The sequence below is a fragment of the Palaemon carinicauda genome, unplaced genomic scaffold (genome assembly GCF_036898095.1).
Source record: "Palaemon carinicauda isolate YSFRI2023 unplaced genomic scaffold, ASM3689809v2 scaffold70, whole genome shotgun sequence".
NCBI classification, from domain to species: Eukaryota; Metazoa; Arthropoda; class Malacostraca; order Decapoda; family Palaemonidae; genus Palaemon; species Palaemon carinicauda.
In genome coordinates, this window is record NW_027171983.1 from 162,861 (window position 1) to 234,949 (window position 72,089).

At 42.1% G+C, this 72,089-nt stretch overlaps 1 long non-coding RNA gene across 2 annotated transcripts; it reads right to left on the bottom strand.

Annotated features, from left to right (window-relative positions):
• Window positions 1-24,718: 24,718 nt before the first annotated feature.
• Window positions 24,719-48,197, bottom strand: LOC137637393 (uncharacterized). Of its 2 annotated transcripts, none has more exons than XR_011043612.1 (4): window positions 48,092-48,197; window positions 39,746-39,851; window positions 35,963-36,236; window positions 24,719-29,356 (listed from the first exon to the last, which is right to left on the bottom strand). It is a non-coding gene; the product is annotated as an uncharacterized lncRNA (long non-coding RNA). The 2 variants fall into 2 exon arrangements; XR_011043613.1 differs by lacking the exon at window positions 48,092-48,197 and adding an exon at window positions 41,633-41,740.
• Between the last annotated feature and the right edge of the window lie 23,892 nt (window positions 48,198-72,089).

Here is a 72,089-nt window from a genome sequence, read left to right on the forward strand (position 1 = left end):
GTTCGTGAAGCCCCTCTTTCATCGAAGATGAAAACAAAGCTTGAGCCTTAGCATGGTCCATCACTATGACCTCCTTCGGCTCTGTCTCCTCCTTTGAAGCTGGTTCCTTCCTCAAACGGACATAACAGTCCGGATATGACCCTTTGCTAGGCCAGAATTCCACCTCCTCTAGGGGAACTGAACCCAACTTATCTGACATGACGATTTTTCCGATCGTCATCGGCATGTGCTCAGCATATCTCCACGGGTTAGCATCTGAGCACAAGGGAAGGTCTTTCACGTTGAGCCTCTTCTGGGGCCCACGTGATGCTGCAAGCCTCTGCATCTGCAGTTCCATTGCAGCCGCCTTCTCATTATTCTCCTTCTGCATTTGTTGGATCATTCCAACAATGGAGGAGAGGGCCTGTCCCAGCTCTACTGGGAGAGCGGACGATGTTGAGGGAATAGGTTCAGGGACCTGAACCGGAGCAGCCGACACCTCGTCGACCTCTTCCTCTACAACATCTGGAGCTTGATCTTCATCCTGGCCTTCTGCCAGGAGGTCATCCTCCAGACGCTCGGACACGTCAGACATCCTGTCGTCCAACTGGATGTCCTGCAAGGCGACCGCGACTTCAGCATCCACCGGGATCTGAACTAGGGGGATCTCCTCTTGAGGCTGGGGAATCACTGCATCAGCTGATGCCCTGGGAAAAAGGTAAGCCCTCATCTTCTCACTTGGAAGATAAGGTCCAGAGGTGTTCTTCTGGAAACCCCTTACCCAGGCACGAAGCTTCTCCCTCGCTATATCCCTTGACTCCGCCGTCCTAGGGGAATCAAAAGCCTCAGCAATCAGGTTAGTGCACACGGTACATACCTGAGGGTCCCAATACCGGAGATCACCCTTGGAGACAGCGCATGCTGCGTGCCTCCTACATAACTCATGTCCGCAGAAGTTCTTGCTGCGGACGTTGCAGAAAACACTTCCGCACTTCGGATGGTCCTCCTGTAAAGAGAAGAAATTTCCATGAGTATCAAGTGAACTACGTATCACTGGATATGCACAGTTTAGCATAACAAAACAGAAAGGAAAGACACACACTTGTGTTTCCCGCACAGTCAATTGTTGCAACCTTCCAGATAATAAAATCGTATGGTTAATCTGTCCTAGAGCAACCAATGAAAAATTTCCAGAGGAAATAGGTGTAGCTCACACCTAAGGTCTGATTTTAAAATACCGGATAGTAGACAAGAAAGAACTCACTTTCTTATCTGTAAGGCAACTCCAAAGGGCTGTGCAAGACAACACAAAAGTGTTAGAAAACACAGTGTTGTAACAATACTATACTATAGTTTTCTCCCTACAGTATATGCTATACTGAAGAATACTGGTACAGTATAGAAGGTAATGTGCCGGCCGGCACTCACCATAACTAGCTTCAAAGTATACTACTTAACAGCTATAAGGCGGCAGAACGCTGGTTCAAATGCATGTGCTGGCCGGCAATGACTGCCGGCCGGCAACTACACAAGGTAGCACCCGGCTGCCGGCCACCGCTCGTAGCGACCGGCAGACAATGGTGTGACAAAAGCCGCCCGGCAAAGGTATACAACCAATGCTGGCCGGCAGCAAAAGAACCAGAGAACTCCGACTGCCCGGCTGCCGGCCACATAGGCCGGCAGCCGGATAGGGTACAACACTAGAAGAAAACAGAATGGATGCCGGGATAAGAGAGTGTACTACCTCAAAGCCCGGCAACCCGAAAGAGTGCACATAAGGAAGGGGAGAATCTAATTCAGGCTTCCTGACCAATGCCGTCTGGCTCTACAGACAGACATGGATGAGGGACCAAGGGAGGTCCGGGCAGCACTCAAAGCAGAAGACCTTGGCCGGCACTCTCTGCCGGCCGGCAAGGGACTGAGTCAACTCCACATCCTAACCTATGCTAGGTCCAGATGTAGAATGACGGACAGTACTGTAACGGCTAGGCCATTACAGAGAAAAGAGGGGGAAGGGACGAAGAGGGTCCTACCAACCTTGCTTTAGTAATGAATCACCCGCAGCCAAGAAAACTCATCTTAGCCTAAGGGAGATCCAAGGAGGGAGGCCAGCAATACTTGCCAACCCCCACGGGACCAAAGCAAGGAAGGTGTTGCTATTCCCAGGGTAAGGATCTTATCCTCGCCACCAAGAACAGCAACAAGGACTAGTCTGCTAGATCACAAGAAGAAGGAATCATCTCGTACAGAAACTTCGAAAGTCACCTAAGGAGGCTAAGCCTCCTATGTCTGCGTCAGACTAGCGAGGGAGTCTCAACCCCAAGCCAGACAAACACAGACTCAGACTAAGAACTCTGATGTTCTGCCCCCTCTCTGAAGCCAGACTTACTGGAACAGGAAGGAACAGAAACACCCTAATATAGTTTTATCGAAAGTTAATTCAGATAAACCACTAGGGTTAAGCCCAAGGCTTAAACAAAGGGAAAGGGATTGCACACCTTCTCCGAAGAAAAGAGAGCAACCGGGGAGTATGAGAAAGTATACTAAGGCCCCATAGGCAACTTAGCCTAGGCGCCAAGAGAATCGATTACCTAAATCACCGAAACTCACACGTATACTATCTTGGAAAAATCAATATAATCTTAAATGTATAAAACTGTCTAAAGCTTCAATAAAATTTTAAAAACACTCGGAAATCCAAATATCATGCAGGAAAGTACTAGGGCCAAACGACTAGGCTACACGGTCTAGCGTAGGCCGGAATTGGCGAATACTTCGCCAAGACAAATAATACTAAAAGCATCGAAAAAGGAAATCCTATGTAACGCTAAACAGCTAAAATTATTAAAGCAAAACAGCCGGGAATGTCACTCTGGCTAATTAAATAACTCATACCTAGCGAGCGACAGCGTCCAGGACGCCTCCGGTAGGCAACGGCTCTTGTAACAAAGATTATTACTAATAATCACATAAAAATTTACCAAGAGCCTACATTTATACATAAAAGAAATAATACTCAACTTATCAGAGGCAGACGAAGTTGGAGAAAGCATAATAAATTGATTAAATCCAAGATTTTGCGAGAAACACAGGAAAAAACACCGAGTTGTTAAGCTACGCAAAAAGGAATGGAGATGGCGCCAGGATCGGCGCAATGCACGCTTACGAAACGGGAGAAGAGAGAGCCTTGCGAGCGGCTCCCCCTTTTCTTTCTCGTTTTCGTTTTCTTGCCAATTGACCCCTCCGAAGTGTTATCTCTGTTCGGGGTGCAGATTGCCATGTGGCGTGTCAAGAATACGTCCTCTGATATTTCGCGATATCCCTGGTTCTTTTATTAGGGATATTCGCTCCAGGAGTTAGAATTCTGGGTACCTTAAGGTAAATTCTCTGGGAATATCGCCGTAGTTGTAATATACCCAAGGAAGCTACCCTATAGGTACTTCCATCAGGACGACATGGCTTGAGCCCAAAAAAGACTTATACGATGCCTCAGGACCTGGGACTCATCGTCAACTGGGGGAAGTCTCAGACTGAGCCGAATCAGACTATTCTCTATTTGGGGATAATTCTGAATTCAGTTCTTTTTCAGGCTTCTCCCTCCCAAGAGCGGCAGACCAGGTGCCTGGACAAAGTCAAAGACTTTTTGAGGAAGCAGGAATGCTCAGCGAAGGAGTGGATGAGTCTGCTGGGAACTCTATCCTCTCTGGAGCAGTTTGTCCCATTGGGGAGACTGCACCTAAGGCCTCTGCAACACTTCCTCGTAGAGGTTTGGAACAGAAAGATCCAGGAGGACACTCTTTCTTTTCCCATTCCGACAAAGATCAAGGATCTTTTGATGTGGTGGCTGGACCCAGCTCTGTGGGGAAAAGGGGTCGCCTTGTTCAAGAAGAACCCCGACCTAGTGTTATTCTCAGACGCGTCCGAGTCAGGGTGGGGAGCAACACTAGGGAACAAAGAGGTCTCAGGTATTTGGGGAGGGAGTCAGATCAGTTGGCATATCAACAGGAAGGAATTGATGGCCATTTTGTTAGGGCTCAAGGCCTTCAAAACCTCGGTGTCAGGAAAGACTGTGGAGATCAATTCCGACAACACCACAGCTCTCGCGTACACAAGGAAGCAAGGGGGAACTCACTCCCTCTCTCTGTTCTCAGCTGCGAGAGAGCTTCTCCTTTGGGCGAACGAGAACGAGACCCAGCTGTTGACAAGGTTTGTTCAAGGGCAGAGAAACATCAGAGCAGACATGCTCAGCAGGAGGGGACAAGTCCTTCCCACAGAGTGGACTCTCAACCCGCATGTCTGTGGGAGCCTCTGGAAGTTGTGGGGCAGACCTGTAATAGACCTTTTCGCCTCCGGTCTAAACAAGAGGATCCCCAACTACTGCTCCCTAGTCCCGGACGAGGAAGCTGTTGCAGTGGACGCCTTCTTGATGGATTGGACGGGGCTGGACATGTATGCCTTTCCCCCGTTCAAGATCATCAAGGTGTTTGTTCTCCTTCAACTCTTTTGTTGTTTCCCCAACTATGTTTTTCTGTCTGTTTCCCTCCTCCAAATGTGTGAATCAGCTATATATATATAACTGCCATGTAAGTACTATTCATAAAAATGGAGTTTTTATGATAAAACAAAGTTTTATGAATACTTACCTGGCAGTTATATATATATTTTAAAGCCCACCCACCTCCCCTCAGGAGACAGGTCGGGCAAAGATAATCTGAGGAACAGAAAATGGGAATGATTCCAAGTACCACCCTGTAAGGGTTGTTAACCATCTAACCACACAACCACCACAAGGCGGTTGCCGCAATTTTCGATTAAATTCTGCCGCAGTCGGAGACTCAGCTATATATATATATATAACTGCCAGGTAAGTATTCATAAAACTTTGTTTTATCATAAAAACTCCATTTTTCGTAGCTATACAAACCCGAGTCATTTACCAAGGGTCCTGCCTCAACTGCCCAGTCAGTCTTTGACCAGGTGAGTGTTATGAAGAGACATTGTGACCAAGTGTCCTCTTGCTCCTTGCACATCCGCCGTGTTTACCCAGGAATGAAGCAGGATGCAATCAACCCAAGTTTTGATTGGCAAGTCATAGAAAGCATCATTAGTAATTACCCCTTTTAAATGACTCTGGGTTGTATAGCTAGTTTTATAAAATTTGTACCTATTAGAACTTGGAACATTACATTAATATCTAATAAGAAAAGGAGTGCTAAACTGTATCGCCTATTCTAAGAGTTTTCCCTCCTGCCTCTTATTGTGACTAGCTATCACTTAAATGGGTTGGATTTAGCTTTCTTTTTATCCATATTGTTAATATGAATATTTTTTAAGTGGGAAGTTGGGGTAAAATGCCTCTTATTTCAGAAATATTATATTGCAAAGGTCTAATTTTCATTATTCTTTTATTTCTTCACAGTCATATTACGAATCTGTTTTACCAGAACATAACGATCGATTTCCTTCCCTATCATCTGCTTACGAGTCGGTCTCTTGCCATGAATGGCCCGACATTCCAGAGAAGAAAGAGTTTCAAGTTAATTTCTCAATAGGAACCAGTTCCGTCAGGAGCTGGGCCTAGATCCAGATCGTTCATCATTTCTAATTATCAGATTCGTAAATATTTGGATCCAGGTGAAGTATTAGGTTTTATGAGGATATGCATCTTTATCTGCCATGGTGTTGGCTATGGAGAACCTCTCCATGCTCAGGTGATTGGGAGTGGTTTCTTTATGAGCCACCCAAGTGCACGTTATATGTTATGAGTACCACTCTCTAATCAAAATATACACCATGAGGGTCTTAAAGCAGTTTTCAGATAAAGAAAATTCTGAGGTTGATCGGGTCATCATGTCTACCTACCCTCTCTTGGCAGGGGAAGGTCTATGTGCATATGGAAATGCTAACTCCTACCTATTGAACTGGAGGAGCTGTCATAACACAGGGCACATCCAGTGAATGACCTAGTCATTCAACATCAGCATTTGCTGCCTCATAAGTCGTAGCATCTAGAGACTGTAGCTGTATCAGGGTCGTCGTTCCTATCAGACGCTGCTTCGATGTAGTCCATGCTATGCTTCGCTTTGTGCCTTGTGGTCTTTCTTTGCTTTCAGTGCATTTGTTACGAGTGTTTCTCAAGTGATTATGAGAACTTGCCCCAGTCTCGGTGAAAGGTTCTTCTGGCACCTGTCATGGTAAGCAATGCTTCTTTACCTCAATTTGTGAATTTTGCATGATTTGGGATAAATCAAATAGGCGTCGGATTCCTCCACTTTTGTGTCTTCCTCTGCTGAAAGCTAAAAGCTAAAGCCTTCCTTCCCAACTTCTGGCCTTTCTCTTTCAAGTCCGTCCTTATTTGAGTTTACCGCAATAAAGATTTAGCTAAAATTAGTGCATGGTGCAAATTATGGGCATGAAGTTGAACCCTGACATAAGTCTCTACTTGTAGTTTATATATTTCCATTCCTCACTGGGCTATTTTCCACTGTTGTAGCCCTTGGGCCCATAGCATCCTGATTTCCCAACTAGGGTTGTAGTTAAGTGAATAATGATAGTAATAATAATGATGACCTATGCCCTTTCAGGCCTATCTAGAAATGGAAATACTAACGTAACTTTTGCTATGCTTGTCCAGACTGTATATCGGTTAAAGTAGCTTCAGGCAATTTTAAACCTAATCCCAGATAACTGCAGAGTTTTGAGAGGAAGTGTACAGCAGAGCTATACCCGCCATTTTCCTTATGTCACTAAATATGGTGCCCACCTTTGGAAGGAGCAAGTGTCCTTGTGACTACCACAGAGTGGCGACGTTCCTGCTCTTGAAATATTTTATTTTTCCTTGTTTCCTTTCCTCACTGGGCTATTTTCCCTGTTTGGGCCCCGGGGCTTATAGCGTCCTGCTTTTCCAACTACGGCTGTAGCTTAGCAAGTAATATAATGATAATAATAATAACTTATCTAGAACCAAAAGTAGCTTATCTAGCATTGCCCTTCTTTACTGCAACCATCAGTAGTCCCTCGGTAGTGTTGATGAATGACAGCATGACTTCAGAGACGTATGTTTATAAACAATTAGAGTGTTACGCCTCCTTTGCTAAAAGTCGATTTGAATGTCATTCACTTCTCAGCCTTCTACATCCAGTGAAATAAGTGTTATAGGAGTAATATACAATCAGTCAACTAGGATGATAATTGCTTCTGTTTTGTCTTTGAATTGTTGAGTACTGAGAAACCCCATCATTTTGGGTTCCTCAATTATAAATAGGTTTGATGATTATTTGAATCTAAAATTGGCAGCACATTATTCTGCAGTTCTGTTCCAGATGCAGGCCATCTTTCCTGGGAGGGGATGAATGTTTTAAGACTTTCCCCAGTTCTGACTAATATATCAGGTCCTAAACAAGGTCCGAATGCAACCAGACCTCCTGGTAAGAACAGCTTCAGGTGGAGTGGTACCTTAACTTTATAGATCCAGTCGTAGAAGTTCAAAGGAAGCTTCCAGATTGGCCAATTCTGCTGCGATAAGTGCACTTAACGAAGTTCCACGTTGCTGTTTTATAAATACTATATCTCCATAGTTAAAGTTTACCTACCACCTCTGAAAAAGGGACTTCGAGGCCGCTCCGAAGTAACTTTGAGATCCCTGTCACTGGTGTCATCTACAGAACACTGCATCATTCTAGACCACTATTCTTGATGATTATGAAAGCATGGTTATCTTTGAGAGAAGCATCTGATGGGGCCCCTCCCGAGGCATATATACCTGGTAATGCAGCAACTATGGCTTCAGCAGGTACCATAATGGCCCTCCTACTCAACTCAATAAGGCTTCAGATCGAGACCTACTACTAAAGACAGTCTTCCTTTTAGCTGTAGCCTTATCAAAAAGAGTGAGCAAACTACATGACCTATCTTTTGTTTTCACACTAGAGGGTGGAAAGATCTGTCATTTACTTTTGTTACAGAATTTGTAGCCAAGATCCAAACTCTTTCTAATAATGATACCAGATTTCACTCCTCTACAGTTCTGTCATTTAAGGAGGTAACTGATGATTCGCACAGTTTACTTTTTCCTGTAAGGGCAGTTTACTTATACCTTAAGAGAATGCTCCCTGCCACCTGTCCTTCCATATCTTTGTTTGTTAGCACAATTCAAAACAAGAAAGGCGTGTCCAAGATCATAATCTCCTTCGGGTCACGGGGCTGTGATTATAATAGTTTATATCTTTGGTAAAAGCCCATGACATTCTTGGTCTTTCCTCAACCTTAGCGTTATGCAATAACCACTCAGTAGATATGGAGAGAGAGGCTGTTTGGAGAGCCTTCAAACCCTCGGGTTACCTAGCCCCCTCCCGAGGCTTACAATATTCATGCGCTTGCTGTGACCATAGCTTCCTACAAGATGCAAAATCCACCTTTTTGTGTCAACTGATCTGACTTTCATCACTCAAGAAGGGACTGAATTACTACTATGCCCTGTTAGGGCAGTCCATCTCTATTTGATCAACACTGAACCTTGTAGAACCCAGTGTCTCCAACTTATTTGTTAACAATGGTTAAAAGAAAAAGAGTAACTAAAAATAGTTTCTCTTAGATTACAAAAGACTGTTATGAGGCCTCCATCCCTTTGGAGCTCTTCTCCCAGGGCTCATGATATCCGTGGTCTTTCCGCAAAGATTGTTTTCACTAAAACCACTGGATATCGTTGCTACTTTTAGCAAGAACTTGGAAGAGGAAAACTACCTTTCTTATTTGATAAATGGTGCGTACTAGATCCTAGACACCTGCTCTCTAGGCCTTGTAGTGGTTGTCGCCCAATAATTGGTATAGAAGCTATGCTTCAGCAGTAGTGTTATCATAGTGTCAACTCATCAGTTACTTATTAATACCTGATGTGTGAGCTGAATTTAAGTAACCTTTCGCCCCATCCTAACTCTTGCGGCTGTAGTAGTATCAGTACGTCTTTGAATCGTGGGGATACTTGAGTGTTGTGAAAGGGTTTGTGTATCACCATGATCAGCAAAATGTACTAGTCAAGGACACCATACTAAGTTGGTTTGCTGTAAATACTTACTGTGTAGTTTGGACCTCGTACCAGAAAGTATTTGTATTTATGGTGGGGATACCTGAATGTGTTAGTCTTGTCGAAGCAAGTCTGATAATTATGCAGCACTCGTATGCCATTGATCATTCTGAAGGTTGGAAGGTTTCTTTCTCCTTATGTCCCACAGTTTTGGTGAGGACAAAGGACCTGTCAATATGGGATTCTAGCAATCAATACAATCTGCTACTTTGTCCTGTGAGGGCGTTCAGATGCTAAGTCAGAAGAATAAAACACTTCACACCTTGGCATTGGAGAATGTTTCACAGCTGTGAATCATAAGCTTAAGAAAATGATCTCCAGAAACACTGTTTCCTTCTGGCTTTTTAAAATATCGGACATTCCTACCACTCTTTGGAGGTGCAAGGCGCTGGACCCTCGAGAGTGAGGGCACACAAAGTCTGGAGTATTTGGGTCAGTTAGCCAAGCCAGTTTTGGTCTTAGGAACTTCCCCCCTCCTCAGGATAAGTCTCCCATTCAAAGTCGATGGTTTGTTACACCTTCAAGTTGCACAGCCCTCCTCAAGCACCTCGCAGGCACCCGGGCCAAAGGTCAAAGCGAAGGCCGAGCTGCCTGTCGAGTGGCGGCTTACCTTCGCCCAGTAAGCAGCTATGTTCACCTCGTTAAAGTTTAACAGCTGCTCAGCTATGCTGATTGTCATGCTACTATTAAAAGTGTTTGGTTTTGTATGGTTAGGAAAAATACAAATTACCTTAACTTTGCAATCTTTAGCTGCTCATCACTTTTCATTTCTACTTGGTTCTGTCTTGACATTTTATTTGTAATACTGTATTACTTGATATTTTATTAAAAGTTCCCTGATTTATATTTTTCGTAGACTTTTTATTGTTGCTTTTGCATATACTGTATATCCTAATCTCACTGAAAGGCCACTATATTGAATCTAGTTGGTATAGTGTTCTCGTTTCCATTTAAATCATGCCCTCCATGCAGGGTCCTTTGCTGACGTGTCAGTTTACAGGTTGGGATAATTTTGCAGATTTCAACATTAATTCTCTGGAGCCCTTTATGCTAGGTACAGTAAGAATATTCTTTTGGAATTTTAATGACATAGCATTATTATTTTTGGTGCTACTCAGTTATGAAACTACTACTACTTTGTCTACATCTTTTCCCACTTCTATGTGGGGTCGATGTTTCTGATTAGCTTTCTCCATCTACCTCTGTCCCACACTTCATCACCGGTTAATCCCTTTGATCGAAGGTCATCCTTGATACAGTCCACCCACCTCCGTTTTGGTCTCCCTCTCCTTCTCGTTCCTAAGTTTGCTGTAAAATGCACCCATCACAATTCCACATGAAACTGGTGCCCTATTTCCCTCTACTGTCAAATCTTAAGAGTTCTCACCTTTTTTCCCAATCATCTGTCACTCGAGATTGATATTGTTTAAAGTTTCCCTCAATTTTTAATCTCAAGTTTTAGATGGTTATCGTTTGGGGAGAGGACGTTTCACCCTTTGCCTTATGCTTATCCGACAAGATTGTTCTGAAGGCTCTGCATAGCAACGCTATTTTTGGTCATCACTGTTTCTATGTTTTCTTACTTTCATCATAATCCCTTTCGGGTCTTTGTTAATAGTCGTCCAGTTTCTGTTTTAGCCCAAGAGATGTATAGGTTTGCGTTTTCACATCACTGATGTCTATCCTGTTTCATTTTAAGGGGCTAGTCTCTGCCTCTTCCTTGTGCCTAGAAATGTTGATAGACCTTGTAAACATGGAATGGGTCTTTTTCCTTTATTGGAATCAGTTCCTTAATGTTTTTTGCTCCCAATTTCCTGTTTCTTTTTGAAATTCTGTCTTGGAAATAATTTTAATTGTTACCTTGGCCAAAAGTTGCAGAATTGTAGTACTTCAAACTATTTTAAATGAAAAGTTTAGAAAAATACAAGAATTTTTAAAACTTTTCAAGTTCTCTCCTAGTTTTGAGAAGTTTGTGAAGAAATTACCATGTTACTTTTTTTCTTTTCTGTAATTATTTACCTGAGAAATTACCAGAAATATTATTGCATAGGTTTTTAATGTATATTAAACAAATATTTGTGTATAGGAAAATAGCTTTATTGGTTGCTGTGTGGTTCTCTTTGTATTGCCATATAATTTGCTGTACCACTTAAGAAAATAGTCATCTTTTGCTGAGTTCTACTGATTATTTAGTGCAATTTGCTTAATGTCAATATGTAATCTGTCTTTGTACAGTACTTTGAGATTTTATGATTTTGAGATGTTCTACTTTCATTTAGCTTATTCATGCTTTAATAGAGAATCAATTTACATCCTTAAGCCAAGTTTAGATTTTTAAAAGTTCACTTGAATCATCTGCGCTTTTTAAGCACAAACTGAAATTACCATTCAAATCTGCTTAGTCAATTGAAAACCTTGTTTATGTTTATTTTATGTAATTTTTTTATGGGAAGTAGATATATATTTATATTCAACATGCTAATGTCCAAAGAAATAATTAATTGAACAAATGTAGTTTGGCAAAGCCCTTTTTTTTTTTTTTTAAACGTAAATTTATCTCCAACTCTGGGAACAAAATGACCATTGGTTGATTTTTACCTTTGGTATTTCCCAGCCACTACAAAGTTGACATATCTTTTAGGGTATTTTATTTTGTATTTCAGATTTTAAAGTTAAATTTAATATCTGAAGCATAGAATTGTCTTTTCAATTTGATGTCAATCAGAGAAGGAATTTATGGTAAAGGTTAAATGAAATTTAGTATAATGATTATACTGTACGTACAATTGGGTATCATACAATGTTTCTTGTCAATGTTTAACCATGGAAAACCTATGAATAAGTTAGGGATTGTATAGGTGAGAGATAGTCCTCAAATGTCTTTGTTTTCACCAAATGCTAACAGATTTTTTATCCATCTTTATTGTCCCCTTTTCTTTGTCATAGGAATATTTATGTAAAATTTCTTTAGACTAATTATTTTTGTCCACTTTTAAATGGTGCCAAATCTCTTGCCAAAGTCAGAACCGATTTTAATCAGGCTAAAATCCAGTAAAATATTTATTGTAAAATTTCTTTAGATTGATTGTTTCTTCAATTTTAAATATTGCCAAAGTCAAAAGAGATTTCTATCAAGATAAAATCCAGTGAAATATTTGTGTAAATGCTCTTAGACTAATTTTGTTCTATTTTAATTGCAAAACTTTTGTGTTAATAGATTTATACTTAACTTTTTTGGTCAAATATCTGACTTATGGTAATAACTGCATTGGTTAGAAGGTATCTCGGTTGGCATTTTAATTTCCAAGTGTTTACATTTCATTACAAGAATAATTTGTATCACTGTACACTATGTATCATGCATTTGAGTTATTAGACCACAAAATTTAGCAATTGTGGTCAAAGTTTTGGATGTAAAAGCATTTTTTTTTTCTACAGTTGACTGGAGAGAGCTAGTCAAAGTCCCCAAAGTACTTATGAATCCCAAGGATTCTTATGGTCTTCTTTGTGGGTCATTGACTAGATCTCTAGTCAGTTGTGCAAAAACCAATTTACATCCAAAACTTTGACCACAATTGTTAAATTTGTGGACTATTACCTCAAATGCATGATACATAAGTGTACAGTGATACAAATTATTCTTGTAATGAACTTATAAACACTCGGAAATAAAAATGCAACCTGATATACCCTCTTACCAATGCAGTTATTACCGTAAGTCAGTTATTCAGGCAATAAAGTTTAAGTATAAATCTATTAACACAAAAATTTTGGCAATTAAAATAGAAATGCAAGATACATACATCATGAAATTTATGTAAAATTGTACAATGTAAAAAATCCTTATGCTTATGTTGTGAAAATGAACTTTAAAAAATCTCATGTTTCTGTGTATAAAAAAATTAAGGAAAACAATAAAGGAAAAATTTAGAAAAATTAACTTTTATTGCCCATAAAAATACAAAGGTAAATTATAACAAAATAAAAAAATAATTTTTTTTATAATTTTTTTTTTCCGGACATATTGGTGTCCCCCCCAAATAAGGGGCTGACCTCATAGAAGTTGTATTTGCTGGCTCTAGCTGCTTCCCAGCATACCAGAGAACCTTATATAGAAGCCGAACAGTCCCGTAACGTCTCCTGTGACGAGTACGGTGACATTGTCTCATTCCTCCGAATGGAGAAGTTGAAATTGTATGACAAGTCCTTGTTTACTGGAAGCAGACTATCACTGGGACATCTCCCAGTTGGTTAACATTTAAGGAAATGGGTATCATTTATAACAAATGATAATTAAAGTCTAGGAATATCATGCTGCTGCGGACAATTTTTTATCTTGTTGAGAGAATACTTAGAAGCAATTCTAAGTGTTTCAGTATACCACAGTACCAAAAATATCTCTGAACACAGAATCTTAAGGAAAATTCTGAATTTTTGTAACTCGATTATCAGTTTTTAAAGTTCCATTTAGAGTCTTGCTTTTCAAAATCATGACTTATCTGAAGCAACAAATGGAAGTAAGGTTTTTAATTCCTTGCAGTGATCTAAGAACATCTTTGACATTACAGTTTCATATACCATTTGAATAACTTTGCCAATCAAAGGGAATCCTGCTTAACTATACCTGGAGTATGCTGTTCTAAAAATGAGTACAGTACTTACATAATGTTACCATGGACTTAATAGTTAACTCTTTATAAGTCACTTCATAGGCAATTCAGTTTTGTAACATCTTAACTCTATATAATATACTGCATAGCCTAGAATCTAAGTCCAGTTTACAAAACTAGAACCTTCAGAAAGCAGAAATATTAGCCGTAACTCTTCCACACATCTTTGAGAGAAACAATATTTTAATAACCAAAATATGTTAAACTGCATAAAAGCAACATTTGTCAAAGTACAAATTAATCTTTAAACACAACATTTAATGTCTGGCAAATGTCTCTCTGGATTTAAGATTATCTGGATTATATCAAAGTATTTCTCTACTACTTTTCAAGAAGATATATCTCTTTAATTTGGTCAGAATAAGAACAATTTTAGGTGTTATCTTGATTAAACTCAAGTTGTTGGTAATGTAACATTTAAAACCCCCAAAGAAACTTTATTATTTAAACTTGTATCTTACGTTACAACTGACATTAAAGTATAAACTTATCAATGCCATCATTTATTAAATGCAAAGAAACAAAAGACTAAAATATCCCAATTTAACCCCTTGAACATGAACGAATTATCATTAAAGTTCAGACATTTATAGTTCACTTTAGTGTCTCAAGTCACCACTGAGAACAGGAGTCCTCATTTCAAGTACAGTCAATATACCTGGATGAAAAAGCTTTATAGAAAGCAACAAGACCAAATACACGACCAAGATAAATTCGAGTTATGGTTCTCAAATGCGCAAAAGACTCTGGAAAAGGGGATGACATCAAATGCAGGGTACTACCCCGACACCCCGGCTTCACCCCAGCCGGCTATGTGCCAGATCGGACTGACGTCGCATTCCCCTGCACCGACGAGTTAGCACAGGCAGCGCACCCTTCAAGGGGGCACTGAAAGACATGGCATTGGTACTAAGGTAAACCTTAAATACCAAAATGCATCTGTCAGTACTTTCCTTGGAGGGTGACTGCCTGACCTTTACATTAAATCTAAATGTTTTTACATAGTCAAGTTATTTCCTGCATATTCTGTAAACCAAAAGATAAAAATATGGTTGAAATGTGCCCTTCTAAATTGTGGTCTTTTGAGCAAATGGCTGTCTCTAATAAATGTTTGGCCTTAATTTGTCTTATAACATGATTGCTGTCTTCATTTCAAGGGATTTCAATAACCTAGACTCTGTTGAAAGCAAACCCTGATGCACCATCAATTTTGAAAAACAGACTCAAGTTGCTCCAACAAACAAGAATCTTTCTGATTTGAGTAAACTGTTGGAAATGAAACCAATTTTTTCTAGACTTGTCACAATTAGATAAACTTAAGCATAAAATGCCAACAACCTAAAGAAAAAACCAACAGACTAATTGATGTGAAATAATATTGCCAGAATAATCAAGAACAGATTTCTCTTTAACCTGTGCAACAAAAAGAGGCATCCTCAACAATTTCCTCTCAAGCAAACTAAAGGGAAAATATAGCTACTCTCATTTCCCCATTGGAAGCCATGTCATTCATATAAAGCAGATGACAAAGATGCTTAGGTTATAATACAAATACCTTTCTTAAATTGAGGATAAATGTACTAGGCTAATCAGAGCTTATTCTGTGTGAACAAAACCTAAGAAAGGGTACTCAAACTGAAATTCCTGAAACGGTATCATACTGATGTGATACCTCACAGAACATTTAGTACTTTGGAATTACTGTCAGAGCAAAAATATATATCAAATGCATTTCACTGCTCTGTGAGAAACACAATACTTGAGTACCCATAAAGGAGCTTTCTTAGAAGCAAAATAAAGAGCAAAGCTAAGAGGAGAACGTCGTGAGAATCACGAGAGGACGAAGCAAGTTTAACACTTGCTAATAAGTGTGAGACCCGTGATATTCAACTGGAAGACTGAGAAGTTTATGAAACTCATCCAGGCAATTTTCTATCTAAGAAACATTGCACTGAAATGCACAAGCTACTCAACTGGAAACTCATGAACTATACAAATTTCAATGACTACTAGATCTGCTCCTCATACAGCTGAACTAGAGTACTTTACTCTAAGGAAACAATAAGTTTCTTCCTCAAATCAATAAAGAGAACAAAGGGCTCAACTTTTGCTAAAGATTCCTGCACTACCCCCTTTCCTGCTGTTTGTTTTTCCTTCTTCCTTGGAGGCAACAGTCCAACAACTTCTTGAATGGGAGCTGAGCCAAAAGCAATTGTTTGGATCATTGTTAATCATTTTCTTACAATGACAATGATTAAACAATCCACAAGAGGCAAATAGAGCTAATCACAATGTCTCCAAAACCCAACTAAACACAACATAAAATGACCTGTACCTTGGACTTACTGTAGATAATCAGCACCAGGAAAATGAAAGCACAATAGGATTCCAACACTTAAGAAATCCTGACCTCAACTGAGCAGGGACTAACATCACAGTCAACCTTAATTGGGTATTACAAATCCAAATTCAAATCTAAGACTTGTAATAATAGGAAAGCAAAATTGCGATCATTTAGAAAAGGGTAAATCCTTAGACTACATCCCATAAGAAGGGACATTCCAAGTGAGTTAGCAGTAAATAGCTTTCTTGAAAAAAGCTTGTTGAACTTGGAAACAATAAGTATTTCATAGAGTGCAGAACACTACTTCCTCCAGACCTCAAAGTTCCACCTTATCACAGCTGTGATCCAAAACAAAGCGCACAGTGACAAGGACAATATTCTACACCATCTTACACTTCTAACAAGGATTGAGAGAGAAATTTTTATTATATGCCTTTGGTGTTTAGTGACAAATATAATTCTTGTTTGTCCTTTCTAGAATACGAAACATGATCTGGAACATGCCGTTATAAATTCTCCACCACTGAGCATTGGTATATACAATAAAGCTGGTGATTTCAATGTATTTCCCTCTAAATTAACAGAAGTATAAAAGTACTAACTGCTTGAGGAGAAATTTCCTAAACTTCACAATATGCCAGCTGTCAAAAGACATCAAAGTCCATCTCAATTACTAGCAAAACTGCCTTTATTTCCCCAAAGCAATAAAAGATTTCAAAATAGAAAATGACAGTTGTACACTAAGTACGGCAGAAATGCTGATGTAAATTCCTTGAACAAATAGTGTTTTAGTAAAAATAAGAATGACCAGGCTCTGAAAATAACTAGTGGCACCAACAATCAAAGAAGTGGACAGTGCTACACTAAATCAGATCAACAAATGGGCAGATCTAATGATATCCATAGACAGCAATATGAAGTACAGAGGATACAGGACAATGAACCAAACAAATAATTAACAGCTATAGAACTCAAAAGAACTATGGCTCAACACTAACAGTATCAATAGCTGTTCATAAAAGCATTGATACAGGTATAATAATTCTATACAAGCACAATGGACCTGAATTCATTCCTTAAAATGATTGCACAAGGAAAATGTTGCAAACCAGACGATGAAAATGACTACCGCCTCTTACTGATAGCTGAAGAATAAAGTCCACATATCTCAAGACAAGCTAATAAAATAAAATGCTGAAAGTACAGTAATCAATTGCCTTTGTGCTATGTTTCATTCTGAGTTGCACTGAAAGCAGTATTCTTTTCATCAAGATACTGAACAAAACAGAATAGATAATTTCTTTCCTTTCTTAGATGGAGAAACTTCCTCCCAAGGAAATATGAAAATAATTACAAAAAGAGCAATAATAAAGAACATTTTTCACCAAGTCTCTAAAACGGTAAGATCTCGGGAAAAACTGTAAGGTCTCAGGAGAATATCCTCACTATAACAAAAGTGGCCCCATATTTAGGCATGCAGCTACAGAGAGTAGTACTCAAAACAAATACCGACAGAAAGAGCAACGTATAAAGAAAAATATACATCAAAATCAGCTATCGAATCTATCAAAGCATTTGAAATGAACAATTAAAGAGGAGCTTCCAAATACCATGATACCTAGACCAAGCATCATACTCACAGAAGCTGTTTTTAATAGAGAGCAAACAGGATGCATTTAGCTTCTTCCATGTAGACGTATGTCGTTCTTGGGAAAACTGAATCTTTTAGATCCCCAGGAGAAAATACTTGAATCGGACTTAAAATTGCAACGAGCATACATATTCCTTTGGGAAGATAGAATCAAATCTATAATAGATTTATCAAAAGCAAGCGTCAAACCAACCTTTGGAACAGGGAAAAGTTAATCTACAAGTTTTTTGTGCAAATGAAGCTTAATTTTGGCCATATTTAAATCCATCAGAAAAAACCAACATATCACACAAGACCTGAGTTGAATAGATTTTGGACAAGCACTAATTAAATCCTTCGAGCCAGGGAGAAAGTAATCTCGAAACATCCTCAGACTGGGAAAAAAATCTAGAATGAATTCAATTGCTTGAGTATAACATTGGAAAAGGATTGACAATGATGAGTATTTTTTATATCTGTCATCCAAAAAGAAAAATACAGAATATTTCTGGATCACCAAAGACAGCATGGCTTCAAATGAGCTTCTGAACAGTTAAATTGATTAATTAGAATTTCCATGGCAGAGCTCAGATTCAATGTGAAAATCTAAACTATACAGTATTTCCCAAAGCAGTTATCTAAAAGATCTCAATGGAGAAATAAACTTAGCAGTCTACAACTAGAGACTTTCAGCCAATAATATAACTCTAAAAAGTGTACAGAAACTTCTCCAATGTCATTCAGTACTGAGCTTTCAATGTGTCTCAGCTTAACTGAAACCTTAGATGTACTGACATCCTTTACCATTAAGCTATAGCCAATATGAAAAAGCTTCATCCGGAAAAGTCTTGTAGACTAAAAGCAAAACTCAACAAAATTCCTTACATTTCAAAAAGAAAATTGTCTCAAGATCTGATCATTTCTAAAAGGAACAGCCAATTTATTCAGTACTCTTCCCTACTGCAAACTATCTCCTGATATGTACTGTACATTAGTTGAAGTACTATATAACATTTAAAATCTCTCAAATAAAGTAGAAATCTTAAATTTCTCAATCAAAGACTTTTGAACAGCTTATGATGGAGATGAAATCTGTAGTCAAAACAAGATATTACTGTAGTTTTTGTAACAAAGTTGACAGATAACTTCTGCAAGTTTAAAGATTGCTCATAAATGGCAGGGGCAAGGGACAGTAACAATGGCCTTGAGACTGACAACGTATACATATGGTCATCAGCTAAGGCACCTCTCCACCCAAGCTAGGACCAGTGAGGGCCACCTAATTGCTGCTGATGACTCAGTAGGTAGACCTATAGGCTCCCCCCAAGCTTCAGCGGGTCTCAAACCTTAGTCCGACCATTTACGATTCCCGAATATTGATACAGTATTGCTATTTCATAGAAATATTCTAATGACTTTTTTTGCAATAATATGTTCATCAAAACTAGATTTCATTTTAAAATGCAATAGTTTTCAAACATGAAAATCCAGGTAAAACCTATTACTGTAAGTGTGCATCCCAGGATAACAAGAAAGTAATGAATATCCATCATCAAGTTTCAAGCAATATTCCTAAATAAAAACTTTCAGCATCAAGCTTTCAGTTTTGATAAACTCTCTATACTGTACATTCTTTTTTTCATAAAACAATAAGTTTTTATGATTTTTATGTACATAATTTTTTATATAAAATATGAGAAAGTAAGAAAATGAAACTAATCTTTTGTTTGACACATTTAGCACTTATGAAAGTCTGTTAACCATCAACTTTCTCAGCTTAGAAACCAGCTGAAATGTGTAAAACGATTACAAAGATTTACACTAAAATAGTGTAAGAAACAATGAGATTATCTAACATGTTTCAGGATAACAGTTTGAACAGTTTTCGTTCAAAAATATTGACCTTTCAGGACTCCAAAGTCTAACTATCTACCATGTCACTTCAATCAATTTTAGAAGGTAACCAACACAAAATAGGAACAAAGAGGATTTTTTTCTCATTATTCCTCTTGGCCCACTCAGCCGAGTTTGGTTGGTACTGCTAGGGTGCCATAGCCCTGTTTTCCACCAAGCTTCATATGCTGACTCACCTACTGCCACTACCTCAGTAGTCACCAAGAGGACCCAAGGTAGCACAACAAAGGAACAGTAGATTCTCCAAAAACACCAGTGCTTAATCAAGAAAAGCAATTGTCAATCTTAACAAATTGGGTGTAACAAAATCTACATAAAATGATAGCTTTACAGATCTAAACTTCAAATATAAGTGTGCGCTTCGACCAATACTGAAGTAGAGCCAGACAGGACCACCTAAAGCCAAAGAATATGGAAGACCAAAATAAAAAAGAAGCTATGCCTTCTGCGTGTGATTTAAGCCTAAAATTATGAACGAGAGACACATCCAAATCAACTCCTGTTAACAAAATAACTCAATACAGTATGTATTAATAACCACACCATATTAAGTATGCATGACATAGTTGGCAATATATTAGGGCAATGTTCAACTCTCTAAACTTGTTCTACTAAATACCATCACTTTGGCACAAGAATCTGACAAGGCCATTAGCTCTACCTTTTGGTACAGGAAATAACAAAATATGTAAACATTATTTAAATAATGATAGGTTACCGCACCAAATTTGGGCCAAAAATGACGCAGCAATGTGCATGTTGCACTTCTCCTCGGTTAATGAAGTATTTGAGAAACATAACACGCATCTAATCTTGGGACATGTAAAGGGTGATGCCGGTCCCCTTTTTAAAAAGCTATTGGCATCGCAAATATAAAGAAAAATACTGAAACTCTTCCAAGTCCATCATGGGACAAGTTACAAATATAAACTAAAAAAGCCCAACAATGAATGACTGCATTCACATTCTGTGACATTTAATGATTATTAAGATGAAAAGATTTAATTACAATTTACTTTACCACTAACCTCACACAAAAGAAAATCTAACACTCCCAGCTTCTAAAGCCTAATTAAGTTTACACTATATTGTTCTTCTTCAAATCAAATTAATTGATATATAAGATATAGAAATATATTCCCATATAATCTAAGATGTAATCATAAATACAGGGGCAGACAATTACCAGAAAATATCATATTTAAAATTAATAAAATTTTGGCAAATTATGCATCCAACACAGCAGAAAGTATTCGGTTTTACAAATTTTGAACTTTCAAAGCCTGTGGAAGATCTACGACTCTTAAGCTTTCTGAGGATTCTATTTTTATAAAATTGACTTATCAAGTAATACAGTTACTATAAGAATTACGTTATACAAAACTGAATTGCCTGTAAAAAATCCACAGTAAAATCATCTAAGCACTGCACTCATGTTTGGAACAATACTCCAGGTACAGTAATCTTTTCCATCAGCTATAATGGAATTAGGAATAATTTTGAATGGCAAATCTATGTTCAATTGGAACATCAAACTGTAGTGTCCAAAGTCATCTTAGATCACTTTAAGAACTCAAAAACTTTAAATTCATTTGTTCTTTAGTCATGATTCTAAACGAAAACTGATTGGAACTTTAAAAAATCTGATTATTCATTAAGCTACAATGAATCAGGATTTTTCTCAAGAACTCTAGTGACAGGCTATTTTTGGTTCTGTGGCATACAGTAACTCCCTCAATAAGATGAAAAAATTATGACAGCAGTTTCATATTTCTAGACTAAAATGTCAAATGTTCAAGATACCTATTTAGTAAACTTTAACCTACTGGAAGATAATAACCCAGTGACACACTGCTTCCAGTAAACAAGAAGTTGTCACATAATTTCAAGCCTCACCATTGAGAATACGTCACCAAACTCATCACAGGAGACAGGGACTGTTGTAGCTTCTATATACGGCTTCTGGTGGCAAGGAAGCAGGGCCAGCTCTCTTCTATGAGCTCAGCCCCTGTTGATGGGCCTAAAGGCCTTTATTACAGAATCTTTCGGAATATTATACAATCTACAGTACACCTGGAAGAGATTAAAGAATACAGTATTGTCACAAGGTTACAGAATACACTTAATGTTTCAATGTTACAAGACAGACTTCGTTTTGACATAGGTCTGGATATATGAGGAATCCTACTTATGATAATTAACTCAGAACAAAAAAAAGGAAAAAATACAATAATTTAACTATTAATACATTGTTCCCTTGCCTAAATTTCAGGACAGTTAACAAGTTAAAAACATTTTAAAACTATTAAATATTGTTATATTGTAATGCTTTCTTAATTACATAACCTGCTTTATTATCTCCTCAACTAGATACTGTCAATCTGTCTAAGGTTTGACTCACTATACAGTATCTACTTAGAAAACAAAGTTCGATTTCTTTTGATCTCTTTACCTGCATCTCGCTAAAAGAACTGGGCTTAGAATCCCTTATAAACTCTCAAAAATAGATTTACCTATAATCACTTCTAACTTACAAATTATTTTGTTTATTTCTAACCACCATAATATCAATGGTTGTAAATATTTGCTCGGGAATTTCAAACTTATATGCAACCAACCTACCTGAATAAATCCCAAAATTATTAACTTAATGCATCACAAATGCACTAAAACTTTCAAAAATAAAAATAAAAATACTTATTCTTTAAGTACTAACAACTCAACCCTGCCTTGATCTCAATAGTACTTCCTCAACTGTATTAAGAAGAATATCATAACCAGACTTATGTCAAAAGAAGTTTTACAAAACTTTTCAAAAAGAGTTCTTTTAAACAGTATTTAAATCACAGTTAGTACGAGATTTTACATCTATTCTGACACAAACTAAATTGTATCATACTGCAGTAGTGGCCATGGCTATCTAATTAAAAAATATACATACATACATATACCAAAGGCACTTCCCCCAATTTTGGGGGGTAGCCGACATCAACAAGAAACAAAAACAAAAAAGGGGACCTCTACTCTCTACGTTCCTCCAGCCTAACCAGGGACTCAGCCGAGTTCAGCTGGTACTGCTAGGGTGCCACAGCCCAACCTCCCACATTTCCACCACAGATGAAGCTTCATACTGCTGAGTCCCCTACTGCTGCTACCTCCGCAGTCATCTAAGGCACCGGAGGAAGCAGCAGGGCCTACAATTATACAGAAAATATATTCACGCTTTACAAAATAAGCGTTAGGTATTAAACATTCTTGTGAAGTCCTAGGATTATTATAAGAACATCTTCAATACTTAATCTAGTGTATATGCAAAAGAATGTTAAAGGTCATTAAAATCTAAACTTAACATTTGGAACAAGACTGAAAAATTTCCTTAATCTTTTACAATACAAATCTATCAGATAAAATAAGAGATTAAACTCCTTTCTGTCCAAAGATAATACAAAAGTGAATTACTATATATAATCAAGCTTGAAAAAACAAAAGTGATCTATTTTATAAAACATCTAGAGTTTCATAAATACAAACCAACTTTAAAATGATACTTTATCACTGGGTTAGACAGAAACTAAGTTGCTATTGTGTGGTACAGCAATTAGCCGACACCAAATCTCCCTGAAGAAAGGAAAGAGTACTTTTGAAGATAATTCATTTTTATGGAGTAAAACCTTAAAAAGAATGGCATTTTTAAGCATAAGTCCTTTCAGTGATGACATTTTTAAAAGTTAAGTAGCCCTTCTAGGCAAATTATCCAAAGGGAATAATGTTCCACTTTCGAAGTTGAATCTTAAAGGGAGCACTCTTACATTGAACACAAAATCATAATACTTTATCAGGCCAACTGGCAAACTGATTAGAGAATATAACTTTGTTTAAAACAGCAGTACAGAAACATTCCCATTGTTCATCACACTACTGCATACAAGGGAGAATCATATTTTGAAATTACAAATCCAATGATGAAGAATTTTGTACAGCATCTATAGATGTAGAAATCCCTCCCTTAAGATGACCCTTTATATCCTACTTAGGGCAATATGCAAGAATACATCATCACTCTGGGAAGACATACTTGGAACCACCTACACAGAAATCTCTTTTGAATTTTAAAGGATTTCTGATACTGTCCTAAATAGACTCTCCATCCATATTTCTATTGAGCCACTGTTGATGATCTATTTAATATTACTGCAGCCTTTCCACTATGAACTAATTGTCAAAGACCTAAAAAGACCTCCGAATTCTGATTATCCTTTGATTTCAGATCTTCCCAGACAGTACCATCTGGCTCATAATACTAGGTATGCAGCTAATTCTAAAAGTCAGACCTTCTCTCGTGAGGCTCAATACTTCACAGTATTGTAAGTTTTATTCCAGCAGTGACCAAGTTGTGGAATGGTCTTCCTAATTGGGTATTTAAATTGGTAGAACTTGTAGCCAATATTTTTATGCTAAACAGGCCGACATGTCTCTTTTTATAGTTTATTTACGAACGATCTATCTTAATGCTGTTACTGTTCTTAAAATATGTTATTTGTTTATCACTTCACTTGTAGTTTGTTTATTTCATTTCCTTACTGGGCTATTTGTCCCTGATAGAGCCCTTGGGCTTATTGCATCCTGCTTTTCCAACTAGGTTTGTAGCTTAGTTAGCAATAATGATCATAATAATAATAATAATATCAACTGTGGTACAGCATGAGTAAAAAGTGTCAAAGTGAGAATCTCGTCGCCTCCAGAAAGGGACTTAGCGCCAAATGTAGGAGACTGCAGCAGTGTTTTCTGCATTTCCCCTTTACCAGTAACTCCTAAGCCAAAACTTCCTTGAGTACTTCTAACAGGTCCAGATAGTTTATGTGAATGACACTCCTTATCTGACCATATCCAGAACTGGTATGACATTGGCAATTTGTGAGGTCAGGTTAAAAACCAGAGAAAAAAACATTGTAACATCAATGTAAAAAAAAACTCGGGAAAACTGTACTCACAAATTGCCAATGTCACACAATTTCTAAGATGCATTTAAAGGTACGAAATGCAAATACCTTTATGTGTAACATATATAAATGTTATAGTAATCTATTCAAAGTTCCATAGAATTTGTCTTCTTTGAAGATAACTTATTCTCTGGTTACACCTCTTTTTTCCTTTGCCTACATGTACACCGAATAGTCTAGCCTATTCTTTACACATTTTCCTTTCCTCATATGCCTGCCAACATTAAGATAGCCAAAACATTCTTCACTCAATGGATTATATACTGCACTGTAATTATTCAGTGGCTACTTTCCTCTTGATAAGGGTAGGACAGCTATGGTAAGAAGCTCTTCTAGAAGGAGGACACTCCAAAATTAAAACCCTTGTTCTCTAGTCTTGGGTAATACCTTAGTCTTTGTACCATGGTCTTCCAATGCCATGGGTTAGAGTTGTTTTGCTTGAGAGTACACTCAGGCACATTATTCTATCCGATTTATTTCCTTTCCTCACTGGACTATTTTCACTGTTGGAGCCCTTGGACTTATGGCAGCCTGCTTTTCCAACTAGGGTTGAAACTTAGCTAATATTAATAAAAGGATATTCAATCATGTATTTTTCAAAAGTTTAGTGGCAGCTCTAAACAAACTTCTGAAAATAAGAATCGTGTTTCATAAAAGTCAAACATTACATGCTAGGGGAGCGCTCTCTGGTTTTAACATACAGTATATAAATTCTATACCAAGGTACAAGAATACTTTATAGGCCACAAAGATGTAGGTTGTTCAATCTACTACCTCCAATGTAGGAAGCATTATATTTTGAGTTAAAAATCTGATACTGAAGGTCTTAAATTCTATATGTCCCTGCATTTATACAGATATAGGAACCAATTCCTAAGGAAGAAGCCTCTTCTTCATACCAACAGAAGTCAGTAAGAATGTACTGTACCGTACTTTGGGATATTTTGGCCTTTATTTATAATTTATCTATTTTGTTTTCCCTTTGAAAATGTGAAAATCAAACACAAAAAATTGAACAACATTTTGTGGTTTGTTAATAACTCAAAACACTCCTACTGTTTGAAGCAGTCCATTTATGAGACTGAGGTTCAAGCCCCTCTCAAGCACGATGGTTTCTAGTGGTGTCTGCAACCTCACCCTCCCTGTAAGCTAAGGATGGGAGGTTTGGGGGACTCTATAGGCCTACCTGTTGAGTCATCGGCAGTCATTGCCTGGTCCTAACTTGGATGGAGAGGGATCTAGGGCACAGATCATATGTATAAATAGTCAGTCTCTAGGGCAGAGTCTTGCTAACCAGGGCAATGTTTCTGTCCCTTGCCTCTTCAATTCATGAGAGGCCTTTATACCCTTTAAACATGAGAAACCAGTATAAAACATATATTGCATAACTTGTAGCCAGTCAATATAGATTTGTCACCAGCTACACTCAAACTGTTGAGTGCAGAATGTTTTGTTGCATCTATAGAGAATTTGGAATCAAATCCAGACATAATTTCTAATGAATTCAAGGCAGCTGGAGCAGCTAAGGTACTCAGAGTTTAAAAAAAAAACTGTATTTAATCCACTGTAGATAAGTTTTCATTGAAGTGAAACTGTAATTAGTTATTTGTTATTTTTAGAAGTTTTTCATGTTTATTTTTCATGTGATTTATACCTGGCTCTAACTGACATCGATCCTTCCTCATGGGAAGAAACAGCCAGGGACTGGAAAACCTGGAGGAGTACAGTACACCATGGCACCGTGGACTTCGAGGAGAAGAGGAGACAAAATGAGGAGGCTAGGAGGAGAAGAAGGAGAGAGCGATTAGAACAGCCCCGCCCACCACCTACCCTCCCCTGTGAACACTGTCCGCGACTCTTCCACCACAGACTAGGACTTAACAGCCACATCAGACATAAGCACCCACCCCAAAGATAGGAGGCTGATGGCTAACGACAGAACCCAATACTCGGACAAGAGCGGGCGCTGACGACGATACCTGGTATTCTGTTTTACAGTATTTTATTCCACAGTACGTAATATTTCAATAATAGCAATTTATGTGAATTAGATACACACCAATACACACTACGCAAACCTAATTCTGTAACAAGCTGGTTATATTTTTGCCACTGAAGCTGAAATTGGCAAAATATTAACAAGCCAAATTACAATGCTAGATATTTGGACAGAAAGGGGGAATTTTTTACGACGCCAGAATATCCCAAAGTACGGTATTTCATTCCAAGATGACATATGGAACTGAAAAAACCTTAAGAACTGTGGAGGATTTCATTTTTTTCATCATCATTAGACTGTCCAATAATGGCACATTGTTAACTTTTTCCCAAAGAACTAATTTTGGAAGATCTTCAAAGAAATCTTGACTGCAAGCTGTAAAAGGTATGTACGCACTGTACTGTTCGTGTACACATATGCACAGTACAGAAAACGGTGCGCTTAGCCCTGGTTGGTGATCTGTAATAGCTCCTCCCATCAAAGTTCTATAACCAACTCCTACAACCATCCATTGATGCAGCCCTTAATCAAGAGAAAAGTGAGCCTTTTCTATACCAGTTGGAATCATATTTATTTAAGAACAGCACTGGAAAACTAAACTCTGAATTATTCTATTATTAGTGATTTACAAAGCCAGATTAGAAAAAACCCAAAAACCACTGCCAAAACAATGGTAAAGACATGGGGAAAACTGTAGTCATTAATTGCAATATACAATTCTTAAAATGATTTTAAAGTTATTACAGAATAAAATCTCTGTTATGTATAATCAAATATATATAAAATTCCTTGACAAGGTCCAAACTTGAAGAAAGTCTGGTGCCTGAGAACCGATTATTCTTACTATCCTTCTGCTTACTGTAGTTAGTTTAAATGTGAACAGAACACAAAACTTAAAATTCCAAGTGGCAAAGGGTTAGGTGCTACTCTAACACCACCTGTGCTGAAACAGGTCCAGATCCTCTAGTTACCAACATTCATAAACAAAATTCCAACTGAGAACACAACAACACTTAACTAAAAACTAAGTGATATACAACGGCTAAAGTACAATAGATTAAGTAAAGGAAAAACTCCTTTTGATTTTATAGGAAGTAGGTTGGCCAGGACCACCATCCACCCGTAGAGACACTAGCGGTAGTTATTGGGTCCACTGACTGGCCAAATAGTACTACATTGGATCCCTCTCTCTGTTTACGGCTAATTTTTTCTTTGCCTACACACACAATGAATAGTCTGGCCTATTCTATACACATTCTCCTCTGTCCTCATACACCTAGCAACACTGAGATTACCAAAAAATTCTTCTCACTCAAAGGGTTAACTGCAGCACTGTAATTGTTCAGTGGCTACATTCCTCTTGGTAAGGGTAGAAGAGACTCTTTAGCTATGGTAAGCAGCTCTCCTAAGGGTGAGCAAGCTGGGTATATTCCTGGCATTCCATGCAGCTTTTTTCTCTGGTATATTTAGCAGTATTTATACCTTAGAAATGGTGCTATAAGGAGCATTTCACGGAGCGACACAGGTTGAGCCCAGAAATAATCATAACAACCCACAGATAAAGATTTGTTTTTCCTATAAACATGTATATACTCCTCAGAGGAGACCATATCCACAACTAAAAACTACAAAGGGACTCTTATGAATGAATGAGATCTTGGCCACTGCTGCAGCAATACAATATCAAACCCTACAGTAATTATTAACGGGCAGAACACATTTACGGGACCTTAGCATAGTAACAAAAGTCCTTTTCCTATCACGTATGAAAGATAAAATAAGCGACACAAAATAATTAGAGAATTATCATAAATCAAAAATGGTGACCTGTACACCTACAATTATTCTTAAGCGAAATACAAACCAGATCATTTGTCTTTTGATTAAATTTATCATGAGATAAAATTTCTCCGACTTTATCAAATTATTCTTTCTCAGTTAAAAATCTTTTGCCATGACTAAAATGCAATAATGAAAACAGAAACTTTCTACAATATATCAATTTAAATTTGTTTTTAAACAATAAATTCCACAAAAATGTAAACGTGTCCTCCCTATTAACAATATCAAAACACAGAAGGTCCTCAGCTTGCAAATATTTGGAAATACGAACCCAAATCCAAGTGAAATCAAATCTGATATTGTATCAAATATTCGTAATGAAATACTGTAAAATGAACAATATTATATCATTTGATGCAGTAAGCAAAACAACATTTGGAACATGAAACGTGACTATTTGTTGACTTTTGCAGCTGAAAATCCAAGGCCCGCGAGTTAGGTGATGCCTACCGCAAACCAAAATTTAACAAAACTTACAAACAGCTTCTTGAAACCTATCAACTATTAAGTTTACAAGTTGAGGACTTTCTGTATTAACCTTAAAAAATAGTATAATATGAGGAGCATGATGCCAATCATTTTCTAACACAGAGCAAAAAGTAAGGTAATTCACATAGAATTTTAGATGCTCTTTGTTAAATAAACACCTAATAGTTTTTAAACTATACCAAACTTTTTTAGTTTTCTTAAGATCAATATACTGTATACGATTGGTAAATACTGTACGGTACATCAATCTTAAGATGTGTAAATTAGCTCAAATCATTACAACCGAGTAGATCTAACTTCGTTGCATCTTTGGAGCATTGTCTTGAAAGAGAAAGTTTGTCAAAGTCTTCAGTCACAAGAGGGAGACAGGCCGTAAATGGGACTCAGACATCCTGAACGAAGGACTCCTGTAAAGGAAAATAAGGTTTTTTAGAAATGTTATAAGCTGTTAATAAGTTCAACAACACACACTCAAATAGCTCATCACTTTATCATAATAAAAACTATAGTTTAACAAAATAAAACATAATGATTTAAAAAAAAAACAAAAAAAAACAGAACTGAAGACCATGAGTAACTAGAATGTTTTATATAACCCGTTTAACTGTTACTTGGGGCTTGCATTATTATACACTTATAGGTTAAATATATAATTTTATAATTCTATAATACTGTAGATTTTTTCATCACAAACAAATTGCTTCCGGTTAGCCTATTTTGAAGAAGCAAAAACCTCCAATCACTCTGCAGAGTTGACTTGTTGTCTCACAAATGCCTATACAGTAATCTCATTTCCCCAATATTATCTACAAAATTTTCCTTCAACATTCTTCTTCTAATAAATAAATTCACCCATTTTTAACATTATTTGCCTTATAAATACCTTTCTAATAGGTCCTAGCTTGAGTGAAGCAGGGGCTTGGGTGCTGATCAGATGTATATATGGTCAATTTCTAGGGCATTGTCACTGTCTCTTGTTTCTGTCATTCATGAACAGCCTTTACAAACCTTTAACAGGTTGGACAAGTCATCAGCCACCCATTGAGGTATTAAAACTAGAGTTATTGGGTCCTTTGACTGACCAGATAATAACTACATTGGATCCCTCTCTGGTTACAGCTCAGTTTTCCTTTTGCCTATATATACACTGAATAGTTTGGCATATCTCTTTCCTCTTATGCCTGACGTGAGGCATAACTGAAAAATTCTTCTTCACTCAAAGGGTTAACTACTACAATGTAATTGTTCAGTGTCTACTTTCCACTCGGTAAGCATAGAAGAGACTCTTTAGCTATGGCAAGCTGCTCTATTAAGAGAGCACTCCAAAATCAAACCATTTTTCTCTACCCTCTGTACCATGGTCTTCCACTGTTTTGGGTTAGAGTTCTATTGCTTAAGGAACACTCAGGTACACTGTTCTATCTATTTCTTTTCCTCAATGGGTTATTTTCCTTTTTGGAGACCTTGGCCTTATAGCATCCTGCTTTTCCATCTAGGGTTGTAGCTTAACTAGAAATGATAATAATTTTGTAGCAGAACTTTGTCGGACACAGTTAGTTACAACAAATGTCCCCAGGCTTGATCCACTGTTTCTCTGATACCTTTAAGTCCCTTTGAGCTTCTCAAGTTTCTTGAATGCCAATATGGAAGAGAACTCAAGTCTGCAAATGGAGCAGATTGTACTGTAAAGCAGTATGCTACTAAAGCTAGGCTGCACAAACGGCACTGAGCTGATGCAATGCCACGAGCTACAGCAGCTTGTGACCTTGATCCATATAAACCTGATTCTGTTATTATGTATAGAGCTAAGGTCAACTGTCTAAGATTAAATGATAGGAAAAGGCATGAAGTAGAAGGAAGGGTAGAATGTAAACTGTGAGGGGCAGAGACTGAAGACCCTACCCATTTCATTCTTAGCTGTCCTGAGCTCAGCGACGAGAGAAGGAAAATAATAGAACTACAGCAGCCATACGAAGAGGAAAAGAAGGTATTAGGAAACATTCTGTTTAAGGAAGAAGGAATAGGGAAAAGAAAAGAATATACATATCAGATGTGGAAAAAAAGAGATGGAAAATTATATTTTCATAATTAAATAAATTTTTGAACATACTTACCCTCTGGTTATATAAGAATGGCCAGCGTTCCCGACACCTCGGCAGAACTATTTAAAAACTCGCGGCTGACGCAGGTATGTCAGGTGTACACTAGCACCCTGGTGGACTACAGGTAGAACTACTCCCACTTCCTCAGATTTTTCTTGCCCCTTGGTCTCTAGAGGGGAGGAGGGTGGGATTATAACTTACATAACCAGTGGGTAAGCCATGTTCAAAAATTTATTTTATTATGAAAATATCATTTTTAAACATAAAACTTACCCGCTGGTTATATAAGAATGGCTGATTGACATCCTTGGTGGCGGGTCCGAGACAGCAACTTGATTGAAAATTCACTTAATAGTTACACATAACTAATATAAGTGGTTCGTACCTGATAAGGCAACAGACTGCAATGGTTCTCTGCCTCATTCTGTCTGTTATCCTTAAAAGATCCAGCGGTCCACCCAGGGGGCTGAAGATCTCTAGGAGCTGTCAAACGGTGCCAAAACCTCTAACATGACAGGACCTCAACTAATACCCTTGTTCCGGGCGCTCTCAAGGAATAACATGACCACCTGACCAAATCATTAGATTGCGGAAGACTGTCGACCAGTCTACACATACAACCTTAAAAACAACAAAGTTCCAAGAGAAAGAAAAGCGTATTAGGGATTAGGGGAACGTTGTGGTAGATCCTTCACCTACTACCGCATTCGCAGCCACGAATGGACCCAAAGTGTAGCAGTCCTCGTAAAGAGTCTGAACATGTTTTAAGTAATGGGATGCAAATACAGACTTACTTCTCCAAAAAGTCGCTTCCATTATGCTTTGCAGAGAACGATTCTGTTTAAAAGCCACTGAAGTAGCCACTACTCTTACTTCGTGAGCCTTCACCTTGAGCAGCCTAAGATCTGCCTCATTACACTGTGAATGAGCTTCTCTAATTAAAAGCCTTATAAAAAAGGAAAGAGCATTTTTTGACATAGGCTGAGAGTGCCTCCGAGTTGCCTCTCAAGCTCCTTGTTCTTTCTAGATATATCCTTAAAGCTCTAACGGAACATAGCACTTTCTCTATCTCATCACCCACTAAGTCATAAAGATTAGTAATTTCAAAAGATTTTGGCCACGGCCAAGAAGGAAGTTCATTCTTGGCCAGAAAACCCTGCTGCAAAGAACATATTGCTTTTCCATTTCTGAATCCAATCTTCTTGCTGAAAGCATGGAGCTCACTGACCCTTTTGGGCGTTGCCAAGCTCACCAAGAAAAGGGTCTTCAAAGTCATATCTTTAAAAGTAGCAGAGTGCAGAGGCTCGAACCTGCCACTCATAAGGAATCTAAGTACCACATCCAAGTTCCAAGCTGGTGATACCTGATGACATCTCTTAGACGTTTCGAAAGACCTAAGTAGGTCTTGTAAATCTTTATTGTTGGAGAGATCCAGATTTCTATGTCTGAAAACAGTTGCCAGCATACTACTGTATCCTTTAATCGTCGGGACCGAGAAGTTATGCTTATTCCTCAGATCTAAAAGGAAGTCGGCAATCTGTGCTATAGAGGTATTGGACGAAGAAACCGAGTTAGCTCTACACCATTCTCTGAATACCTCCCATTTGGATTGATATACTCTAATGGTAGAGGTCCTCCTTGCTCTTGCAATAGCCTTGGCTGCCTCCTTCGAAAAGCCTCTAGATCTTGCGAGTCTTTCGATAGTCTGAAGGCAGTCAGACGTAGAGCTCGGAGGTTTTGGTGATTTCTTGCTAAATAGGATTGTCTGAGAAGATCTGCTCTTAACGGGAGGCTTCTCAGCACGTCTACTACCCACTCCAGTATCTCCGGAAACCAGACTCTCGACGGCCAAAAAGGAGCAATTAGAGTCGTTCTGGTCTCCTTGTGAGATACGAACTTTTGCACTACTTTGTATAGGATCTTGAAGGGTGGGAACGCGTAAACATCCATGTGCGCCCAATCCAGCAGGAACGCGTCTATGTGAACTGCCTCGGGATCCGGTACTGGAGAGCAATACGTTCCCAGTCTTTTTGTTTTGGAGGTTGCAAAGAGATCTATGAGAGGGTGACCCCATAATCGCCACAACTTCTTACATACAGTACCTCCAAATGCAGCATCTATTCCATGGACAGAACTTGGTCCCTCCTGCTGAGCCTGTCCACACTCACATTCTTGGCTCCTTGAATGAATCGAGTCAATAAAAGAATCCTCCTTTCCTTTGCCCAGAGGAGTAGATTTCGCCAACTCGTACAGAGACTCCGAGTGGGTCCCCCCTCATTCGCTATGTACGCTAAGGCCGTGGTATTGTCCGAATTGACCTGTACCACCTTGTCCAGGACCAGGCCCTCGAATCCTTTGAGGGCTAAGTGCACCGCTAAGAGCTCCTTCTGATTGATATGAAGGGCCTTCTGTTCTTTTGTCCAACACCCTGAGATCTCTCTTCTTCCCAATGTTGCTCTCCACCCCAAATTTGAGGCGTCTGAGAACAACATGAGGTCTGGGTTACTCTGCTCCAACGATAGACCCTCGTTGAGTTTGTGAGCATTGCTCCACCATTGAAGATGTGATTTGATCGTATTCGTAACGGGAATACTCTCTTTGTCGAGACAGTCTCCCCTTTTCCAATGAGCATTGAGGTGGAATTGAAGCGGGCGCAGGTGCAACCTTACCAGAGATACAAACTTCTCTAGAGACGAGAGGGTTCCCAGAAGACTCATCCATTCCCTTAACGTAGTGACTTTTTTCTCCATAAAGGCTCCCAGCCTTAGAAGGGCTGACTGAACTCTTGCAGGAGACGGAAAAGCCCGAAAATCCTGACTCCGAATCTCTATCCCCAAATAAAGGATCTTCTGGGATGGAGTCAACTGTGACTTCTTTGAACTCACTAGAAGTCCCAATTCTTTTGTCAAATCCATGGTCAACTGAAGGTCCTTCAAACAGCGCTCGACTGAGGGAGCTCTTATCAACCAATCGTCCAAGTACAGGGAGGAGCTGATGCCTCTCGAATGCAGCATGCTCGCCACATTCATCATTAATTTTGTAAAAATCAGAGGAGCTGTGCAGAGGCCAAAACATAAAGCTCGAAACTGGAAGACCTTTTCCTTGTATACGAACCTCAGATAACGTTTGCAGCTTGGATGTATCGGAACATGAAAATAAGCGTCCTGGAGGTCCAATGATACCATCCAGTCGCCTTTCCTCACTGCTGCCAGCACAGTCTTCTGAGTCTCCATAGTGAATTTCGAGTTCTGGACGTAGCGGTTGAGGGCGCTCACATCCAGAACCGGTCTCCATTCCCCTGAACTCTTCAGAACTAGGAACAATCGGTTGTAAAACCCTGGAGACTCCAAATCCTGTACCCTTTCTACCGCTCTCTTTTTTAGTAGAAGCGACACTTGCAAGTGTATGGCCTGCCTCTTCGGTCCTCTCTTGTACTTGGGTGAAAGATCCACCGGATCTGCGACTAAAGGAGGCTTTAATACAAATGGAATTTTGTATCCTTCCTTTAAAAGACGTACCGACCAAGGATCCGCTCCCTTCTTCTCCCAGGCCTGCCAGTAGTTGTTCAGCCTGGCTCCCACTGCTTGAAGGGGAGAACCGTCAGACCCTGCCCCAGCTTGGCTTGGCTCCTCTTTTCCTTTGCTTTCTTGCCTATGGCTTGAAAGTACTTCTCCCTGTAGATTTACCCCGAAAGGGCTGAGCAGAATGAGAATATGAAGCCCCTTCCTTAGTTCTACGAGAAGAGAAGGACGTAGGTAAAACCTTACTGGCTGTTTTAGTAACCAAATCCTGAGTAGACTCCACAGAACGGGACAAACTACGTCTAATCCTTTCTTTCCTAATTCTATCTTTCTCTAATTTCTGAGTATAACGCTCGTAAGCTACCCACTGACTTTCCATTAACGAAGAACATTCTTCACACGGATCCCCATCAGCACACGATTTCCCTCTACATTTAACACAAATTGTGTGCGGATCAACAGAACCTTTAGGAAGTCGAGTCTGACAACCTTTACTACACTTCCAATATAAAGGGGAGGGGTCAGCCATATTGAAAAGTGACAAGAGAAAATTAAACAATAACAAAGGTCAAAATAACTAAATAACCTCACAATAATAAGATTTCAAGAATATTTGAAAAGGAAAACACCAAAGCGAAAGCCAACAAAAACACAAAGACAGAATACATCACCAAATAAACCGTCCAAGTGAATGTAAACAGCGAGTGAATTTTCAATGTTCTGATCAGTACGACCGGCAGGAAAAATCTGAGGAAGTGGGAGTAATTCTACCTGTAGTCCACCAGGGTGCTAGTGTACACCTGACATACCTCCGTTAGCCGCGAGTTTTTAAATAGTTCTGCCGAGGCGTCGGGAACGCTAGCCATTCTTATATAACCAGCGGGTAAGTTTTATGTTTAAAATAAAAGAATTAGAATAGAGAAGACAATTAAGGAGGTGCCGAAGGAAAGGCAAATCCCTCCGCCCAGCAACGGAACGGATCACCTCCAAATTTTCATGGTTTCGTACGATGACTAAAATCTGTCCATTGTTAGAATTTGGTGAAAATTCAATGTGTCAATTTCTTTAGACATAATCTTTAAAATTGTGAAAAATGCAAATCCAGATCTAAAATCTGGATCTGGTACCGGATCATCTCCAATAGTTGATGAAGTTATCAATGGCCTAAGTTCTATCTGGGGAGAAAATTTTGTTAAAATCCATCCAGTGAATTTGACGTAATCCTGTCCACAGACAAATAAATAAATAAATAAACCGACTCAATTTCATTACATCATTGGCGGAGGTAATAAGTGAGTAAAGAGCTTGCTCATACAAATGACGAGAGTTTGTATTTGTGTAGGAACAGATTGATAACAATATCATAATTCCAGTTATATCAATGCCTTACCTTCACATGTTCAGAATCTAGAAGACGAAAAGACTTGGATACACGCTGATGTACGCCTACACCTCATTCTTCGTTTCGTTCGTTCCATACTGCCCGGAGCTGGTCTCTGGGTGAGGCTCGTAGACTATAAGTCATACCCCCTTACATGTTTGAGACCAAAATGGTCACCATTGCAAAGTATCTCTGCATCTTGTCTCTGAGGACCAAACTCCAGGTCACAAGTTGGAGCCGGAATGAATCCTATTCTTCGGACTTTCGATTTCAGCTGGTCAGCCTGGAATGAAATACAGTATCAGATTAGGGGCATTTCAATCTCTTGCTATCTCAAAGGTTAATACGATAGTCTTACTAATTAATCAAAATCTATAAAATCTATTAACTATTCTTTTTAATGGTCTACTAAATATCTGCTATGCTACACTTCACAATAAATGTAGGTAAAGTCATCTTTCTCTAAAATCAAAATTATATTGAAACAAATTATATGATGACAACCCTCAATAAGTTCTACTTGAGACTAGAACATCTGTATTATCTAAATCACTTAAATATCTGATTAAATTCAACATGTGGGCTGTCGCAAGTCTTTTTTTTTATATAAAAATACTATAACCCAACAATTGGACACAACTAGGGCCAGGCAATGGTTCCTGATGACTCAGTAAGTAGACCTATATGCTCCCCAAATCCCCTATCCTTAGCTCACAAGAAACTATCAAGCTTGAGCGAGTCTTGAACCCCAGTCCAACAGACAGTTTGTTACCCATAAGCTACCGCAACCCTAGCAGTGGATTCAATCTAAAATGCTACCTTTAGAATCCTATCAAGAACAAAATTAGAATTATAATGGTTTATCAAAGGAGAAGGCAGAAGAGATGAGAAGTAACTGCTATTATTCTGAGATTGTCATACCCATCATAATCTAACACAAGCGTGAGAGCCTTCGATTAAAAGTTTGACTTTGCGAATATGGCCCTGATTACGTTCTTGAATATTGACTAATATTATTGTTATTATCCTTACTTGCTAAACTACAACACTAGTTGAAAACTCAGGATACTATAAGGCCAAGGGGTCCATAGGGAAAATAGCCTAGTAAGGAAATAAAGACACAGATAGAATAGTGTCCCTGAGTGTACCCTAAGACAGAGAACTCTAACCCCAGACAGTGGAACACCATGATACAGAGGCTATGGCACTAACCAAGAGAAGGGAACATTGTTTTGATTTTGGAGTGTCCTCCTAGAGGAGGTGCTTACCATAGCTAAAGAGTTTTTACCCTTACCAAGAGAAAATTAGCCAATGAATGACTAGAGTGCAGAAGTTAACCCTTTGAGTGATGAATTGTTCAGCTATCATAGTGTTCTAAGGTGTATGAGGAAAGAGGAAAATTTGTAAAGAATAGGCCAGACTATTAGGTGAATGTGTAGGCAAAGGAAATACGACACATAATCAGAGAGGGGTCCAAGGTACAGTAGTACTATCTGGCCAGGCTAAGGACCCAACAACTCTCTGGCGGTAATATCTCGCCAAACCGTTTTCAACATTGTCAGAATTTTCTCAATCTTGAATTGGTGAAATCACTTGAACAAACTTTTCCAAAAAAAAAATATATATCTTTCCTAATTACATTGAGTCATCAAGTTCAAGCTAAACTAAGATCAAAGTCTAAAATAAGATTTTTGCGAAAATATTTCACTCATTCATCTTATACAGTATAAATATTACAAATTTTACGGTAAAAGAGCTTCAAAAGTTCTAATAAGCAGCGAATGTTTTTATGTTGAACAGATTGATATAAGTCTCTCCTCTTAGTTTATGTATGACAGATCTATTTTAGCATTGATACTGACCTTGAAGTTATTTTATATTGATTATTAATCACTTCTTATGTAGTTAATTTGTTTCCTTTCCTCATTTGGCTATTTATTCCTATAGGAGCCCTTGGGCTTATAGCATCCTGCTTTTCCAACTAGGGTTGTAGCTTAACTAATAAGAATAACAATAATAATCATATTTCAAACCACCTCTGAAGACGAATTAATTAACATGATAAAGACAGTAGAAATATTCTCAATATTTCCAGACTCCAAACATGAAACTTGACAGCCCTTAAGTGCAAACTTCTCCCTTGGGATAAAATGTTTGTGTGTCCATCATTTTATGCAGACTTTTAGCTTTGTTTCTTCTGCCTAGGGGGTTATAAAAGGACCTGCATTTATTTATTTATTTATCTATCTGTTTGTTTGTCTGTTAGCAGGAATACGGCAAAACCTCCTGCGGGATTATCATCTATTTCAACAGCGGATAGGAAGAACCCCTTTGCTTTTGGAAGTAATCCCGATCAAGATTGTGACTTTAACAACGGATAGGTTCCATGTCCTGGAACGGATAGGTATTTTGCTTTGGAAGACCCCATTAGATTTTGGAGGTGATACAGATGAAGATCACAATTCTAGTTATTACTGTTATTAATATACAGTAGAATCATTTACGGTCAACATATGAAGAAGGGAAAGCTCAGTCTGTAGACTCAAGTCAAACGTTAACAATCTTCATTGACGGAGATCTAAAATGTCTGAATGCTCTTTCTACTCGTTTCAAATGCATTTAGAATGTTATCATCTAAATATTTACAGCAAAGTTTAACCATTACACCTAACAAGACTAACCAGTTGGGGAACAAAATATTAGGCTTAATTTATAGAAGATCCTCAACTTACAAACTTAATAGGTTCCAAGAAATGGTTTGTAAGGCGAATTTTGTTACATTTTGGCCTATGTTAGGCCTAACCTGACTCCCATGCCTATAATTTCCAGCTACAAAAGTCAATAAAAAGTCCGATTTTATATGAAATAGATATCAGGTTATTACAAATGCCAGTTTGCTTACTGTATTAACCCTTTTACCCCCAACGCTATTTGCAACTTTCCAACCCTTAACCCCCAGGCGTTTTTTTTTTTCAAGCACATTTTGCAATATATTTTTTTTAAATTGCTCTAACAACCTTAATTTTCGTCATAGAGAGGTCAGGTTGGTCTCATTATTTTGGAAAATGCCTGAAGTTTTGCATAAAGTTATAAAAAAAATATGCAAAAAGATGTAAAAAACAGTTTTTTGCAAGGACGTACAAGTACATCCATGGGGGTAAAGGGATGAGTTTTGTGAAACGTACCAGTGTTTCCATTGGAGGTGAAAGGGTTAAATGATATAGTATTGATTTATCACATCATTTCATTATCTTATCTTTGTTATTTTCAGTTGGATTTGTGTTAACCCTTTTACCCGCAGGCTCATTGGAAATTTCCAAGCCTTAACCCCTAAGGGGTTATTTTTTCCCTAGCACATTTTGCAGTATATTTTTTTTAAATTGCTCTAACAGCCCTAATTTTTGTCATAGAGAGGTCAGGTTGGTCTCATTCTCTTAGAAAATGCTTGAATTTTCTCAAAAAATTATCAAAAATATGAAAAAAATAATTTTTATAGCATTATTTTGCAAGGACGTACCGGTAGGTCCATGGGGGTAAAGGAATGAATTTTGTGAAACGTACCAGTACGTCCTTTGGGGGTAAAAGGGTTAATATCTCCGAATGTTTGCAAGTTGAGAATCTTCTGTACCGCACTTCCAAAGATCACTAGACCGCTCTACTGTGTCACACACCTTACCATGCATAATCAGTGTACGATAAAACAAAGGTTTTACGGCATCACACTGTACAATAGATCATTGATTAAAACCTTTTTATCAAAGTAAAATAATTCTAGTTAGTCCAATGACTTACCTTTACATGCTCCAAGTGCATGACGAACTGACTTAAGTCATTGCCAGTGGACGACATGATGTGCTTCATCTCGATCTCGATCAATTTGTGTGCAAAGTTGATCCGCCTGCAATGAAACAAAAGTATCAGGAGAAAAATTCAATTGTTTGACTTCTCAAAACGGAATACTGTATCAAAATAATACTTCTCAATAGAGTAGTAAAAATCCTTTTACTTTTCAATAAACATCAAAAGACCTAGAGCAAGATTTTCCTAAATACATACAGTTATTACTTTCAGAATACAATCATTGCCTGATTAACACATTTGCAGGCCAATGTCAATTCAATAGAAGGTAGTAGGTTGGCCAGGGCACCAGCCGTCCGTTGAGATACTACCGCTAGAAAGGTATGGGGTCCTTCGACTGGCCAGACAATATTACATTGGATCTTTCTCTCTGGTTACAGTTCTTTCACCTTGCCTACACAGACACCGAATAGTCTGGCCCATTCTTTACACTCTCTACTCTGTCCTTTTACACCTGACAACACTGAGATTACCAAACAATTCTTCTTCTCCCAGGGGGTTAACTACTGCACTGTAATTGTTCAGTGGCCACTTTCCTCTTTGTAAAGGTAGAAGAGACTCTTTAGCTATGGTAAGCAGTTCTTCTAGGAGAAAGACACTCCAAAATCAAACCATTGTTCTCTAATTTTGGGTAGTGCCATAGCCTCTGTACCATGGTCTTCCACTCTCTTGGGTTAGAGTTCTCTTACTTGAGGGTACACTTGGGCACACTGTTCTATCTTATATCTTATTTCTCTTCCTCTTGTTTTGTTAAAGTTTTTATAGTTTATAAAGATATTTATTTTAATATCGTTGCTCTTCTTGAAATATATTATTTTTCATTGTTCCCTTTCCTCACTGAGCTATTTTCCCTGTTGGAGCCCCTGGGCTTATAGCATCATGCTTTTCCAACTAGGGTTGTAGCTTAGCAAGTAATAATAATAATGATAATGATAATAAAAATCATTTAACTAAATCTGACAAGTTTGGAAGTAATTTGTATTTTTCCCAGCAATGAAAACCTGGAGCTCTTTACTAAGGAGTATTATTTCGGTGAAGCTGAAACCAGCCGAAAAGCTTTTTGTCAGTGTGTAACTACCCACCACTAGTTAGCGGGGACAGGGAGCGGGGTAGGTTAACCTTCCCGCTCACACCAGCACTAGGGACTAACCGTCACTTTGCAACTGTCCTGAGATGGCCTCTGTATAGTTGAGGGATCCTGCACCACATTATCCTCGTAGGAAATCGGCCTGGGCAATCATGGGTGGCGAATAAGGAATCGATCTCTTGGAACATACACTGTAGCTATTCGAGCCGTGCCCTCTACTAATATATACAGTATTTCTTTCCACCTCCCCTCACAGAAGTACGGAGGCATATCATATATATACATGTATATATGATTGTCCAAAGAGCGTGAAACTCACCAACAGAAGAAGGAGGTCAGCTGTGCAGAGTTCCCCAAATGCTGCGCCCCAAGAGAGGGGAGGATGAAGTAGGAAGTGGCCGGTCACTGACACATTCATCCTAGACTAACTTCGCGGGTAATCCTCTGCCCTCGAACCACTGGTACGTCCATGGGGGTAAAGGGATGAGTTTTGTGAAACGTACCAGTACGTCCTTTGGGGGTAAAAGGGTTAATATCTCCGAATGTTTGCAAGTCGAGAACCTTCTGTACCGCACTTCCAAAGATCACTAGACCGCTCTACGGTGTCACACACCTTACCATGCATAATCAGTGTACGATAAAACAAAGGTTTTATGGTATCACACTGTACAATATATCATTGATTAAAACATTTTTATCAAAGTAAAATAATTCTAGTAAGTCCAATGACTTACCTTTACATGCTCCAAGTGCATGACGAACTGACTTAAGTCATTGCCAGTGGACGACATGATGTGCTTCATCTCGATCTCGATTAATTTGTGTGCAAAGTTGATCCGCCTGAAATGAAACAAAAGTATCAGGAGAAAAATTCAATTGTTTGACTTCTCAAAATGGAATACTGTATCAGAATAATACTTCTCAATAGGGTAATAAAAATCCTTTTACTTTTCAATAAACATCAAAAGACCTACAGCAAAATTTTCCAAAATACATCGTTATTACTTTCAGAATACAATCATTGCCTGATTAACACATTTGCAGGCCAATGTCAATTCAATAGAAGGTAGTAGGTTGGCCAGGGCACCAGCCGTCCGTTGAGATACTACCGCTAGAAAGTTATGGGGTCTTTGACTGGCCAGACAGTATTACATTGGATCTTTCTCTCTGGTTACAGTTCTTTCCCCTTGCCTACACAGACACCAAATAGTCTGGCCTATTCTTTACAGACTCTCCTCTTTCCTCTTACACCTGACAACACTGAGATTACCAAACAATTCTTCTTCTCACAGGGGGTTAACTACTGCACTGTAATTGTTCAGTGGCCACTTTCCTCTTTGTAAGGGCAGAAGACTCCTTAGCTACGGTAAGCAGCTCTTCTATGAGAAGGACACTCCAAAATCAAACCATTGTTCTCTAATTTTGGGTAGTGCCATAGCCTCTGTACCATGGTCTTCCACTGTCTTGGGTTAGAGTTCTCTTACTTGAGGGTACACTCGGGCACACTCTTCTATCTTATATCTTATTTCTCTTCCTCTTGTTTTGTTTACGTTTTTATAGTTTATAAAGTGATATTTATTTCAATATTGTTGCTCTTCTTAAAATATTTTATTTTTCCTTGTTCCCTTTCCTCACTGAGCTATTTTCCCTGTTGAAGCCCGTGGGCTAATAGCATCCTGTTTTTCCAACTAGGGTTGTAGCTTAGCAAGTAATAATAATAATGATAATGATAATAAAAATCATTTAACTAAATCTGACAAGTTTGGAAGTAATTTGTATTTTTCCCAGAAATGAAAACCTGGAGCTCTTTACTAAGGAGTATTATTTCGGTGAAGCTGAAACCAGCCGAAAAGCTTTTTGTCAGTGTGTAACTACCCACCACTAGTTAGCGGGGACAGGGAGCGGGGTAGGTTAACCTTCCCGCTCACACCAGCACTAGGGACTAACCGTCACTTTGCAACTGTCCTGAGATGGCCTCTGTATAGTTGAGGGATCCTGCACCACATTATCCTCGTAGGAAATCGGCCTGGGCAATCATGGGTGGCGAATAAGGAATCGATCTCTTGGAACATACACTGTAGCTATTCGAGCCGTGCCCTCTACTAATATATACAGTATTTCTTTCCACCTCCCCTCACAGAAGTACGGAGGCATATCATATATATACATGTATATATGATTGTCCAAAGAGCGTGAAACTCACCAACAGAAGAAGGAGGTCAGCTGTGCAGAGTTCCCCAAATGCTGCGCCCCAAGAGAGGGGAGGATGAAGTAGGAAGTGGCCGGTCACTGACACATTCATCCTAGACTTACTTCGCGGGTAATCCTCTGCCCTCGAACCACTGGTACGTCCATGGGGGTAAAGGGATGAGTTTTGTGAAACGTACCAGTACGTCCTTTGGGGGTAAAAGGGTTAATATCTCCGAATGTTTGCAAGTCGAGAACCTTCTGTACCGCACTTCCAAAGATCACTAGACCGCTCTACGGTGTCACACACCTTACCATGCATAATCAGTGTACGATAAAACAAAGGTTTTATGGTATCACACTGTACAATATATCATTGATTAAAACATTTTTATCAAAGTAAAATAATTCTAGTAAGTCCAATGACTTACCTTTACATGCTCCAAGTGCATGACGAACTGACTTAAGTCATTGCCAGTGGACGACATGATGTGCTTCATCTCGATCTCGATTAATTTGTGTGCAAAGTTGATCCGCCTGAAATGAAACAAAAGTATCAGGAGAAAAATTCAATTGTTTGACTTCTCAAAATGGAATACTGTATCAGAATAATACTTCTCAATAGGGTAATAAAAATCCTTTTACTTTTCAATAAACATCAAAAGACCTACAGCAAAATTTTCCAAAATACATCGTTATTACTTTCAGAATACAATCATTGCCTGATTAACACATTTGCAGGCCAATGTCAATTCAATAGAAGGTAGTAGGTTGGCCAGGGCACCAGCCGTCCGTTGAGATACTACCGCTAGAAAGTTATGGGGTCTTTGACTGGCCAGACAGTATTACATTGGATCTTTCTCTCTGGTTACAGTTCTTTCCCCTTGCCTACACAGACACCAAATAGTCTGGCCTATTCTTTACAGACTCTCCTCTTTCCTCTTACACCTGACAACACTGAGATTACCAAACAATTCTTCTTCTCACAGGGGGTTAACTACTGCACTGTAATTGTTCAGTGGCCACTTTCCTCTTTGTAAGGGCAGAAGACTCCTTAGCTACGGTAAGCAGCTCTTCTATGAGAAGGACACTCCAAAATCAAACCATTGTTCTCTAATTTTGGGTAGTGCCATAGCCTCTGTACCATGGTCTTCCACTGTCTTGGGTTAGAGTTCTCTTACTTGAGGGTACACTCGGGCACACTCTTCTATCTTATATCTTATTTCTCTTCCTCTTGTTTTGTTTACGTTTTTATAGTTTATAAAGTGATATTTATTTCAATATTGTTGCTCTTCTTAAAATATTTTATTTTTCCTTGTTCCCTTTCCTCACTGAGCTATTTTCCCTGTTGAAGCCCGTGGGCTAATAGCATCCTGTTTTTCCAACTAGGGTTGTAGCTTAGCAAGTAATAATAATAATGATAATGATAATAAAAATCATTTAACTAAATCTGACAAGTTTGGAAGTAATTTGTATTTTTCCCAGCAATGAAAACCTGGAGCTCTTTACTAAGGAGTATTATTTCGGTGAAGCTGAAACCAGCCGAAAAGCTTTTTGTCAGTGTGTAACTACCCACCACTAGTTAGCGGGAACAGGGAGTGGGGTAGGATAACCTTCCCGCTCACACCAGCACTAGGGACTGACCGTCACTTTTGTAATTGCAGCAGGGCTTTCAGGGTGTTGTTGCTGGCAGGTCAGTACGTGTAAAGAGCTTTAAGTTTGTATTGCTCGGAAACAATACAATTCCAAATTTGTCATTTGTTCCTAAGCAAAATACAAAACTTCTGCTCTTTACTCTGGAGACTCACCTTTAGGTGGAAGTCCAAAACCATCTGGCTGGCAACTGTCCCGGGACAGTCTCTGTATAGTTGAGGGATCCTGCACCACGTTATCCTCATAGGAAAACGGCCTGGGCAATCATGGCTGGCGAATAAGGAATCAATCTCTTGGAACATACAACGTAGCTATTTGGGCTGTGCCCTCTACTAATATATACAGTATTTCTTTCTACCTTCCCCTGACAGAAGGACGGAGGCATACCACATATATACATGTGAATACGATTGTGCAAAGAGCGTGAAACTCACCAACAGAAGAAGGAGGTCAGCTGTGCAGAGTTCCCAAATGCTGCGCCCCAAGAGAGGGGAAGATGAAGTAGGAAGTGGCCAGTCACTGCCACATTCATCCTCGACTTACTTCGCGGGTAATCCTCTTCCCTTGAACCACTGGTAATTGTCCCGCAAGGGAGCTGAAGTGTTTAGATCACATTATGAGCAGCTACCACAGGACCTACTGAGAATGTGTCTAGGCTCCTGTCGGTTATTTCTTGCAGGTAGCGGGAGGTGAATGTTGTTTGACGTTTCCACCTGCCTGCTTGAAGTACCTGCTGAACAGAAAAATTATTTTGGAATGCCAGAGAAGTACTTACTCCCCTGACATCATGGGCATGGGGACCTCTACCTGACGTCGAGGTGTCTAAGGCCCTTGCCCTTTTCTATTACTCGCCTGATCCAAGAGGAGATTGAGTTCTTCGTGATTCTCCTCTTGGTCTTCCCCGTGCTGACGAACAGCTGATTGATCTGGGGTCGAGCTCTTCTCATCCTTATGAGATATAACCTCATCGTCTTTAAAGGGCATAGTAAGAGTTGATCAGTATCGTCTGTTACTGTTCAGTGACTCTCAATCCGAAAGGGCCCAAATCTAGGATTCTCTAACAACGGATTTTTAGTCTTTGCAACAAACTCAGGGACGAAACCGAGTGTGATCTGCCACCCATCCCCTCGAATGGGTGATGACGTACGAAAGACAATGTAGCTCGCTGACTCTACCTGCAGAGGTCAGGGCGAAAAGAAAACCATCTTTGAGGTCACGTCCTTATCCAATGCTTGACGTGGAGGCTCATAAGGGGCTCCTTTCTGGGAATGTAAGACCCTGACAATGTTCCAAGGAGGTGGTCTAACTTTCAACTGAGGGCCAGAACGCTTGAAGTTCTGTATGAGGAGTGACAATTCCATCAAGGAAGAAATGTTAACTTGATTCAGTTCAAAGACAATGTTCAAGACTGAACAAAAGCCTTTCACCACCGACACTGAGAGAGTTCCCCAACCTCCCCACCGAAGGAACAGTAAAAACTCCGCTACTGCTGGAATACCGGCACTGAGTGGAGAGATACCACGTCAATAACCTCCACCACCAAAGACAGACCACTTCGCCTGATACGCCATAGATGACGACTCCCGGAAGTATCTTGCCATGCACATAGCAACCAGCTTCAAAAAGCCTCTCTTGTAGTAGTTGCTGGATCGCCTCCAGGTGTGAAGACCTAGCGATGGTATTGCTTGGTGAAAAATCTTCATGTGAGGTAGTCTGAGTAGCTCAACGCGAAGTCTCAGGAACAGGAGCTCGCTGGTTCGTTGTCTCTGGGTCAGCAACTGTAGAGCGCTTGCGCGCAATAGCGCACTGGCGCACAGGAGAACGTTGGCGCACAGGTGATACCTGGCGCTTAAGGGACTTTGCTACAATGTGAGCAAGTCCCTTTTGCCCCGAAGGGACCGTGGCCTGCTTGATCGCAGGATGCGTGGGCGACCACAGCGTGTCGGCAGCTAGGAAGGGCGACGGCAGGTCAGCAGGTCTGGCAGGAGTAGGAGATCGCGAACGATCAGCGGACAGGTCCAGGGATGTAGCTGGAAGGGCAAGTGAACAGCGACGAGGTTCCTCTGTGGCGGACTGCGGCGAAGATGAGCCAAAGAGGGGCCTCCTAACACCCTTGTGAGGTGAAGGAAGGCGGCTACGGCGGAGGGGAAGGCGGGCCTTACGCCTTATACGCCCTCTGGGGGCAGTAGGTAGACCGTCGGCAGTCCTCCGAAGAGGAGTCTCTGTCAGTGAACTCCCCCGAGGGGAAGAATCACCTGCAGGAGAGACCGTTGGACTTAGTTCCTCCCTCGAAGGATGTTCGGAGGGGGGAGCTAAGCCTTCAGCTACATCAGCAACAGGAGCAGAGGTTTGAGATAACTCGTCAGAAGCCTCTGCCACAATAACGTTGACGATAGACAGAGGATCAACCTCTGCTAACGTCGGTGACTGTTTTGACAGCTGCCCCTAACCTGATTATGTCAAACAGGGCTTCCTTGGAGGGCGAGCCCTGAAGCCCCAAGGAAGCCCAAAGCTGTAACAAATCATCATTAGCAACATTAGAAATTCAATCCTCCCCCAGGGGAGGGGGAGGAGCTGCCTCGCTATGGTAGGCAACTCCCTCTCCCAAACCCCGAGGTTGGTTAACAGAAATGCGGCCTACGCTACCACTCGCCTGCCTCTCGGAAGAAGCCAATCGAATGGGAGCTTTGGAGGAGGTTTGGGCTATGGAAGAAGAGTCCTTGGGGTTTTCTCTCTTCAAGGAAGCCCTTGAAGGAGAAATATCCCGTTTCGACTTCTTCTTCCGGCGCTGGGAAAACCTCTCTCACTGGGAGGTAGACCACTCCCTGCACTCACCACATACTTTATCTCTATCACACCGTTGGCAACTACAAAAAGGACATAAGGTGTGTGGATCTGTTTCGACCGCCGACATATAAGTCCCACAAGGGCGGTCAGGTAAGCCGGGACACTTCCGCATCGCAGAGGCCAACTTCCAAACACTCTGTCAAAAAGAAAAAGCAAACAAAGATTAATGGCTGTCAGTGTAGGCGAGGGTGATAGGAGACAAGTCTGTATAGCACCCGAGCCGATAGCAAAGTGAAGCTCAGCACAGGTGTGTGTGTGTGAGGGGGGGGGGGTAGTATACTACCCTTCCCTACCCCCTGCTAACTAGCGGTGGGGTAGTAAACCCTCGTTAAAATTCTAATGGCTTGTCATTTCAGCTACGCCGAAAGTAATTACCCATATTAAATAGCGTGGTTTGTATTTTAGTTACGGAACAAAAAGGTTTTACGGCATCACACTGTACAATATATCATCGATTAAAAACTTTTTATCAAAGTAAAATAATTCTAGTTAGTCCAATGACTTACCTTTATATACTGCAAGTGCATGACGAACTGACTTAAGTCATTGCCAATGGACGACAAGATGTGCTTCATCTCGATCTCGATCAATTTGTGTGCAAAGTTGATCCGCCTGAAATGAAACAAAAGCATCAGGAGAAAAATTCAATTGTTTGACTTCCCAAAAAGGAATACTGTATAAGAATAATACTTCTCAATAGGGTAATAAAAATCCTTTTACTTTTCAATAAGCATCAAAAGACCTTGAGCAAAATTTTACAAAATATCACAAATTATTAGTAATTTGTATTTTTCCAAACATACTTACCGAGAAACACTTTCATAGGAGTTACCTGGAACCTCCTCTCAAATGACCAGTGTTTTGCGTAGTTTACCCTACTCCCATTTTCTATAATGATAGGCCTAGCGGAGGAGAACGTGCCCTGAGGGCGATACTGAGCCAAGCCGCATGTTTCCCAGGTTGTAGGCTTCAGTAAGTTTTATGTAAGGAACAATACTAAAACTCAGTGAGGCACAAGGGGGAAGGATGGGGGGTTCATAACTCGAAAGTGTTTCTCGGTAAGTATGTTAGGAAAAATACAAATTACTAATAATATGACAAATTCGAAGATAATTTGTATTTTTCCTAACCATACAAACCTTAGCTATTTACATTGGGTTTACCTTTTAGCGCAGCTGAAATGGCGAGCCATTAGAATTCAACGAGGGTGTATTACCCCCGCGCTAGTTAGCGGGGGGGTAGGGGAGTGGTAGCTAGCTACCCCTCCCCCCCTCACACACAGATGAATGCTCACTTTCACTTAGAGGTAGGACTTGTCTTGGGGGACAGGGCTGGCGGGCAAATATGTGTAAATAGCTAAGGTTTGTATGGTTAGGAAAAATACAAATTATCTTCGAATTTGTCATTTGTTCCGTAACCAAAATACAAACCACGCTATTTACAGAGGGTGACTTACCCCTTAGGTAGGGTGGAAAGTCCCCAGCCATACTGGCTTTGGCTTTACCCGGGGACTCAGAATCCGAGTGAGACGCACTCGAGAAAAGGAGTCCCTGCACCTCACAAGTTCCTTGCTCCGCAAGGAACTGTGTGGCCTATATAAGCTTGTGTGTGAAGGAAGAAGTGTGACCCGTCCTAGGCAGTTGACCTGGAGTTCCAGAAGGAACTCTGGGTTAGGCAGTTCCCAATACCACCTCGTCAGGGTATGGGGCACGCGACAGTATTGACTCAATACTCGGAACACAAGGAAGCATGGTTTACCTGCAGAGGTTCGAGGTCAGCTATGCAGAGACCAGGATGCCGCCTTCCCCTAGAGGGGATGATGAAGAAAGAAATAAGGGCCAGACATACTTCTTTCGTTCATGCAGACTAAAACCTGATAACAATGCCCTCAAGCCTGAGGTTAGACCAGCTGTTGTGTAGCCACCACAAAGCGATAGAAAACGTATCGAGACTCCTGTGGGTCACGCCCTGCAGGAAGCGGGCTGCGAAGGTCATTAGACACTTCCAGACTCCAGCTTGTAGCACTTGCGTCACAGAGTAGTATTACTCGAAGGCGAGGGACGTTGCGATGTATCCAACATCGTGCTGTAGGGCGACGTGACGGGGGAGGGTCTGGAGACAGGTCGAGATGAATGTCCTTGAGTCCGGGCTGAAGAGGTATACTGGTGACTCTCCCCCGTGTCCTCCTTGTGCTCCCAAATCGGCTGCAACTGAGGACAAACTGCAGCTGTTCCCAAAGCTAACCTCTCGATTCCTTTACTGGCAAGAAAGAGAAGGTCTTGGGACATCAGACACAGAATGGAGACTCGAAATCTTGAAGGAATTGGACCGAAGGGCCGGGACCCCCAGATTCTGAGTCTAGCCAACAACTCAGGAGCGAACCTGAATGTTGCCTTCCCCTCTTCCTTAGAAAGGGGGAGTCGTACGAGACCAAGAAGATTGCTTACACACTGGCCGTGGCCAGAGTGAGCAGGAGACCCAAGGCGGAATACAATCCGAGGCCTGTCGTAAAGGGTCTTGAGAAGATCTCTTAAAGGACTAAAAGTCCGAGCCATGCTCCAAGTTGGAGGTCTTCCTCCGACTAGTTCAGGGACGATCGTAGCTTCGCATGAGCGAGGAAAGATCCAGCGGGCAGGAAAAAGTTATTCCTTTAAGCCTGAAGGTCAGGGAAAGGCTGAGCGACAGGCTTCATTGCCGAGAGCGGAAAGGAGTTTCCTCCCGCCGAAAGGCAATAAGACCATTATTGCTGGAGAAGAGGCCTCAAGGGAAGAGGTATATCTCCCACGGCACCAACCACCGAAGACTCTTCACTTTGCCTGGGAGACCCCTGCGGAGACTATCGCAGATGACGCGACCTCCGTACCGCAACTGTAGCGGGTTGTCTCTTCTTGAGGAGGAGGCGTAGTGTCTCCAGGCATGAAGCCGAAGCGACGCCCCAATTCGGGAGAGATGTCGCAGTGTGGTTGTTTGAGTAGTCTGCGCCGTGGGAGAAGCTCTCCCGGGAGTTACGTCAGGGGAAGCAGAGGGTCCAAAACCGTTCTGCGCATAGTCCCAGTGGAGCTCTCCCATTGAAAGGTTGACAGACAACCTGGTCTTGTTGAGACCCATTGTCCACAGACAAAAAGGAGGGAAGACGCAGGCGTCGAAGTTGTCCCACCATCACCGGAATGTATCTTGCCAGAGTCTCGGGGTCTGAGACTGGGGGGAAGAACAGCGGAAGCTTGAGGTTCCAAGCTGTCGCGATCAGGTCCCCCAGACCAGGACTTGCTGGTTACTCAAGGTCAAAGACCCCCAGGTACACTCTCTCTACGAGGCTCTGCTCGGATAGTCAGAGAGAACATTCCCCTGCCTGGAATGAGAGAGCCGATGGTGGTATTGAGAGAATCTCAATCATCCCGGTATCTCTACTGCAAGATGTGAAGGTGTGAAAATGCGTCCCCTGCTGGTAAGAACACGCCAGAATCATGAAGTCGACGCGCACAAGGCGACTCGGCAGGAGCTGTAGGATCTGTAGAGGGGCCAGACTACGGCCCCTAAGCCTGCCTGAATGATGGAGAGGTATCCTTCAGGTCTTGGCCATAGGCCTGGACCGGAACATGCCCCCCCCCCCCTTTCCTTTGACGAGTCCGAGAACAACATCAAAAATGTGGGGAAAGGACGAGAATATCCACTACCATCAAGAGGCTCCATAGGTCAACACCCATTGCAGGTCTAATAGTTCCGCTGGTCCCATAGGGGCCAGGAAGTCCGGTTAAACGTTGCCTGAAACCACCGGAACTTGGACCGCCCCACATGGAACTTATCCTGAGGCGACCGTTCGGACTATAGACGGGTCAATGAGGAAAGGAGAACTAGGAAACGTTCCAAGGTAGGGCTGAAAGCTCTGCTTGACTGAGAACAGGTACTGCGACTCTCCTCAGTCTTGCCACAGTCAACTGAAAGGAAGGCTCGGAGGATGTAGCAACAGAATCTGGCGTCCCCAGGTGGTCACCCATCCAAGTATCGACCAGAACCGACGTTGCTTAACCTCGCTGGACGGACGAGAAGCGGGGTTTCCAACGTGGTAAGGCCGTTGACTCAATATCATGGCCAGATACTCCAGATGTTGAGACAGAAGAAGAGAAGGCTCCAAGCAAAATACCATGAACCCACACTCATGGTAAGCATCCGGAAGCTTGTCCCGGCGCTGAAGAAGGTCGAACCCGAGCCTACCGGAGTTGACCAGCCCTCCAAAAAGCAGAGGAGGCGGAAGCCTGCACCTGAGCGGCCATGAGGAAAGCAGGGAGAGTTCTCTGGGGAAAATAACCTGCTATGCCATGGCGGGATAGCCACACTGCATCATAAGCAGGAATACTTGCAGTCTAGGCTGAATTCGACGAGCTCCCTGGAAGATGGATGGAATGGAAACTGAAAGTACCCTTCAAAACTAGAGGAGCATAGTACTAGTGAGATCAATATCGGGCAGCGTGCAGGCAGGTTGCGTGAAATCAGTCACCAGGTGATGATGAACCTTGTCTGCAATTATGAATATGCAATGGAACATTTTGAGGATTGTACGAGTGCTAATAGCAGTCTGTGGAGGTCATGTGTTCATGTTCCCAATCGTGAATGGATGAGGAGAAAGAACAGCTGATTTGTGATCATGTTCCTTATCATGCAAGTATGTGGGAACATTTCCCCTGATCTTAGAATCAAGAGGAGACCGATCCCAACTGATAATCGTATTCCTGAACATGACCACACGAGAGAAAATCTTATCATTTAATCAAGCGTAAAACTGATTCAACATCTAGGTCGGACCCCTTGTACTCAAGAAAAGTAAAATATCGCCACTCTTACGAGCGAGGAGGCAACTCATAATTCCTGATCGAGTGTACACATGGGAACATCTTCCAAGGCCCCATGAGCCACAAGGAGACCCATGCTTGTGTTCCTGGTAGCGTGGATGCATGGAAACTGTTTCCCGGACCTGCAAGGAGACAAAGGATCGTATTCCTGAAAGTGATTACATAAGAGAAAGTATGACCAATCGCTGGTTCCTCTCACCTAGAATCCTCTCTCAAACAGAAGCAATGAAACCTTACTACAAGTCATCTTCCTGCCCTTCAAAACTGACGTTTCTTTAGGGAGTGAGACAGCAGTGTTCCTCAAGTGTCCAGGAAAATGTCTAGAAGTGCAGTTCCCCTCATCCTGATAAACAGTGCGAGGATGTTCAGGCTAGTACAAGACCAAGCATTAATAGCAGAACCGCAAGCCCCTGACTTGCTCACCATGACACCTTATCAATTTAGATTACTTCTTGGTATCAAGAAGTAATCCAAACTGATAAGGTGTCACGGTATGCAAGTCAAGGTTTATGGTCCTGCCTACATGGCTGAGGACTATGAAGTGCTTAGTAGAAGATGATGAATGGAGAAGTACTGAATTAAAAGCTCAAGATAAAGATCACTGGCGAAATCTAACCGAGGCCCTTTACGTCAATAGGCGTTGGAGGAGATGATGATCCCAACACTTCTTTCTCTCTCTTGCATGAGGAAAGAGAGATCAGTTGTCACAGATAAAGAAGGGTAGAAAGACTGATCCCTTCATCTCTACCTACAGTGTGCACGCTCAGTCCGAAAGGAGATCCAGCACTGGTAAAGCAAGAGTAAAATCCTATACTGTGTGCCGAGACACTTTCCTAGTCTGGTTTGGTTCTTGGTACCGTACAATCCCTCTCAGGTGTGAGCAGTCGGAGTCTTTTGCGAGCCCTTTGTAAATCTCTTTTCCTGGCTTCTTCAATGATATCTTCTTCTTAGAAGTTGTGGAATAATGAGTTATGACAGGTCAAATCTGGCAGGCAAGCGGCATGCGCGCCACCTAGGGGTGCAAAAGGTAAACAGGGAAATAAACAGATTCACGAGGGAAGCCACAGCTACCGGAACTGTTATACTACGATGATCTTGGGACTATTATCATGATCTATTTGTAAGTAATAGCATAAGAAGGTGCATCATTATTATGAGCCCAGAGGGGTCATTATGTTATATGTATATTGCAGGCTACATAGCAACCAGATGAGAGTCACACATTTGGATAGGCTAATCAGGGGCACATTTTACAGTTCTCCCAATGAGTAATTTTATGCAGGTCTGGCAGTAAATATAAGCACGCATCACAATGTACATACATAGATTAGTATATATGACAGCACATATCCCAAATCCATGCATGCCACAGGAAGGTCATATTTATGTGTAACTATATGTAAATAGCAAGATGGCCTATCACAGGTATGGTAGCACATTTTATCTTATATCCATTACAAGTGTAATTACATGCATTTATTTTTTCAGCTTCAAACATTCGTTGCATGTACAGCTCAAACCTATCACTCATGAGAAACTTCAGGACAACATCCAGATTCCAGGCTGGTGATTCAAGTTGACGCTCCTTAGAAGTCTCAAAGGATTTGAGAAGGTCTCGAAGGTCTTTGTTTCTGGAGAGGTCCAAGTTCCTGTGCCTGAAGACGGTCACTAGCATGCTCCTGTACCCTTTAATAGTAGAGGAATAAAACTTGCGTTTTCTCCTAAGGTCTAACAAGAAGTCAGCAATTTGGGTTAGAGATGTAGTGGAAGAGGATACTGAGTTAGTTCTGCACCAATCTCGAAAAACCTCCCATTTGGACTGCTAGACCTTGATAGTAGAAGTCCTCCTTGCTCTAGCAATAGCCTTAGCTGCCTTCTTAGAAAAGCCTCTAGCTCTTGCGAGTTTTTCGATAGCATGAAGGCAGTTAGACGTAGAGCTGGTAGGTTTTGATGGAACCTTTCCAAGTGCGGTTGTCTGAGTAGAACTACTCGTGTTGGCAGACTTCTTGGTATGTCCACCATCCATTAAAGTACCTCGGTGAACCATTCTCTCGAGGGCCAGAGGGGAGCTACTAGAGTCAATCTGGTTCCCTCGTGAGAGGCAAACTTTTGTAATACTTTGTACAGGACTTTGAATGGAGGGAATGCGTATAGGTCCAGGTGAGACCAGTCCAGCAGGGAAGCGTCGATGTGGACTGCTTCTAGATCTGGCACTGGGGAGCAGTAGGTCTCTAGCCTCTTCGTTTTGGAGTTTGCAAAAAGGTCTATGGACGGACGACCCCAAATCCGCCATAGTTTCTTGCAAACATCCTGATGCAGATTCCATTCCGTGGGAATAACATGGTTTCTCCTGCTGAGGCTGTCTGCCATCACGTTCTTCTCTCCTTGGATGAACCATGTGAGTAAAGTTATATTCCTTTTCTTTGCCCAAACTAGAAGCTCCCTTGCAGTCTCGTAAAGGGACTTCAAGTGTGTTCCGCCCTGCTTGGATATGTATGCCAAAGCTGTGGTATTGTCGGCGTTTACCTGCACCACCTTGTTTAGAACCGAACTTTCGAAACCTTGAAGGGCCAACAGGACTGCTAACAGCTCCTTCTGGTTGATGTGGAGGCTCTCTTGATCTTTCGTCCACAGACCCGAGCTCTCCAGCTTGCCCAGTGTTGCTCCCCAGCCCGAGTCCGAGGCGTCGGAACACAACACAAGGTCTGGGCTCCTTTGCTTCAACAAGAGACCCTCCTGAAGTTTGATTGAGTAGTTCCCCCAAAGGAGGCAACTTTTTACAGACTCTGGAAGTGGAATACTTTCCGTCTCTTAAACCCTTCTCCTTGTCCCAATGGTAATTGAAGTGAAACTGAAGAGGGCGGAGATTTAGTCTTCCTAAGGAGACAAACTGCTCCAGTGAGGAGAGTGTTCCCAGTAGAATCATCCACTGTCTTACCGAACATTTTCTTTTCTCTAAGAAGAGACGAAGCTTTAGGAGGACTTGTTCTATCCTTGTAGGAGATGGAAAACCCCAAAAAGCTAGACTGTGAATCTCCATCCCTAAATAAAGAATCTTCTGGGATGCAATCAGTTGGGATTTCTCTATGTTGACAAGAAGACCCAGTTCCCTTGACAATCTCAGTGTCATTCGTAGATCCTCCAGACAGCGGTTGAAGGAAGACGCTCTGAGTAACTAGTCGTCCAAGTACAGGGAGGCTCTGATACCTGTTGAATGCAGGAAGCTCGCCACATTTAGCATCAGCTTCGTGAAAATGAAAGGAGCGGTGCTGAGGCTGAAACACAGGGCTTGAAACTGGAAGACTTCCTTCCCGTAAACGAACCTCAGGTAATGTTTGAAACTCGGATGTATGGGGATATGAAAATAGGCATCCTGGAGGTCCAACGAGACCATCCAGTCGCCCTTTCTTACTGCTTATAGCATAGTTTTCGAAGTCTCCATCGATAACTTTCTGAATGAAAGCGTTGAGGGCACTTACATCCAGAACTGGTCTCCATCCCCCTGAGTTTTTGGGGACCAGGAATAGACAGTTGTAAAATCCTGGTGACTGTAAGTCCTGTACCCTCTCTACTGCCCCTTCCTGCAACAAGAGGGATACTTGTAGCAGCAATGCCTGCCTCTTCGAGTCCTCTCGGTATCTGGCAGAGAGATCTATCGGATCTTGAACAAGAGGGGGTTTCTTTATGAAAGGGATCTTGTAATCCTCCTTCAGCAAAAGAACGGACCAAGGGTCTTCTCCCCTTCTCTCCCAGGCCTGCCAGAAGTTCTTCAGTCTGGCCCCTACTACTGTCTGAAGGCGAAAGCAGTCAGACTCTGCTTCGCCCAGCTCTAGATCCCCTCCTTTTAGCTCTTCTTCCGTCGGATCTGGGGTAACCTCTACTGACGGGTCTACCTCAAAAGGGCTGTGCAAAATGAGGCAAAGGCATTTCTACTTTAGGTTTATGGCTAGTAAAAGAAGTCGGGAGAACTTTCCGTGCTGTCTTGCCGACCAAATCATGGGTAGCCTTCTGAGTTAAAGAAGAAGCAACCTCTTTCACAAGTTCCTGCGGAAACAGAGATGGAGACAGAGGCGCAAACAGCAGTTCAGACTTCTGACAAGCGGTGACACCCAAGGAAAGGAAAGAACGCATCTGTGCTCTTTTCTTAAGCACTCCAGTCGTAAAAAGAGCTGCTAATTCATTAGAGCCATCTCTAACAGCTTTGTCCATACAAGACATTATCTGAATAATACTGTTCGTGTCAGAATTCTTAAAAGTCGCAACTTTCTTCCCCAAGGCTCCCAGAGTCCAATCGAGGAAGTTGAAAACCTCGAAGGCTCCGAAGACTCCTTTGAGAAGATGGTCAAGTTCAGAAGTTGTCCAGTAAAACTTAGTCCGTCGTATGGACAACCGACGAGAAGAGTCTACAAGGCTTGAGAAGTCGCCCTGGGCAGAGGCAGGAACTCCCAAGCCGAGAACTTCTCCTGTATCGTAACACATGCTTGACTTGGAAGCTAGTCTAGCAGGAGGGAAAGAGAAGCAGACTTGCTAAGATCTTTCTTGGACTGCAGCCAGTCTCCCAACAGTCTTAGGGCTCTTTTCGAAGATCTTGAAAGAACCATCTTGGTATAAATAGGTGCCTGAGCTGCCGAGCCCAGGGTAAACTCCGAAGGGGGGGAGTGTGAAGCAACAGGAGCGAAGTGATTAGGAAAAACTTCCATAAACACTTTCATGATTTTCCTAGGATCCAAAGAATGCTGTGTGTTCTTAGGCTTTTCTCCCTCTGAGAAGTCTTCCAAAAAGCCAGCCGAGGAAAGGTGTTCATCAACCTCTTCCTCAGACAAGAGTCCAACCGAAGTATCGATGTCTTTGTGGGCCTGACTTTTGACTGCGCGACCTTGACGCTTGGCGTCACATTCGACAGCCTGACATTCGGCATCAACTTGACGCTTGGCGTCACGATCAACTTGACGCTTGGCGTCACGATCAACTTGACGTTCGACGTCACGTCTAACTTGACGTTCGGCGTCACGCTTAACTTGACGTTCAGCATCACGTTTAGCTGCATGGCGAACGCCTTCACACGCTTCTACGTTCGCTAGAAGCTCAGCTTCACGCCTGGAAGCTTGACGTTTGCGGTTAAGCATATCGGATTTACGACGTCCAAGCTGCGAAGCTTCCTAACGTTCGGGAACTTGTTGAGTTACTCCTTTATCAGTAGAGTGAAACAACTGCATAAACGAAGACAGCTTAAGCTGCATGTCCTGTAACAACGACAACTTAGGATCAACTTGCGGTAAAGTTGGAGCGGGAGTGTCAGCAACAAAATCGCCTTCTTCATCGCTCGCGTCACGCGACAATCACCTAGAAGACGCCACCCAGTCAGACGGTAGCGGCGGAGCATGAACAGACGGAATAACAGATTCCGGAACTTGTTCAGCAACATGCTGGGCTGGACGCTTAACAGAGCCAGACGTTCTAACAGGACGTTTGGCAGGAGATCCTTCTTCAGACGAAGGAAAAGGCTCTGGACTGTCCCAGTGACTACAGCCAGGCGCTTGAGGCGATAAAACGTGACGCTGATCCACTGCAACCATTTTCCTCTTGAGAGGTCTAGAAACTTGATGCCAGTCACGATTCGACTGCTTGCTGACTACTGCATCATCCGACGATGAGGTAAACTTAACCTCACCTTTCCCATGGTGAGGGCGAACGTCCTGTGAAACATCATCAGGAACGCTCGAGGGGACGCCTGCTCGAGCGGCTACGCCTCTCGTTCCCTTTCGCTGATCGACATTCCTTCTCCCATGGGTCGGGGAGCTTGAAAGAGGTCTAAGGCTGGGTGAACGCCCTCCACAGCACTGAACACATTGACAGCACTTTTAGCACTAACACTGGCACTTTTAAGTTGATTAACCTCGGACATAAGTTGATTCTTGTCCGTAGCAAGCGACTCAACCCTAACACCAAGGGCTTGAATCGCGATCATCATGTCCTTAGGTGTAGGCTCAGCGGTAACAGTAGGGGGATCATGAACTACCACTACAGGGGAAGGAATAGGTTCAGTGACATGGGAAGAGGAATATTCTCTAGATCGAGAAGAACTACGTTTAACTCTATCTCTCTCTAACTTACGAGAGTAGCGGTCGAAATCCAGCCACTCACTCTCAGACAATAAAAGGCATTCATCACATCGATCCATTAATTGACAAACTTTCCCTCTACATTTAGTACAAATGGAGTGGGGATCGATAGATAGACTGGGAGCCCACAGTGGTTAGGGTAGCTGAAAAGCGAACCAATTTTCTTAGTCATAGTGATGTCGTATGTACATCACTGTTTATGACAACTGAAGTCTGCCTGGGATCTGGTGGTGGGTGTGGCCCTCAGCGGCATGAAAGTGATATGGAAAAATTGACCTAGATCAGCTGGAAAGTGAACCACATGATAATGGTATTGAAATGTCCCTTATACCTTAAGGAACTGGGAATGGGTACTGACAGACATTTTGTGTGGTGGCGTGACCCTGACAGACTTACGTAACTGCCACGTCAAAATTGACCTAGATCAGCTGAAAAGTGAACCGAATGAAACTTGTTGTAAAATTATCAGTACCACTCCAGGTATAGTGAATGACCACTAACAGACAGTTTCTGTGGTGGGGTACCCCTGACAGACATTCCAAATGACCAGACCCCATAAGTGAACTAGATCAGCTGAAAAGTGAACCAAATGAAACTTGTTGTAAAATTATCAGTACCACTCCAGGTATAGTGAATGACAATCAATCTTTCAATGTTCTTTACAACATTAAATTTGTTTCAGGTTCAAAGTAACTGAAGAAATGGACCAAGACAAATCTCCTTCCCAGGTGGAAGATCTATTGGAAAGTTTCACAGAGGAGCCATCTCAAACTGGAGATGATAATGAATGTACATCACCAAGAGTAAACGGGAAGGTAATAAAAATTTCAACTTCTAATTGTTTTAGTGGTGTTTTCAGATCGTTTTAGAACAAACATTTGTTATTGTATGAAGTACTAATGGTATTAAGAAGCTTGTTATTTGTGGATGTTTTTTTTCTAGGGTAATGAAAATGGTGCGGTGGCCTCCATCTGTTTCATCTGCAAAACGTTAACTGAAGAGGATAAACAGTTGAAGAGAATTGAGAGAACAGGACCCTCCTTGAAGAATGCAGCATCCATTCGTTCCATCCTGATGAGTGACAAATATGAAGAAGTCACAAGGAGGATTATGAGCTCTGACTTTTGTGGTGAAATGTACCATCCCTCCTGCCACCGAAGATACACAGCTGTGAAGAGACCGAAAGATGAGTTGGGTCCATCAAAGAGAGATACAAGGTCAAGCAGTGTCTTGCCAAAGACTGAGAGACATGGCATCTTAAAGAGGGAGTGTATCTTCTGTGGGAAGGAGAGGAAAAAGAAACGGGGAAAAGAGGAACCGCTTACATCAATTGCAACAAATGGTGGCTGTGATACACTATTGGAGTGGGCCCATAGATCCACAAATGACCATTTCAAAAGTTTGATCATGGGCAATATTGATCTTATTTCCAAAGAGGGTAAATACCACAAGTCGTGCAGATGGCATTTCATGCATGAGACGGAAGTGGCAGAATCAAGTTGTGCAACACCTCATGATATCCATAAAAGGGCATTCAAATCACTGTGTGGTTTCATCACAGACCAAATTATCCAAAGTGAAAAGTCTCTGATGGTGACATCATTGTTGAATAAATACAAAGCTGAATACACAAGTAATGGAGGTGATCCCCAAGATGTTGACGCATACACAACACAAAATCTGATAAGGAAAGTTCAAGATAAATTTGGTGACCAAGTCCGAGTGAAGCTTGCTGACAATAGAAAGGGAAATTTCATCCATGCCGCATCACTCACTGAAGAACAGACACGAGTACACCTGCATGACAACACAAAGGAACACGAGGAAAATGAAAAACTTATATGGGTGGCCTTCCATCTTCGTTCCCAAATCATGCAGTTGCCAAAATTCAAAGTATCTGATCCAGCCACAGTGCAAAATTTGAAAGAAAGTGCACCGGATATACCAAAGCAACTGGAGCTGTTTTTTAGAAGCCTCTTAGGTGGCCTTACACCAAAATTACAAGGGCCTCCAAATGGGGCAATTGACCGAAAGGCCACATCGATGGCATCTGATGCTATGTTCAATGCTACGCATGGTACATATAAGTCGTGGAAACACACTGCAATGGGACTGGGTGTAGCTTCACTGACAGGATCGAAGTTAACATTGCAGATTTTGAACCGTGCAGGTCATAGCATTAGTTACTGACGGTAAAGGTCTTGAAACTGAATTCGCTTATTCAGTTTCATCAGGTAGTCATGTTGCACCTGATGGTATTTATTTACTCGCAGATAGAGCAACAGCCTGTGTATGGGACAACAATGATGCAAATGTGGAGACACTAGATGGAAAAGCAACACTTCATTCCACTGTTGGTCACACGTATCAAAACACAGCTGAGCAAGACAAGGGGAAATTTAGTAACTCTTCCTTTCAATTCCATGATGGAAAAAATAGAAGAACATTTGTGGGAAATGAGCAGGAAATTCCTCCACTTAGAAAATCCTTGAAGGAAGCCATCTTCACCAGTACGGCCGCAACAGTCCCGAGTCAAAGCAGTGGTAGTGCCTCATCTCTACAACTCCATTAAAGACCAGGGCTACAGCTGAAACCATTGGATTTGTACTGGTTTTTGCAACTGAAAAAAGGTGACACTCCACTTTATGCAGGATTCATCAGCAATTTTGTGAAGGACATGCTCCCACTGGAACGAATCTGCTATATGGACCCAATTCCAAAATCTCCTACAGATAATGCAGTTGTGAGAGAGACTATGATTCGTACTCTTAATGTTGCAAAGGAAACCGGACAAAGTTATGCAGTCGTGATGTATGATCTGGCTGTTGCCCTCAAAGCTTATTCCATCCAAGCTCTCGTGTCCCCTCTCTTTGACAAGTTACTGATCATGTTAGGCAATTTTCACATTGAGCTAGCATTTTATGGTGCAATCGGAACTATGATCAACGAAAGTGGAATAGAATTTATCCTAACTGAAGCAGAAGTCTTGGCAGAGGGTTCGATGTATAAGAATTCATGAACTTCTGGCTAATGTAATGGAACAGAAGCTGTATGACCGTTTCATGCAAGACCTTGCAGAGGAGGAGTATCAAGCATTTCAAGATGTGATGATGACGATTCCATCAAATCAAGTTGAAGACCATCTCTCTGATCCAGTTGTTATGCAGCACCTTCTGAAATATGAAGAATTCTTCTATTCTGTCATGGAGGGAACCATTGGCCCAATGGCTCAGTTCTGGGGAACATATGTATTCCTGGTAAACAGGGTACACCATGAGCTACAGCGTTAGGTTAAAACAAATGATGTAGATAGATACATAGATGTTTTCCCAGTCATACTGGATGTCTTCTTCTCTTTAAATCATCCAAATTACGCCAGATGGGGAACACTGTTTCTACACAAGCTGACATCTTCCCACCCTCAACTCAGAGAAATACTTCAGAAGGGGGCTTTTTCAATATGGCAAACAAAGAACAACTACTCCAAGTCAGCAGTTGATCTCTCACTTGAACAGACAGTAAATCGGGATGCAGCGTCCAGTATGAAAGGGATTGTAGCCTTCAGAAATTCTGAAAATGCCAGACGAAGATGGTCCATGACCATGACCCAGAGAGCCATGGCCGTACTGGAGCTGAGAACTTTTGCTGGACTTGAAGTGGGAGAGAGTGACACAGCACAGTGCCGTTCATACAGAATAAGAAAAGACAACAAGCAAATGCAGGCTCTAAGTGAGAAAATAGACGAATTCTTCAATCCCTTCGGTCCTGAAGCTCTAGACACAATGGTAAACCTTGCAACTGGGCGGACGGCAACAAAAGAAACTGAGAAGTATCTCCTTGGAACATTGCAGAGGGGGCAGGTAGCAAGACAACAATTCAAAAGAGAGTGGCACAAGGACTCGGCAAGATTTCTGAAGTCAGTAAAAAGGACAAGGGTGAATAACTTCGCATCTGAAAACGAAAAGAAGAAAAAAGGGACGACTCCTGCTACAGAAACTGCAAAGAGGGTTGAAAATCTGAAGGACTTTTTCATAAGAATCATCATTGTTGTGGCCGAAAATACCAACTTCGATCTCAGGCACGTTCTAAGGTACCCAATCACGTCATATCCTCTTTCCCTGGCACATGCTGATGGAGCACTCTTGAAGAGAAGGAAGCTTAGATTACTGAATAGGCTGGAAGAGTTCCAGAAAGACACACCAATCCTAACAGAGGTACATCAAGGTATTTGTGTTCGGATATATGATGGAGGCCTGCTTATTCATTCTGTCTTGTCAGTTATGAATGTTGGAACATCGTATGGAGCTATTGCCCGAACCATCCTATCTACAGTATGCACTGGTGGAGGGGATGAAATCCATGTCTGCCTTGATAAGTACGTCGAAAATTCAGTCAAGGACAGTTGGAGAAAATTGTGTGGTACAGAAGATTCTGTTTACACAATCACTGGACCTAACCAAACAATGAGACATAAAGAAGCAAAACTTCTCAAGAATGGAATGTTCAAAAATGAACTTGGAAAATTTCTGCTAAAGGAATGGGGGGGAAATCACTATTGGAACATCCTAAATGGAAAAACACTGTATGCCTCTTATGGCGGTGAATGTGTCCAATATACGCCAAATGACTTCCAGGAGATCTCAGTGACCAGGCCAGCTCACCTCCAGGCCAACCACGAGGAGGCAGATACCCTTATAGCATTCCACCTGGAAAATACCTCAGGAAGCAAGGTCCTTGTACAAGCATCCGATACAGATGTTCTCATTATACTTATTGGTATACTTGGAAATCAAGACCCAGGAGTGCGGTCCTCCAAAAATGTCTTCATAGACTGTGGCAGCGGAAACAGCAGGCGATACATTAACGTCACCAATATTGTAGAGGTCCTTAAGAAGCAAAAACGTCACCAATATTGTAGAGGTCCTTAAGAAGCAAAAACGTCACCAATATTGTAGAGGTCCTTAAGAAGCAAAAACGTCACCAATATTGTAGAGGTCCTTAAGAAGCAAAAACGTCACCAATATTGTAGAGGTCCTTAAGAAGCAAAAACGTCACCAATATTGTAGAGGTCCTTAAGAAGCAAAAATTAGGACTCCCAAAAGCACTGCCGCGGTACCACGCATTCACTGGATGTGACTTCACATCAGCCTTTTACAGGTAGGATTTTGTTCCACCTTTAAATGACAGATTGAGTTGGCATACTCATTGTACAGCAAAGATTTAGAATCATGACAAAATGAAGTTAATTAGTTTGAAGAGATAATCATGCCGTTGTTACTTACTTGATTCATACTCCCTTTCAGGAAAGGCAAAGTCAAACCTCTGGAAATACTTGAGAAGGACCCAACTGGAAGCTTTCTCCAGTTGTTCTCCAACATGGGTGAAGTTGACATAGACGTGGCATCCGAGTTTGTTTGCAAGATGTATGGCCAAAACAAAGAACGTGATGTAGATGAAGCACGTTAGAGAAAAATTATGCAGATGTCGGGCACAGTAGATAAGGTATATATGTATCAAATGTGTTGGGTTTTCAGGATGTAACATGTCTCCCTTGAATTTACTTAAGAGAGTAACACTGTATTCAAATCGTAACCTCCAATGCACATTCTATGGTATTTCTTTCTGTCTTTCACTCCAGGGTCTTAACAACCCACATTTATTTTGACACGAAAAGCATACTGAGTGTATTACTCAATTATTTCAATCTTATCTAACTTAAGAACATTCTCTTTTGAAGTATTTTGTCATATGATTCTACATTTATTTCATGAAAACCCACTTCTTCATATCAAAAAGGTTGACTGCGCATTGTTGCCCCCAACACGTCGGACACTTAAGAAAAAACTACTGAGGGCACACTACGTGACAGTTTTGTGGAGTCATGCTAACACAAAATCACCTGATCAAGGCCTATGCGCCATTGATTATGGTTGGGCAGTAGATGGTGACTTGTTGCAGCCAACCTGGTTTGACGGACCAGCCGTTCCTGATTCTTAATTTGCTAATGACAGTGACAAAGATCAGGAAATTCTTAGTCAATCAGAGGAAACAGTAATGGAAACAGATAACCTTGATGAACTGAGTGACTATGACCAGTGTGAGGATGAGCCATGGAGTGAGGACTCAGATTCTGATACTGAAGAGATGGATTAGTATATTTAATAGTTGGTCCTCCATTAACACAATGCATTTAATGCAAGGTTATAGTATGTGCACAAAACATTTAACGATGTAATATATATGGCCAGCCGGATTTATCCCTCTTTGTTTACCATTATTTCTCAGCATCCACAATGAGGTGAAAGGAATTATTATGGATTATATTTTCATTCAGTCTGATCAATTCTATTGTGCATGTACGATATTAGATATTAAATATTAGAGATTAGATATATGTTTAAGGAAATGCACTTAATCCATTGTAACTGTTCGATGATAGGCACTTATTACCAGGATGGCGTTATTTACTTTGGTGTCTTTCAGAAAACATAATTTTGATTTTATTTATATTTACTTCTTCAATATCTTTTATGCATTACATTGTCAGGGATATAGATGTTCTATGGGAAACAATGTTCACTTCAACATTGGCCAGTGATGAATATACATGATAATTTTATATGTTCGTTTCATTCTATTTCATCTGTTTCGCTTACAAGCTAATCTAGCTTAACCCCTTCTGGACTTGGATGTAGTGACCAGTGTTACAAAGCATCATTACATCTTGGTCCTGAAGGAATTAATTATGGGGTCTGGTCATTTGGGCATGTCTGTCAGGGGTACCCCAACAGAGAAACTGTCTGTCAGTGGTCATTCACTATACCTGGAGTGGTACTGATAATTTTACAACAAGTTTCATTTGGTTCACTTTTCAGCTGATCTAGGTCACTTATGGGGTCTGGTCATTTGGGCATGTCTGTCAGGGGTACCCCACCACAGAAAATGACAAATTCGGAGATAATTTGTATTTTTCCTAACCATACAAACATTAGCTATTTACATAGGGTATTACTTTAAGCGTAGCTGAAATGACGAGCCATTAGATTTTTAACGAGGGTTAACTACCCTCTCGCTAGCTAGCGAGGGGGAAGGGAGGGGTAGCTAGCTACCCCTCCCCCCTCACACACCGGTGAACTGCTTCACTTCGCTTAGAGGTAGGACTTGCCTTGGGGGACAGGGCTGGCAGGCAAATATGTGTAAATAGCTAAGGTTTGTATGGTTAGGAAAAATACAAATTATCTCCGAATTTGTCATTTGTTCCGTAACCGAAATACAAACCACGCTATTTACATAGGGTGACTTACCCCTTAGGAAGGGAGGAAAGTCCCCAGCCTACTGGCTTTGGCTTTACCCGGGGACTCAGAATCCGAGTGAGCAGCACTTCGAGAAAAAGAGTCCCTGCGCCTCACAAGTTCCTTGCTCCGCAAGGAACGTGCGGCCTACATAAGCTTGTGTGTGGAAATGTGACTTGTCCTAGGAAGTCAACCTGAAGTCCTTTAGCTGGAATTCTAGGCTAGGACGTTCCCAATACCACCTCGTCAGGGTATGGGGGACGTGACAGTATTAACTTAATACTAGGAACACAAGGAAGCATGGTTTACTTGCAGAGGTTTGAGGTCAGCTATGCAGAGAACCCAGGATGCGGCTTTCCCCAAAAGAGGGGAGGATGAAGAAAGAAGTAAGGGCCAGACATACTTCTTTCATTCATGCAGTCTAAAACCGGGTAACAATGCCCTCAACCTTCTGCTACCTGTCCATTAAGGAGCCTGAGGTTAGACCAGCTGTTGTGTAGCCAACACAGGGCCAATAGAAAACGTATCGAGGCTCCTGTGGGTCACGTCCTGCAGGTAGTGGGCTGTGAAGGTCATTTGACGCTTCCAGACTCCAGCTTGTAGCACCTGCGTCACAGAGTAGTTCCTATTGAAGGCCAGGGACGTTACGATGCCTCTGACATCGTGTGCTCTAAGGCGACGTGACGGAAGAGGGTCTGGATTCAGGGCGTGATGGATGACCCTTTGAATCCAGGCTGAAAAGGCATTCTTGATGACCCTCCTCTCCGTCCTCCCTGTGCTCCCAAACAGGGCTTGCACGTGAGGACGAACTGCAGCTGTTCTTTAAGATAACCCCTCCGACTCCTTACTGGGCATAGTAGGAGAAGGTCTGGGTCATCTGTTACAGAACGGAGACTCGAAATCCTGAAAGAGTCGAACCCAAGGTCCGGGACTCCAAGATTTTGAGTCTAGTACCAACTCAGGGACGAACCTGAACGTTACCTACCCCTATCCTCTTGAATGGGCGACGTCGTACGACAGACCATGAAGTTTGCTGACACGCTTGGCCGAGGCCATAGCGAGCAGGAGCACCGTCTTCCAAGACAGGTGACGATCAGAAGCCTGGCGTAATGGTTCGCAAGGAGATCTCTTAAGAGCCCTAAGAGCCCGAACCATGTTCCATGGAGGAGGTCTCACTTCCGACTGGGGCCAGGTATGTTCGTAGTTTCGTATGAGCGAAGAAAGTTCCAGCGAGGAGGAAATGTCTATTCCTTTCAGCCTGAAGGCCAGGTGTCGAGACATCCGCTCTGCAACTTGTTATGGAACTCCTCTCTCTGTGAGGAGATGCTGGATGGTCTCCAGGCGTGAAGCCGAAGCGATGCTACGGCTTGTGGTAGATGTTGCAGTGTGGTTGTTTGAGTAGCTCGTGTCGTGGGGGAAGCTCTCTCAGGAGTTCCGTCAGGAGATGCAGAAGGTCCGGGAACCACTCTGCATGATGACGCAGCGGAGCTATTAGAGTCATCAACAGGTTGACCGATAGTCTGGTCTAGTTGAGCCATCTTCTCAACAGACAGAACGGTGGGAAGACGTAGACGTCGATGTTGTCTCACCGTTGTAGGAAGGCATCTTGCCAGAGTGCCTTGGGGTCTGGGACTGGGGAGTAGTACAGCGGCAGCTTTTAGTTCAAGGCTGTCGCAAACAGGTCCACATGGTCAGGACTTGTTTACTACGAGGGGGGGGCCGAAGACCACTTGGTACTCTCTATCTGTGAGGCTCTGCTCAGACTGTCGGAGAGCACATTCCTTTGCCCAGAATGAAGAGAGCCGATAGGGTATTGAGTGGACTTCGGTTCATCTCAGTATCTCTACTGCAAGATGAGAAAGCTGTTATGAAAAGGTACCTCCCTGCTCGTTGAAATAAGCCACTACCGTGGAGTTGTCGCTCACGGAGTGACTCGTCAGGGTCTGTTGGAGCTGTTGAAGGGCCGGAATACGGCCTTCATATCTAGCAGATTGATGTGGAGGTACCCTTCTGGTTCTGACCATAGGCCTGATTCAGAATGTGCCCCCCCCCCACCCTTCTCTTGACGAGTCCGAGAACAGCATCAAATGCGGGGGAGGGGCATGAAGATCCATTCCCATGCAAGGTTTCCGTAGGACAACTACCACTGCAGATCCATTCGTTCTGCAGGTCCCAAAGGGACCAGAATGTCCAGGGAATCGTTGTCTTGATTCCACCGGGACTTGGGCCGCCAATGCAGGGATCTCATCCCGAGGAGGCCGTTTGGAACTAGATGGGTCACGGAGGAAATGGTGACCTAGGAGGCGTAACCAAGATTGGGCTGGAAGCTCTCCTCGTTGGAGGAAAGGTTCTGCGATTCTCCTCAGCCTTGCTATCCTGTCATCTGATGGGAAGGCTTGGAGGTTGGAGTCTAATATCATGCCTAGATATCCCAGTTGTTGAGATGGAAGCAGAGAAGGCTTCTCGAAAATTACCATGATCCCTAGATCTTGGCAAAGTCCCAGAAGCTTGTCTCAGTGTCGAAGAAGGGTCGATTCCGAGATTGCCTGGGTTAGCCAGTCATCCAGAAAGTGAAGGAGACGGATGCCGCTCCTGTGTGGCCATGAAGATATCAGGGTGAACATTCTCGTGAATACCTGCGGAGCTGTGGAGATAATCGAAACACAGCACCTTGAACTGGTATATCTTGTAGTCTAGGCTGAATTTCAAGTACATGTACTTCCTAGAAGACGGATGGATTGGGATCTGGAAGTACCTGTCCTTCAGATCCAGTGTGCACATGAAGTCTTGTGGTCTCACTACAAGTCTGATCCACTCTGCTGTTCCACGCTGAATGAAGTTTGTTCGACAAACTTGTTCAGAGCTGAGAGGTCGATGACAGGTCTCCAGCCTTTAGACGCTTTCTACAAGAGAGAGTCGACTGAAGAAGCCGGGGGGGGAGCCGTTGATGACCTTCCGGCGAGCATACTTCTAGAGCATGGTCTCAACTTCTGCCCGAAGGGTTAGTCCTTTGCCGATCCCATGGCATAGGAGCTCAGCGACACTGGATTTGCTGTCAGTGGAGGTAGAGATGTTAAGAACGGGACGCGATATTCTTGGCTGATCACGGAGATCATGCAGGAATCGGTCCCGAGTTGCCACCTGAACGCGCAACCTTAGGCATCCCCCCACTGGGAACCATGCAGGGGGTTGTCAATCCTAACGTTTGCAGCCTCAGCCGTTCCCTCTAGGATTATTGCCTCCCCAGGAGGACTTCCCGCCCTTCTTGTCTCTGACAGGAGGGGGCTGTTGTTTAGACACCTTGTCTTAACTGCCGGGGCCGGTTCCCATGTCCTAGACTGACGAGGCTGTTGTTGTTGAGGCGCTGGAGGCTTGTAGGGTCTGGATGCAAGCGCCTATGGAGGAGCGAATCGTGATTCGACTTTCTCCACCTCTCAGCTGTCCGTTCCCCGTCCTTGGGTTCAAAACAAGCTCTTCCCATGATGGAAGAGTGTCTGAACTTGCCGACATCCATGGTTGGGACTTCCGAGAGGAGCCTCTCAATGCTTCAACATTGAGTTTGCCCACGAGTTCGAAACTTGGTGAGCCAGGAAACGATGGTGCTCGTGCCCGAGAGGAGGAAAGTTTCCATGACCTTCCTGGAGCTCTCCTTGGACAAATTCTCGGATCGCAACAGGATGCCCAGGGATCCAAGCCAGACGACCAGCCACGAAGTGGCCCGCATGGCACACTTTGTGGCTTTCTCCTGGCTTAAGATCTCCGAAGTCGAGAATGTCACCTGCCGGGCGGAGAGTTTCTCGAGAGAAAAATTTCCATGGAAAGCCCCTTCCACGGAATGGTGGAGAGGAAGAGCTAAACCAGGCTCCCCCATGATCTCGAAGTACCTCCTCTGGTGACGGCTGACAAATGCAGTGTCAGCGATTTCCGCTGGAGGGTAGGGAATCGAACGATCCTGAGGAGCAGAGATGATGGGGCCTGCCTGAAAAGACGGAGAAGAATATTGCCCAGACCTCTCTGAAGATTCTTCCTGCTCTTGCACGTGCCATGCCCTGCGTTTACGGGGTGAAGATCGTGACAATGATGATCTGGAAGTACGCGCTCCAGAAGACTCGCCAGGTGGCCCATGTTGCGAAACCCGACGGGAATCGCGCCCGAAATCGCCCTGGCGCTCGCACGATGGTAAAATCGTTGGTTCGCGCACGGGCAAACGTGGGTGCGCATGCGCGTGGCGCGCACGCGAGTGGGCACGTGGGCGCTCGCTGGTTCACACGCAGGCGAACATGGGTGCGCATGTGCGCGGGCTCGCCGGCGAGTGGGCGCGCGGTCGTAAGGGCGAGCACAGGCAGCCGGGAGACCAATGGCGCGTAAACAAGCGATGGTGCGTTGACGAGCGATGGCGCATGTTGGCGAGCGATGGCATGTTGGCGAGCAATGGCGTGTTGGCGAGCGATGGCGCGTTGGCGAGCGGTGGCGCGTAGCGACTGCTCACGTACAGGAGAGGTAACGCGTGGGGGGGTAAGCGTGTTGGCGAGAGGTGGCGCGTAGCGACCGCTCACGTACAGGAGAGGTAACGCGTAGGCGCTTAGGAAACCTACGACGATTGAAGCATTGAAAACGCTCGCGCGCAGGCGAAGAATCGCGTGGGTGCTAGGAGATCGCTGGCGCGCAAGGAGAGCCCAGGGGTGCCTGTGAGAGCTCCTGTGCGCTAGCTTAGGTGTCTCCTGGGCGGCGTGGTGTGATGTGGAAGCGTGCTGGCGCGATGGCGAGCGTGTGAGCGCTGGAACTGGAACCGCGCGTGGGCGCGCAACTCCAGAAGGGCGCTGCAAGTCCAGAAGAATCTGTGAGCGCCTGTGCGCTAGCGTAGGAACTTCTTGAACTGCGCACGATCGAGGCAGGAACCGGGAGATCGTAGGCGCGTAGATGCGTGGCCAGAAGATATGCGCAGCCAGAAGTTATCAGCGTGGGTGCAGAACCAGAGAGATCGTCGGCGAGGAGGCGAAGGAATAAACTCCTTGCCTGCGCCTAGATCCGGAGATCATGGGCGCGTGGGCGACGTTGGCGCCCATTGCGCACATCAGGATATCTCTGGCGAGACACAGCTACAGGAGATCGCTGGATCGCAGGAATGTAGATTCAGCAGAAGACTGGTTCACAGCAGGCGAGCGCTTGTGCGCTATTGCGCGCAAGTGTACAGAAGATCGATGGCGAGCAGGTAAAAACCTGGCCCTTAAGGGACTTACCCACATTGTGGAATAAGCCCCTTGCCCCGAAGGGACTGGTGCCTGTTGGACACAGGTGAGCGCTGGCGATCAGGAGATCTACGGCAAGACACAGCTACAAGAGATCGCTGGATCGCAGGAATGTTGATTCAATAGAAGACTGGTCCACAGCAGGCGAGCGCGCAAAAGATCGAGGGCGAACAGTTAAACCTGGCCCTTAAGGGACTTACCCACATTGTGGAATAGGCCCTTTGTCCCGAAGGGACCGGTGCCCGTAGGACACCGAGGTGCGTTGGCGCCCACCGCGCATCTGCGTCCAGGAACGGAGATGAAGACAAGAAGGTCTGGCAGGTGTCGGAGATCGCAAACGATCTGCCTAAGGTCTAGCAAAGCAGCTGCAACGGTCTTGAAGATGAAGACGACCACTGACAGGAGCACCATCATCAGTCCTCCGAAGAGGAGTCTCTATAGTGAACTCCCCCGAAGGGGAGAATCACTCGCAGGAGAGACCGTTGGACTCAGCTGCCCCCTCGAAGTATGTTCGGAAAGGGGAACTGAGCCTTCAGCAACAGCAGGAGTCCTCCGAAGAGGAGTCTCTATAGTGAACTCCCCCGAAGGGGAGAATCACTCGCAGGAGAGACCGTTGGACTCAGCTGCCCCCTCGAAGTATGTTCGGAAAGGGGAACTGAGCCTTCAGCAACAGCAGGAGTCCTCCGAAGAGGAGTCTCTATAGTGAACTCCCCCGAAGGGGAGAATCACTCGCAGGAGAGACCGTTGGACTCAGCTGCCCCCTCGAAGTATGTTCGGAAAGGGGAACTGAGCCTTCAGCAACAGCAGGAGTCCTCCGAAGAGGAGTCTCTATAGTGAACTCCCCCGAAGGGGAGAATCACTCGCAGGAGAGACCGTTGGACTCAGCTGCCCCCTCGAAGTATGTTCGGAAAGGGGAACTGAGCCTTCAGCAACAGCAGGAGTCCTCCGAAGAGGAGTCTCTATGAGTGTCCTCTCTCGCGAACGAGAGAGGTGA